Source organism: Asterias rubens, chromosome 15 (genome assembly GCF_902459465.1).
Source record: "Asterias rubens chromosome 15, eAstRub1.3, whole genome shotgun sequence".
Lineage (NCBI taxonomy): Eukaryota > Metazoa > Echinodermata > Asteroidea > Forcipulatida > Asteriidae > Asterias > Asterias rubens.
Genome location: NC_047076.1, coordinates 10,203,164 through 10,264,111, shown reverse-complemented (window position 1 = coordinate 10,264,111; position 60,948 = coordinate 10,203,164). Strand labels below are relative to the sequence as shown.

Genomic DNA, 60,948 nt, shown 5'->3' with positions numbered 1-60,948 from the left:
TTTGTTATGACACTTGACACTATTTCTGGCAACAATTAAAGGCACTGGATGGACACGTTTGGTAATTGTCAAGACAAGTATTCTCACTTTGCGTATCCCAACATACATATAAAATAACAACTCTTTGAAAATGTGCACTCAAAATGGTTATCAAAAATGCGAGAGAATAATGAAAGAAAAAACACGCTTGTTGCACAAATTTGTGTGCTTTCAGATGCATATTAAAAGGCTTAAGGCTTGAAGTCTTTTATTAATTGAGTCATTCAGAAATAACCTCTTTCTCAAAAACTATGTACTTCAGAGGGAGCCATTTCTCACAATGTTTTATACTAACTATCAACAGCTCTTTTTTGCTCAATACCAAGTTTTTGTTGAATGCTAACACTTATTTTGAGTAAAAACCAATAGTGTCCAGTGCCTTTAAACTTGAAGTTGATTTTAGAGACGTCCACTTTTACTGTATTGACATAATGCTTTGGCAGCGAGTCTCCGAGCTACAATACTATCAACTCGTCCAACAGCTAAAGCAAGATCTAGAAGATGTGGACCACTGGAAGTATTCAACATCTGAGTCATCTATGAACACACACAAATAAAGAATCAATAGTTGTTGAATCAGGTTAGTTGTTTATATTATCTTCAATTATCTTCAACAGTAAGGCCTGTTCATAATTCTTGCATCATTGGGCTATTTTTGCAGCAAACATTTTCCCAGGAGTTGAGGCACAAGTCAACTGTCGCAAATTTTTCGCTGCAAATTTGTAACGTAAAAATTTGTTTGACCGGGCTTAAGAGTGGAATCCAATTCTGCATTTCTGCGCTAGCTGGGTAAGTGAAGAATGCCTAGTAACATGGAGTATGCAAGTGCAAAAGCTAAATTCCCTATCAAACCATGAAATACCATTGACGTAAGCGCGGAATTCCCTAGTCCAGTAATAAATTACACTAGTCACCAAGGCCTGGTCCAGAGCAATTGACTTACCATAGTAATAGGTGCAAACTGGAGTATGCCTGAACTAATATGTTCACCACACTGAGTGATTTCTATCATGAGAGATATAACAAACTCAGTCCTGGGTCCTATCATACTGCTACACATCACTGATGAACATAACTGCAATAACGATACTGAAAGGAAACAAACATCAAATGAGACTGTAGCAAAAATTAGTTTCGGTAATGTTTGCCCATTTTGCTGTCCATCATCTGTTTTGATTACTTGTATTTTGTTTAGGTGGGTTTGTTTTGCTAGAATTGGCTGCCCATAGCTGACAGACCTTTTCTTATTGCAACCCTACAGCATTGGTAGTGTGCAAGAATGTACTACATGTATTCCACACCCCAGAGGAAGTCATGCTTTTGAATCTACTATGAGTTTGGGTATAAAATCATTGTGCTCAGTTTAAACAGCCAATAAAGGATAATCTCAAATATATAGATATTACAGTTTTCTACGAGTCTCTTACCTCGCGTTAAAACATGGTAAAAATGGTTTTTCTACAGAACGCTTCTGGCAAAATTTCAGAAAAACGCAGGGTCAAAAAAACCTGCGCGGCAAAGGAATCGTGACGTCAGTGGTGGCTATTTGGTGTGGAAAATAGCGCCCTCAGTTTGCCAAAGCTGGAGAACTGTGAATATCGTCACTGGCGTCAAGGGGTCATTATAATAGATGAGCCGTTTTTGAAAAAAGCCGCGCAGCCGGGTGCATTTTTTACTCGAGTTATTCGTTACTAAATGCAAACTTACTAAAATGGTTTTTAACTGGTATCTACGATGCCTGTTTGGCCATAAAAAGGTAATAGTTGAAATATTGAGAACATCCTTTATTGGCTCTTTTTAACATCATGGACTTGTGACTTGGGCACTAGAGTGGGAGCATCATGTCTGAATTCACACTAGAGTGGGAGCATCATGTCTGAATTCACACCAGAGTGGGAGCATCATGTCTGAATTCACACCAGAGTGGGAGCATCATGTCTGAATTCACACCAGAGTGGGAGCATCATGTCTGAATTCACACCAGAGTGGGAGCATCATGTCTGAATTCACACTAGAGTGGGAGCATCATGTCTGAATTCACACCAGAGTGGGAGCATCATGTCTGAATTCACACTAGAGTGGGAGCATCATGTCTGAATTCACACCAGAGTGGGAGCATCATGTCTGAATTCACACCAGAGTGGGAGCATCATGTCTGAATTCACACTAGAGTGGGAGCATCATGTCTGAATTCACACCAGAGTGGGAGCATCATGTCTGAATTCACACCAGAGTGGGAGCATCATGTCTGAATTCACACTAGAGTGGGAGCATCATTTGTGAATTCACACTAGAGTGGGAGCATCATGTCTGAATTCACACCAGAGTGGGAGCATCATGTCTGAATTCACACCAGAGTGGGAGCATCATGTCTGAATTCACACCAGAGTGGGAGCATCATGTCTGAATTCACACCAGAGTGGGAGCATCATGTCTGAATTCACACCAGAGTGGGAGCATCATGTCTGAATTCACACCAGAGTGGGAGCATCATGTCTAAATTCACACCAGAGTGGGAGCATCATGTCTGAATTCACACTAGAGTGGGAGCATCATGTCTGGATTCACACCAGAGTGGGAGCATCATGTCTGGATTCACACCAGAGTGGGAGCATCATGTCTGAATTCACACCAGAGTGGGAGCATCATGTCTGGATTCACACCAGAGTGGGAGCATCATGTCTGAATTCACACTAGAGTGGGAGCATCATGTCTGAATTCACACCAGAGTGGGAGCATCATGTCTGAATTCACACCAGAGTGGGAGCATCATGTCTGAATTCACACTAGAGTGGGAGCATCATGTATGAATTCACACCAGAGTGGGAGCATCATGTCTGAATTCACACCAGAGTGGGAGCATCATGTCTGAATTCACACCAGAGTGGGAGCATCATGTCTGGATTCACACCAGAGTGGGAGCAACATGTCTGAATTCACACCAGAGTGGGAGCATCATGTCTGGATTCACACCAGAGTGGGAGCATCATGTCTGAATTCACACCAGAGTGGGAGCATCATGTCTGAATTCACACCAGAGTGGGAGCATCATGTCTGAATTCACACCAGAGTGGGAGCATCATGTCTGGATTCACACCAGAGTGGGAGCAACATGTCTGAATTCACACCAGAGTGGGAGCATCATGTCTGGATTCACACCAGAGTGGGAGCATCATGTCTGAATTCACACTAGAGTGGGAGCATCATGTCTGAATTCAAAGTCAGTGTTTTTATGGCTGGGTTTCATGTGGTGACATACATGTATGCTTGCTTCTACTTGATGATGATATGTAGCGTATGCACGCCTTGGTTCTGTATGTAAGTTCACATTTGAATTTCTTTCAGCCATTCCATTGCATTTCATAGTGCTTTTTCATGCCTTTACCTATACTTTTGTAGAGAGCCCTCCAGCCCTATTTACAACTTCTTACCTATTGCTTTAGGAAATGGTTCATTCAATTGTTGTTGAGTCTGAGCAACAAGAAATCCAGTGCTGTAACTCACTGACCCTGTGGTTAAACACAATGAACAATCATTATTAATTCATGCTTACATAAAGGCAGCATTAACAGTCTTTATTTCATTGTTATTACAGTAGCTTCTTGTATGGCTTCATATCCGTCACTCAGTGACGCTCAAGGCACTTTTAAACATTCACTAGTTTCCTGTTACTATGTTTCAGTTATTAGACCTCCTTTTTACATAGCACAAAGTAATGGTTTACAAGGTGCTGTGGCGCTATAGGCCTATACTGCCAATCAAACCAGGAACACTGGGGTAATGTGACAGGGGGGGGGGGCAGTTTACCTTGCATCCCCATTGGATTTAATTTTATCATTCTACATAACAGTCACATTACTTCAACCCCAAAAGTCCATTGGGAACACGGCTTTTGACCAAAGACAAAAGTTGGAATAGAAGAAGACTAACCTGTAAGATTACTTCCTGAGCCGTCTTCATCCCCTGGACTCAATAATCGTCTTATCTTTGATGGCCTCACTTCATCTTTTAAGACACTTGAATCCTGTACATTAATCAAACAATACAGTAACACATTATTTTACGTCTGGGTAACCTTTTTACGACACAAAACACAAACGCCCATGGATTCACATTAAACATACACAGTTTCTGAGGATAATGATGGTAGAAAGCTTCCCTCAAAATAGTACTTGCTGAGGTGCATGAGGTGCTGTAGTTTTTTGAGAAATGAGTCGAACAATTTCCTGAGATAATTGTTATCATGGTGAGAACAGAACATTACGTTCCGCCTTGCAACTCATGAAAATATTCTCACCACTGGATACTAACCTCTCTATCTAGATCTCCTCTGCTTCTCTTACGACCTCTCAGCATCCTAAATGGACTCTCTTTAGACTTGGTATCTATACACAAAAACAAATTGATTAACATCAGTTACAAACACGAAAGCCACATTTCCATTGGATTCTTTCCCCTGCTGCCACCCGGAAAGTTATAATGACTGGCTTTTGTGTGATTCAACAAGGTGCTGTGGCGCAATATGCTGCCAATCAAACTAGGAACACCGAGGCAAAACCCCTTCTCTATTCAATAAGTGCACTGGATTCTTTTACGGGCCTTACACAACACACTGGACCAATGGCTAATAGGAATAGCGACACTGTCTGGTAAGCTTGGGCGATATCTCGATATAATCAAATTTCTTACCATTTTTTTAACAATTACCATATAATCTTGATTTTTTGTTAATCAAATTATCGGCAAATCGTGGTTTTGATGTCTTCCCTAATTGAGACGTCTTGCAACCACAACGGGCGGTTAAACAAAATATATAAAGTCCAAGAACCAAACCCAAGATTCCCCAATTGAAAAAAATAACATCAAAGACTTTAGCGCCCAGGCGGTCTCCCACAGACACTTCAGAAGCAACAGCCTTGTGCGACGCCTCGCCGCTGAACTGCAGACCACAATGGGATCATATTACACAAACCACAACCCATCCACAACCAGTGTTATGAATGAGAGGTCACCCCATGTGCACTATGGATGCTTATTGGTTAGCTAGAATGAAATGGACAGGATATACACACATGTAAGAACAGTCATGCGCAGTAGACACTTTAGAAGACACTTTATGTGTGTGTAACTCATACAGCTGTAACACCATGGGTAGACAGTACACCTCACAGATCCATACTTCGATTGGTTTAGCTTTTAGAAGTATTAAAATTGGGCATAGTAAAATATCGCCCAAGCTTATTGTCTGGGGTAATTATGAATATTGGATAAGGAATGTTACCTCTTGAGCTTGTATGACTGGTCAGCGTTGCCGCAATACACCACACTGTCAACTTAGCTAGAGCATGACCTCGAGGATTACTCAACTTCTCAAAGTTGAGTGGATCGGCTAGAATACGTGGCAGAACCTTACGAATCAGCGTCAATGTCAATTGCTCTATGTCCACTTGGAACATGGCAAATGCAACTTCAACTGCAAACGAAAACATAAGGGAAATTACTCAGTTAAAAACCTGAAATATGTTTTACACACGTTTTAGACAGACGTGCCAGAGGGAGCCAATTCTCACAATGTTTTATACTATCAACAGTTCTCCATTGCTCATTTACAAGTAAGTTATTATGCTAACAATTATTACATGTAATTACTAACAGAGTCCAGTTCACAGATTTACAAAAAACTTACAGGGTTTACAGAAGGTAATGGTAAAAGACTTCCGTTGAAATATTATTCCAAGAAATGTTTTACTTTTTGAGAAAACATTAAAACAATTATCAATTCTCGACAACAAGAATTACAGATTATAGTATTAAACACATGTCATGACACGTTGAAGCATGCGGAAACAAAGGTGGGTTTTCCCGTTATTTTCTCCCGACTCCGATGGATGGCCGATCGAGGATAAATTTTCAGAGGTTTGTTATTTTATATATAAGTTGTGATACACGAAGTGTGGGCCTTTGGACAATACTGTTTACCAAAAGTGTCCAATGGCTTTAAACAAACAAATAAATAAAAACAATGTTATGATTTACCTGCCATAGTAAGCTCATTCTTACAATGTAAAGAGCAAATCTCAAGCACCACTCCTCTGCAAAACCACAGAACACCCCCACAATTAATCAACTGATCCACCAAAGAGAGGGTCCTCCTATCAACACAACCCTTATCCATAATCTCTCTGAAGATGGATGACAACACTTGAGTTGAAGGGGTGGTTAGTGGTAAGGTTGGGACGTCTTTGTTGGCATGAGCTAGTGTGTTTGTGCTGGTGCTGCTGCTGCACATTTTCTTGATAATGATTTTCATCATGGCGTTTCTGTGTAAGGTAATATCAATTTAAACAACAATTAACTTACTGGAGTCGGTTGGTGCTAAATGTCTAAAGATGTTATTGACATAACCAACAAATGCATTCAAATTGAAAACATGTAGTTGTACAATTGCAAGTCAAAACCATTCCTGACTCCAAGAAGCGTTTGAACATACAACGTCTGTTTGCGCCCTCGTTGTGAAACAAGAAAAACCATGAAATTAAGTGTTTAGAAAAAAATCTTGTTTTTAAATGGACAAAACTTAATAATAATAACAAATATAGAAAATGTTTTACTCATGCTCACGCAAACAAAATAATACCATTCCGTTTTGTTATAAGTGTAACTCTACCAACACAATGAACCTTGAATGTGTTGGAAAGTTACATTGCATCTTATACGATGGTGCATCAAGATAAAACGTTAACACTTGTATCTTGTTTGTATACACCCAAGTGCCTTATACACAGGAAGTTTGGGTATTTCATTGATAATGTATGGTTGTTATAAACATCATCAAGTGGCTCAAGAGGTGACTGTATTCTTTACATGCAGAGTAAATTTGTTCATTTATTTGGGTATTTCGCCCCAGTGGAGTTGCCCGCTTTCAAAAAGTTTGCCAAGTAGTGAAACTTATGCAAGGAGTAGTGAAATGTATTTGAGGATTAGGCAAATTATATGCTAATGTATGTTCTGTGCTCTATGCATGCATGCAAGGTATGCATGAGCGATTTTGTATTGGAAACAGTATGTGTGTAGGAGGTATAGGATGTACATTAATGTGTAGGAGGTATAGGATATAATGTACTGCAGGAGGAGCAACACCCAGAGTTTTGGTGTGACAATATGCCTGTGTGGAATTGCTGAGTGCAGTTATGAAGTAGGCAGGGTAGAATGCATTGGGTAAATGTAGCCCATCTTCATAGGATAAAAGCCAGTTGGAATACTGTAAGTTACATTTATTTATCTCATATTTCTAATTAGTCTGCAGAAGAGATTTGTGTAATTTGTGGCATGCATTAACATTTTTGTATCACAGTAAAAGAGGAGGGAATTTCAATTGTAATTTGCCAGCATGTGGTTTTGTGGATTAAGCTTTTGGATTAAGCTTTTGGATATTATAGGACAACCGACACATACCTATTATTATAATACTGTGAGATTCTGATTAACAGAAACCTTATGTTACTGTGACACAGGTGTTGAAAATATATTTTGTTTCATTGTAAAAGAGTTCCCCGGTCAGGGCCAGGTGAAGCCAAGAGTCGTCTGGACCTGGAGTAGAGGTTTCAAATGTTTACCTTGTGTGGACCAAGCTATAGTAAATGGTGTGCCTTTTCCTATGATTATCTGAACTTTCAGTTTTATCACATATTTTTCATCAAGAGTTTTTCTCTTAAGGATTACAAAAAAAATGTAGTCTTTTTAAAATCATAGAAAAAGAAACCAAAAGACAACTTCAAAATTACTATAATGTTACGAATAAGTTCACTTCAGAAAACAGTTTCAAAAATCACATAAAAATATGCAATAAATGTTCTGGTTATGTTCTGGTAAAGTAGCCAGTATTAAGTAATCGAGTAACTTACCGTTCATTGTCATAGATTTGTAGTGGTACTCCAAACTGACTAGTGCTGGGAGAGCAAATAATCTGTAGTAAGCTGAGGGGTCTATTACGCTCAGTAGATGCAATCACAGCAATGTGACTACATAACCAGGCCACACAGCAGATGGGAAGACAGCATAACTTACTTTTCAGACTGTCAACTAGTTTCTGTGGAATAATCAACCAATCATACATTACATTATTGGGAGACTGATCTTTCTCCCATGCTACCCCACCAGTATACCCAACGCCTATTGTACAAATTGCCAGCACTAGTAAAATCATCTTTCTTTAAAGGCACTGGACACTATTGGTAATTACTCAAAATAACCGTTAGCATAAAACCTTACTTGGTAACAAGCAAAGGAGAGCTGTTGGTCGTATAAAACATTAAGAAACAGCTCACTGTTAAAAACCCAGCTACACGTATGTCACTACATACCACAACACACAGACAGCATACCTTAAGCTTTTGAGGATTTTATGTCAGAGGTATTCAAATTCATAACTAAGACTGGTAAATTAACTATAGTAATAAATATCTTTGAATAAACTTTGAATTAATTCCTTAGAGGTCAATTTGTTACTTACTTGTATTTGATCCACATTAATAGCACCATTCTCCCAGGCAAACAACACTTCTTGCATAATATAAGGCATTGTATCAATCACTTCATTCCAACGTGTCTGCCTGAAAAACCAAATCAATCATTGTAGATTAATCATTACCAAGTAATACCTAAATGTCCCAGTATGTAATGTAGTTTATATGCCAGTCTTCTCCAGTAGTTTGTTTGTCTGTCTGTCTATTTAGTCTTTGTTTTGTCCTTAGCATGTACCTTTGTTTATGTATTTTGTAAAGGCAAGTCGCTACACGTCACCTGGCTTATTGCTCTTTTCTTTCTGTCTTTTATATATATGTAGTTTGTTGAAATATGTCAGTGAAAATGAATGTTGTTTTGTATCAAACTCTCGTATAGGGCTGAATAGCTCAGTTGGTAGAGCGCGAGCACGTTAATCTAGAGGTTGATGGTTCGAGTCCCACTCTAGTCAATTTGTTTTTGTTCAACCCCCCAAAATCAATTTCTTGTATTGACCAATTGTCTAGTTGTGGTGTAGGAAAATACTTACATTGTCTTGAGGTCCATACTGGAGTTATATTGCCCTAGGAGTAGATTATAACCAACCACACCCTAATCCTAACTTACATTGTCTTGAGGTCCATACTGGAGTTATATTGCCCTAGGAGTAGATTATAACCAACCATACCCTAATCCTAACTTACATTGTCTTGAGGTCCATACTGGAGTTATATTGCCCTAGGAGTAGACGATAACCAACCACACCCTAATCCTAACTTACATTGTCTTGAGGTCCATACTGGAGTTATATTGCCCTAGGAGTAGATTATAACCAACCACACCCTAATCCTAACTTACATTGTCTTGAGGTCCATACTGGAGTTTTATTGCCCCAGGAGTAGATTATTACCAACAATACCCTAATCCTAACTTACATTGTCTTGAGGTCCATACTGGAGTTATATTGCCCTAGGAGTAGATTATAACCAACCACACCCTAATCCTAACTTACATTGTCTTGAGGTCCATACTGGAGTTTTATTGCCCCAGGAGTAGATTATTACCAACAATACCCTAATCCTAACTTACATTGTCTTGAGGTCCATACTGGAGTTATATTGCCCTAGGAGTATATCTCCCTTTGCTGGGTCAATAGCAGGGAATGAACCAAGAGGTTTAGCTCCGTTATCATCCGGTAAACACTGCTGCACCCATGTCTCAAATAGGGAATCGCCACCATTAGATGTCACCATCTACATGATAAAAGACAAAATAATCAACTATGTGTCTATTAATACCTAAGATACAATAAGCAATAGTCCAACGAGTATTCTTTAAATAAAAAAATTATTATAAAATTAAAATTCCTGTGTCACTCCTTCAAAACTTTTTTCTATGAAGATTTTGGGGATTAACACGGGACTCCCTCTGAAGTAACATAGTTTTAGAGAAAGGCTTCAGGCCTGAAGCCTTTTTAAGGCATCTGAGAGGTGTTTTTCTGTCAATATTTTATTGCAACTTCCATGACTGATTCAGTCAAAATTTTCACAGATTTGTTATTTTATGCATATGTTGGGAAACACCAAGTGAGAATACTGGTCTTTGTTAAATTTACCAAAGGTGTCCAGTGCCTTTATGCAGAACCTTTCCTTTAGTTTTTACAGTGCTCTTTATAATGAGATCGGACTGTATACTGACTACAAGAGGCGATCAATGTCATACACTGTGAATCAGACGCTGGTTAGACTTACCTCTGTTCCATACAGCTGAGCAATATGACATAACATCAAGAAGGATATATCAAACAATGCTGCTCGGACTTGAGATCCTTTACTGACCTCTACCAGTGTCTGCTTACAGGCTTGCTCATTGAATCTAGAAATCAAATCATATAGTACAATAAATATAAGATATTGCCTGAGGTGTCTCTACCAGTGTCTGCTTACAGGCTTGTTCATTGAATCTAGAAATCAAATCATAGTACAATCAATATAAGATATTGCCTGAGGTGTCTCTATCAGTGTCTGCTTACACGCTTGTTCATTGAATCTAGAAATCAAATCATAGAACAATAACTATAAGATATTGCCTGAGGTGTCTCTACCAGTGTCTGCTTACACGCTTGTTCATTGAATCTAGAAATCAAATCATAGAACAATAACTATAAGATATTGCCTGAGGTGTCTCTATCAGTGTCTGCTTACAGGCTTGTTCATTGAATCTAGAAATCAAATCATAGTACAATCAATATAAGATATTGCCTGAGGTGTCTCTACCAGTGTCTGCTTACACGCTTGTTCATTGAATCTAGAAATCAAATCATAGTACAATCAATATAAGATATTGCCTGAGATGTTTCTATCAGTGTCTGCTTACAGGCTTGTTCATTGAATCTAAAAATCAAATCATAGAACAATAACTATAAGATATTGCCTGAGATGTCTCTATCAGTGTCTGCTTACAGGCTTGTTCATTGAATCTAGAAATCAAATCATAGAACAATCAATATAAGATATTGCCTGAGGTGTCTCTGCCAGTGTCTGCTTACAGGCTTGTTCATTGAATCTAGAAATCAAATCATAGAACAATAACTATAAGATATTGCCTGAGGTGTCTCTACCAGTGTCTGCTTACAGGCTTGTTCATTGAATCTAGAAATCAAATCATAGAACAATCAATATAAGATATTGCCTGAGGTGTCTCTACCAGTGTCTGCTTACACGCTTGTTCATTGAATCTAGAAATCAATTCATAGTACAATCAATATAAGATATTGCCTGAGGTGTCTCTACCAGTGTCTGCTTACAGGCTTGTTCACTGAATCTAAAAACCAAATCATAGAACAATCAATATAAGATATTGCCTGAGGTGTCTCTATCAGTGTCTGCTTACAGGCTTGCTCATTGAATCTAAAAATCAAATCATAGTACAATAACTATAAGATATTGCCTGAGGTGTCTCTACCAGTGTCTGCTTACAGGCTTGTTCATTGAATCTAGAAATCAAATCATAGTACAATCAATATAAGATATTGCCTGAGGTGTCTCTACCAGTGTCTGCTTACACGCTTGTTCATTGAATCTAGAAATCAAATCATTTAGTACAATTAAAATAAGATAATATCTGAGGTACGCACAAATCGTTGTGCGTACACTAAGGGCATTACGCGACTTACCCTCCACTTATAACAAGCTTTATTCTTTTTTGAATAACTACACTGCTAAAAATGGTATTCTTGAAACAAGAAAAACACCTTATTTTGAGAATATATTTCTTGTGTCACTCCCGAGAAACTTTTTCTAGGGAGTGACACAAGAAATATTTTTTCAAAATGAGATGTTTTTCTTATTTCAAGAATACCATTTTTAGCAGTGTACAAAGTGTGTCAATAAATAGCACTGATTTTATTCTTGTAACTACCCTTAAAAACATCTCTCTTTCATATACTGTAGTGGTTTATGGGTAGGTAAACTCACATGTTGACAAATATCAATACACAATTATTATAATGTGCACACAAAAACTGGATCTTGATGAGTGTAATCTTCACATCAGGAAACATCTATTCAGACCATTAGAATAAGAATTGTGCCCCCCCCCCCACTTAACACTGTTATTTACCCATAACACAATCTATACTCCGATCGCATCCAGTGGGCCCAGCATGTAAATTTTTCCAGGGGCCCCTCAGAGGATTTTAACACACATGCTGATAATGGGGAATGAATTGTTGACATACTTAATAAGTTTTGCAGTAAACTTTTTGAGTTTTCCAGTGGTAGCTAGAGCAGCAATGATCAATTCAAAACTCTTGCCAGACATCATGTGACCAAGAACTCCAAGTAAATCATCGGGATTCTTGGAGTAATCCATGTCCATATTCTGCAATATAAAGCATTGTGAATTGGGTATAAATACACTCATCATTGAAGACACTAGACACTGTTAACTAGGCCCGGGCGAAGTATTCGAATATCCGGTTAATGGTGAATAGGTTTCCCTATCCGTAGCGGCGAATGATTTTTGTTTCTTAACCGGATATCCGCATAGGGCGTGAATAGCTATTTATAAACCGGATAGTTCTGCAATTACAACCAAGTAACCGGATATTCTTTAATATCCGAATATCCGCGGACGTCGGGCGACAACTGATTGGAATGTTTTGTTTGAATCCTTATGAAATTTCTATTAAGACAACTTAAAACAGCATAAATTAAGTGTTTAACTATGCTCACCTCCGTGAAGAGTTAAAACAATGACATTTCTGACGTAATTTGTCCAAAGTTACGAAAGTTTTCCTTCACGTAGAGTCAATCACGATCAAACGAAAAAGCAAATCGCCATCTTTAAATTAGATCCGGTTATTTTTATGAATGAACCGAGTGACACTGTCTAAAACTAATATCAATTTTTTTATTTTATTTTTATAGCACCCTCTAGCGGCGAAAAAAACTATTCGAATATCCGGTTAATTTCGGATAGTTGGCCAGCGGTATCCGAATATCAAAATTTCACTATTCGCCCAGCACTACTGTTAACTCAATCAAAATAGTTATAAGCATAAAAACTTACTTGGTAACGAGCAATAGAGAGCTGTTGATTGATTACATTGTGAGAAAGGGCTCCCTCTGAAGCAACCTAGTTTATGAGGAAGATGATACTTTCTCACTAAAAATTAAAAGACTTCATCCCTGAAGCCATTTATAAGGCATCTGAAAGCACTCAAATTTGTGCACCAGGAATGTCTTTTCTTTCATAATCACTTATTTTCCTGTTTGTGTGTTATTAACTATTTGAGGTGTGAATAGTCGCCCAGGCTTATTGATGAGTAACTAACCTTCAATATACTAGTTGATGTTGTTTCAGCTCTGATGACTAGTGTAGCATTAGGTAACTGTGGTGGTGAATCATGAGATACATGACCTGTAGATCGACACTGTATCGATGCTTTACGAGTTACTGATCTGAAATCAATAAGATCAAAATCATATAATCAGGTGACTATTGAGTCATACAACCCTCATTCCAATGTATCTGGGCCCGATTTCATAAAGCTGTTTAGCAGAAAATATCGCTTATCAAATTTCTTTGCAAAAGTTTGAAAGGAACACGTTGCCTTGGATCGGACGAGTTGGTCTATAAAAAGCGTTTGAAACCGTTTGTTATAAAATGCACATGGTTAGAAAAATGTTTTGAAAGAAGAATATAATGATCTACACAAGTATCACTCAAAATTGCACGGTTTTCTTTTTACGTCGCGAACTATCACGGTCAGCCATTTATGGGAGTCAAATTTTTGACTCCCATAAATGGCCGACCGTGTTATTGGACGAGGTAAAAATAATATTTGTGTAGATCATTGTATTCTACTTTGACATCATCTTTCTAACCATATGCATTTTATAATAAACGGTCACAAAATGCTTTTCAAAGACCAACTTGTCCGATCCAAGGCAACGTGTTCCTTTAATGGTGTCTTTTTAACCTTTTTAAAATATTGTTACAGAATCCAAATGCAGTGAAGATAACTAATTTTGTTTAAGGTGCTGTAGACTTTAAACTGGAAGGGAAACATGAAGTAGCTGAATGTGACCATTCCGGTGAATTCTGTCATTCTGTCATAAATCAATAGTCCTTAGTTTAACAATTGCAAATGCATATATTAATTCTGTGCAATAGTTGCATTCCAGGTATTCTCTGAGCGCTTTGCAACCTTAGGAAAAGGCGCTATATAAATGGCGTTATTATTATTATTATAAATTTGTGTACCTTGATGCCAGTAACTCTCTGACTTGAGTTTCCGTTAGTAATCCAAGCTTACAACATTGGGGCAGTAACTGTTGCATACAATCACAGCTGGAAACATCAATGACAAAAAAACATTATTAGCATCCAGCATTGATCTAGCATGATACACATGGTTTGTCACGACTGGGACTTGAACTCACACTGATCAGAAACACCAAAGCTTAAGTCCGAATGCTCCCCGTGCTCTTAACCACTTAACCAGGACATGCCAATCACATAACTAGCATCCAGTATTCAATCGTACAGACAGTTTGAGTGTGCATCTTACTGTTGAAGACGGCTTTAAACAAATCTGTGGTCAATCATTAAATTGACTCACATTCATCTTATCTATGAACATTCCAGTTTGTTTTGTGTTTTCCTGATTAATCAATTAATCAATATTCGGCATTTCAATGGTTACTCACTTGTGTTTGGTATCTGCCCGATCAATCAATACATTGAATCTGAGTAACTGCTCAAAGCAACTCAGGAAATGAGTATTGACGTCTGTAGAATCACTGAGTGATGGATTCTGCTTCAACCGAGTGAGGATCAGAGGTAGCTACAAACAACAATAAAAAGGTATTACTTTTCTGCAAACACCTGAATCCTGTTTTTTCTTTCATTATTCTCTTGCAACTTTGATGACCAATTGAGCCTAAATGTTCACAGATTTGTTATTTTATGCATATGTTGGGATACACTAAGTGAGAATACTGGTCTTGGACAAATACCAAAGGTGTCCAGGGGTGGATTTCACAAAGGTAGTCCTAACTTAGGCAATGCTAAGAGATAGGACCAGTCCTAAGTTAGGATGAGTTACTGGTCCTAACTTAGGACCAGTCCTATCTCTTAGCATTGCCTAGGACTAGTCCTAAGTTAGGACTACCTTTGTGAAATCCACCCAAGTGTCTTTAATCTTCATTAACTTCATACATCTCCACTTCAAGGAAAGAAAACAAAATTATTATTTACTTTATACCAAGTCACACAAAAGGAAAAAAAATGAGACCGCATAAGCTTTTATAAAGAAGTGAATAGTCTCCATGCCATACCTTGATGAATGTAAACGCCAGCCATTTCAGTTCATCACTCGGGTCGGATAGATCAATCAATCCAAGTAGACTAGCATGACATAACTCAAGGTATATACTAGCTCTAGGTAGATCCTGTACACAAACACAAAGCATCATAAACAGAAAGCCAAACCAATATGTTGTTCGGTAAGGAATCGTACTTCAGGTAAGGACGTAATGTGAGGAAGCTTGCAACATTGTCATACTTGAGCACTGCTCAATCTGAAACTATTTATGGCTGTTGTGGCCGAGCGGATAAGAGCACCGAATTAAAGCTCTGGTGTTTCTGCTCAGCAGAGTGTGGGTTCGAGTCCCGGTAGTGACTATCGTGTCCCTGAGCAAGACACTTAACTATAATTGCTTCTCTCCACCCAGGGGTAAATGGCTACCTGTTAGGGCAGAGATGGTTCTTGTGATCGATTTAGCTTTAGTAGGGCATATTTTTTGCACAGGCCGTATACTCCCCATGGAGCTGAGATAGCTAAAGGAATGAATTAAACGACAAGAGATAATAATGTTAGAAGTGCTTTGAGACGCCCTGAGGGTGTGTAAAGCACTGTATCAAAACCGATTATTATTAATTTATAACAACATGAGGGTGTGGAGGATATGACATGTATAATTGACTCTAACCTGTAGTTGCTCCACTAGTAGTAATTGATCCACGAATGGTTGTAGGTCGCTGGTAACATTAAGAGCTGCTTCCATGAAGGTCATAATACCAATACTAGTACTCATTGACTTCAATTCAATGGTATTAGTGTACGCAGTGTGATTGGTTTCTAGTTGAGCTATTCTGTAATAATAACATGATAACTAGTCAGTTATTGAGTCTTCAATTCAATGGTATTAGTGTACGCAGTGTGATTGGTTTCTAGTTGAGCTATTCTGTAATAATAACATGATAACTAGTCAGTTATTGAGTCTTCAATTCAATGGTATTAGTGTACGCAGTGTGATTGGTTTCTAGTTGAGCTATTCTGTAATAATAACATGATAACTAGTCAGTTATTGAGTCTTCAATTCAATGGTATTAGTGTACGCAGTGTGATTGGTTTCTAGTTGAGCTATTCTGTAATAATAACATGATAACTAGTCAGTTATTGAGTCTTCAATTCAATGGTATTAGTGTACGCAGTGTGATTGGTTTCTAGTTGAGCTATTCTGTAATAATAACATGATAACTAGTCAGTTATTGAGTCTTCAATTCAATGGTATTAGTGTACGCAGTGTGATTGGTTTCTAATTGAGCTATTCTGTAATAATAACATGATAACTAGTCAGTTATTGAGTCTTCAATTCAATGGTATTAGTGTACGCAGTGTGATTGGTTTCTAGTTGAGCTATTCTGTAATAATAACATGATAACTAGTCAGTTATTGAGTCTTCAATTCAATGGTATTAGTGTACGCAGTGTGATTGGTTTCTAGTTGAGCTATTCTGTAATAATAACATGATAACTAGTCAGTTATTGAGTCTTCAATTCAATGGTATTAGTGTATGCAGTGTGATTGGTTTCTAGTTGAGCTATTCTGTAATAATAACATGATAACTAGTCAGTTATTGAGTCTTCAATTCAATGGTATTAGTGTACGCAGTGTGATTGGTTTCTAGTTGAGCTATTCTGTAATAATAACATGATAACTAGTCAGTTATTGAGTCTTCAATTCAATGGTATTAGTGTACGCAGTGTGATTGGTTTCTAGCTGAGCTATTCTGTAATAATAACATGATAACTAGTCAGTTATTGAGTCTTCAATTCAATGGTATTAGTGTATGCAGTGTGATTGGTTTCTAGTTGAGCTATTCTGTAATAATAACATGATAACTAGTCAGTTATTGAGTCTTCAATTCAATGGTATTAGTGTACGCAGTGTGATTGGTTTCTAGTTGAGCTATTCTGTAATAATAACATGATAACTAGTCAGTTATTGAGTCTTCAATTCAATGGTATTAGTGTACGCAGTGTGATTGGTTTCTAGTTGAGCTATTCTGTAATAATAACATGATAACTAGTCAGTTATTGAGTCTTCAATTCAATGGTATTAGTGTACGCAGTGTGATTGGTTTCTAGTTGAGCTATTCTGTAATAATAACATGATAACTAGTCAGTTATTGAGTCTTCAATTCAATGGTATTAGTGTACGCAGTGTGATTGGTTTCTAGTTGAGCTATTCTGTAATAATAACATGATAACTAGTCAGTTATTGAGTCTTCAATTCAATGGTATTAGTGTACGCAGTGTGATTGGTTTCTAGTTGAGCTATTCTGTAATAATAACATGATAACTAGTCAGTTATTGAGTCTTCAATTCAATGGTATTAGTGTATGCAGTGTGATTGGTTTCTAGTTGAGCTATTCTGTAATAATAACATGATAACTAGTCAGTTATTGAGTCTTCAATTCAATGGTATTAGTGTACGCAGTGTGATTGGTTTCTAGTTGAGCTATTCTGTAATAATAACATGATAACTAGTCAGTTATTGAGTCTTCAATTCAATGGTATTAGTGTATGCAGTGTGATTGGTTTCTAGTTGAGCTATTCTGTAATAATAACATGATAACTAGTCAGTTATTGAGTCTTCAATTCAATGGTATTAGTGTACGCAGTGTGATTGGTTTCTAGTTGAGCTATTCTGTAATAATAACATGATAACTAGTCAGTTATTGAGTCTTCAATTCAATGGTATTAGTGTATGCAGTGTGATTGGTTTCTAGTTGAGCTATTCTGTAATAATAACATGATAACTAGTCAGTTATTGAGTCTTCAATTCAATGGTATTAGTGTACGCAGTGTGATTGGTTTCTAGTTGAGCTATTCTGTAATAATAACATGATAACTAGTCAGTTATTGAGTCTTCAATTCAATGGTATTAGTGTACGCAGTGTGATTGGTTTCTAGTTGAGCTATTCTGTAATAATAACATGATAACTAGTCAGTTATTGAGTCTTCAATTCAATGGTATTAGTGTATGCAGTGTGATTGGTTTCTAGTTGAGCTATTCTGTAATAATAACATGATAACTAGTCAGTTATTGAGTCTTCAATTCAATGGTATTAGTGTACGCAGTGTGATTGGTTTCTAGTTGAGCTATTCTGTAATAATAACATGATAACTAGTCAGTTATTGAGTCTTCAATTCAATGGTATTAGTGTACGCAGTGTGATTGGTTTCTAGTTGAGCTATTCTGTAATAATAACATGATAACTAGTCAGTTATTGAGTCTTCAATTCAATGGTATTAGTGTACGCAGTGTGATTGGTTTCTAGTTGAGCTATTCTGTAATAATAACATGATAACTAGTCAGTTATTGAGTCTTCAATTCAATGGTATTAGTGTACGCAGTGTGATTGGTTTCTAGTTGAGCTATTCTGTAATAATAACATGATAACTAGTCAGTTATTGAGTCTTCAATTCAATGGTATTAGTGTACGCAGTGTGATTGGTTTCTAGTTGAGCTATTCTGTAATAATAACATGATAACTAGTCAGTTACTGAGTCTTCAATTCAATGGTATTAGTGTATGCAGTGTGATTGGTTTCTAGTTGAGCTATTCTGTAATAATAACATGATAACTAGTCAGTTATTGAGTCTTCAATTCAATGGTATTAGTGTATGCAGTGTGATTGGTTTCTAGTTGAGCTATTCTGTAATAATAACATGATAACTAGTCAGTTATTGAGTCTTCAATTCAATGGTATTAGTGTACGCAGTGTGATTGGTTTCTAGTTGAGCTATTCTGTAATAATAACATGATAACTAGTCAGTTATTGAGTCTTCAATTCAATGGTATTAGTGTATGCAGTGTGATTGGTTTCTAGTTGAGCTATTCTGTAATAATAACATGATAACTAGTCAGTTATTGAGTCTTCAATTCAATGGTATTAGTGTACGCAGTGTGATTGGTTTCTAGCTGAGCTATTCTGTAATAATAACATGATAACTAGTCAGTTATTGAGTCTTCAATTCAATGGTATTAGTGTACGCAGTGTGATTGGTTTCTAGTTGAGCTATTCTGTAATAATAACATGATAACTAGTCAGTTATTGAGTCTTCAATTCAATGGTATTAGTGTACGCAGTGTGATTGGTTTCTAGTTGAGCTATTCTGTAATAATAACATGATAACTAGTCAGTTATTGAGTCTTCAATTCAATGGTATTAGTGTACGCAGTGTGATTGGTTTCTAGTTGAGCTATTCTGTAATAATAACATGATAACTAGTCAGTTATTGAGTCTTCAATTCAATGGTATTAGTGTATGCAGTGTGATTGGTTTCTAGTTGAGCTATTCTGTAATAATAACATGATAACTAGTCAGTTATTGAGTCTTCAATTCAATGGTATTAGTGTACGCAGTGTGATTGGTTTCTAGTTGAGCTATTCTGTAATAATAACATGATAACTAGTCAGTTATTGAGTCTTCAATTCAATGGTATTAGTGTACGCAGTGTGATTGGTTTCTAGCTGAGCTATTCTGTAATAATAACATGATAACTAGTCAGTTATTGAGTCTTCAATTCAATGGTATTAGTGTACGCAGTGTGATTGGTTTCTAGTTGAGCTATTCTGTAATAATAACATGATAACTAGTCAGTTATTGAGTCTTCAATTCAATGGTATTAGTGTACGCAGTGTGATTGGTTTCTAGTTGAGCTATTCTGTAATAATAACATGATAACTAGTCAGTTATTGAGTCTTCAATTCAATGGTATTAGTGTACGCAGTGTGATTGGTTTCTAGTTGAGCTATTCTGTAATAATAACATGATAACTAGTCAGTTATTGAGTCTTCAATTCAATGGTATTAGTGTATGCAGTGTGATTGGTTTCTAGTTGAGCTATTCTGTAATAATAACATGATAACTAGTCAGTTATTGAGTCTTCAATTCAATGGTATTAGTGTACGCAGTGTGATTGGTTTCTAGTTGAGCTATTCTGTAATAATAACATGATAACTAGTCAGTTATTGAGTCTTCAATTCAATGGTATTAGTGTATGCAGTGTGATTGGTTTCTAGTTGAGCTATTCTGTAATAATAACATGATAACTAGTCAGTTATTGAGTCTTCAATTCAATGGTATTAGTGTACGCAGTGTGATTGGTTTCTAGCTGAGCTATTCTGTAATAATAACATGATAACTAGTCAGTTATTGAGTCTTCAATTCAATGGTATTAGTGTACGCAGTGTGATTGGTTTCTAGTTGAGCTATTCTGTAATAATAACATGATAACTAGTCAGTTATTGAGTCTTCAATTCAATGGTATTAGTGTACGCAGTGTGATTGGTTTCTAGTTGAGCTATTCTGTAATAATAACATGATAACTAGTCAGTTATTGAGTCTTCAATTCAATGGTATTAGTGTATGCAGTGTGATTGGTTTCTAGTTGAGCTATTCTGTAATAATAACATGATAACTAGTCAGTTATTGAGTCTTCAATTCAATGGTATTAGTGTACGCAGTGTGATTGGTTTCTAGTTGAGCTATTCTGTAATAATAACATGATAACTAGTCAGTTATTGAGTCTTCAATTCAATGGTATTAGTGTATGCAGTGTGATTGGTTTCTAGCTGTGCTATCCTGTAATAGTAACATGATAACTAGTCAGTTATTGAATCTCAATGTGTAGATGTGTAGTACAAGTCTGTATTCATGCAGTATCTGAAAAATGTATCAAGACTCACTTTCACTGTGATAGCCTCACTTACAATGTGACTTTCTTAAAGGCACTGGCCAAGCACTGGACACTAGTGGTGATTAAGCTTTGGCGATATCACGATACTATCGAATATCAGGATACTAACTTGGAAACGATTTTGATATCAGATCGCTTTGGTTTTTATCGAAATATCGATATATCGCGATATCGATTAAATATCGCAATATCAGGATGTATTTTCTAGCTGAGACATCATGCACCCCATAGATTTGGAGTAAAACCAGAAGAATAGGTCATTAGAACACCTCTCTTATGCTGTGACTGTCTCTTCTACAACTTTCACTGGGAGTTTGAAGACTGATGATGTCAAATTTAATTAATCGCGATTATATCGAATATCGCGATATATTGTCGGCGATATATCATGAATAAAATAAATCGATATCGCCCAAGCTTAGTGGTGATTACTCAAAACATATGTTAGCATGAAATCTTTCTTGGAAACGAGCAATAGAGAGGCTTATTTAGGCATATATAAGCCTGCAACAAGGGTGTTTTTTCTTTCATTATTCTCATGCAACTTTGATGAACTATTTTTTGTTTACATAAGGTTGGCGGCAATAGCTGTTAGCTGCAATGGTAGGATGAGCCTTGTTAGTCAGTTTGTGGCCATGAAAACTGTCAGTTTTGGTGCAAAGGCAAAAGGCTAATTCTTGTAAATTAAAAAAGTAAAAAGAGGTTAGTTAATGTATAGAATAAGAATTACTCTAAGAATACTGACTTAAGAACATCAGTTAGACTCCTCTCCAGCCGTTCTCGTATTGATTCAGTAGTTGCTCTATCTCCTTTATCTTTCTTATTAGCATTCTGATTGGAGTAGGTTGTCCTTGGAGCATTGAGAAGCTGGTCCACTTGACTACTACCACCTTCAAATATCAATCAAACAATTACATATTATTTTATAAACTTCAGATTATACGTTCTTTAAAGGGTGTATGAACTTTTTGTACGACAAAAAACACAATGTCCACAGATTTACACTAAACTTTACACAGTTTGAAGGTAATGATAGTAGAAAGCTTCCCTGAAAATATTATGTGCCGAGGGGCTGTAGTTTTTGGGAAATTAGTAAAAAAATGTCAAGAAAATAATTTTGGTCTCATGAGACCAAAAGTATTTTAAGCATTTACAAACGTATTTTCATGACATTGTTGTACTCACTTCTCAAAAACTACAGCACCTCAGTAAGTTATATTTGAAGGGAAGCTTTCCAAAATCATTATCTTCAAACCCACTAAGTTTGATGTAAATCTATGGAAATTTTGAAAAAGTACCCAAATCCTTTAAGCAAAAGGCATTATTGACTTAAATGGCTGAAGCACTCCTAACCTGAACATCTGACGTCACACTTCAAGGCTTAAGAATTACACCAGATCCTGATGTTAGACCTTGTTGAATATGGGACCCAGAAGCGCTATATTTTTCTGTATTTCACTCGCACTTGTGTGATAACTTAGAGTATAAGAAGCCACTATTATTATTATTATTATTGATTATTACTGTAGGCTGACTCTCCGATGCAATATTTCCTACTCACCTCTAGTTTGTTGTCCTGGTTGTGACTGTGACTGAGTTGCACTTAAGGTAACTTTGATAGAATCAATAGTCTCTTCCATCTCAGTCCATGTACCTACAACAAATCAAGAAATCAAAAACATTGATGACTTTTTCTACAACGTGTCGTTAATTTTTATAGTTAAACTTGTATCACAGTTTTTAACAGCTCCTTTTTTCTTCACAAATGCAATATGTTTGTGTGAGATTGGCTTTAGGTTTTAATTTGCAATTTATGGAAACCCTTTAAAAATTTAGCTACCCCTGCACGGGATGATGTACACAGATTTGATAATCAACAGCGCCCTCTTTTGATGGACCAACGAGAGCGCTTTTGGGATTCCCCCAAAAACGTTCGCGCCATATGATTTTTATACATTTTAAACGTTGTTTTATTGTTATTTAATACCTGATGACGTCATGAGGCCTGTGTTGTCTTAAAAACACTAAGGTTCAACTATCTGTTGAGTTTCAAGGTTCAAATCGATCTCAATCTTGAGTTATGTCGTAGATAAGCTCAAAAGTTGTTTTTTTGATGAAAAAAAACACGAAGGCGAACTTTGACCCAGGGTAACGACCCGGTAGTTAAGGTCGTACGATTTTGGCGTTTACTTTTCAAATGTTGTCCAAGTCTTTATCTATCCGATGCTGAAATATGAACATCATAGCTTCAATATTCGTTGATATACAGCAACAAGCAAATGGTCATTTGTCAACATTAAAAAACTTGTCATGACCTCATCAATGACGTCATCATTCCAAAAAAGTGGCGGTTTCATCTACTTACTCTTGCCTATGTACATAGTAAGTTTTAAGTTTGTACAAGCTTTACTTTTGTTTAAAAGCTTCAAAGTTGTTTTTTTGATGTAGAATACACGAAGGCGAACTTTGACCCAGGGTAACGACCCGGAAGTCAAGGTGGTACGATTTTGGCGTGAACTTTTCAAATGTTGTCCAAGTCTTTATCTATCCGATGCTGAAATATGAACATCATAGCTTCAATATTCGTTGAGATACAGCAACAAGCAAATTGTATTTTTTCAACATTAAAAACCTTGCCATGACGTCATCAATGACGTCATCAATCCAAAAAAGTGGCGGTTTCATCTACGCACTAGTGCCTAAGTACAAAGTAAGTTTTAAGTTTGTACAAGCTTTACTTTTGTTTTAAAGCTCAAAAGTTGTTTTTTGATGAAAAAATGCGGAGGCGAACTTTGACCCAGGGTAACGATCGGAAGTTAAGGTCATACAATTTTTGCGTTAACTTTTCAAATGTTGTCCAAGTCTTTATCTATCTGATGCCCAAGTATGAACATCATAGCATTCATATTCGTTGAGATGCAGCGAAAAGCAAATGTCGTTTTTCAACTTTAAAAACCTTGCCCTGACGTCATCAATGACGTCATCATTCCCTAAAAGTGGCGGTTTCATCTACTCACTATTACCTATGTACATAGTAAGTTTTAAGTTTGTACAAGCTTTACTTTTGTTTAAAATTGCTGGAAGGTTCGCAGGGAAAGAAGAACACGAGGAAAACTAGACATAGAATTTTTGTTAATTACAAAAACACGGTGTTCGGTTGAACGTTACGTGATGACGTAGTTCAAAAACATTGAACCATAAAGATGACTTTTTCTACAACGTGTCGTTAATTTTTATAGTTAAACTTGTATCACAGTTTTTAACAACTCCTTTTTTCTTCACAAATGCATATGTTTGTGTGAGATTGGCTTTTAGGTTTTAATTTGCAATTTATGGAAACCCTTTAAAAATTTAGCTACCCCTGCACGGGATGATGTACACAGATTTGATAATCAACAGCGCCCTCTTTTGTTGGACAAACAAGAGCGCTTTTGGGATTCCCCCCAAAAACGTTTGTGCCATATGATTTTTACACATTTTAAACGTTGTTATATTGTTATTTAATACCTGATGACGTCATTATGACGTAATTAGGCCTGTGTTGTCTTAAAAACACTAAGGTTAAACTATCTGTTGAGTTTTAAGGTTCAAATCGATCTCAATCTTGAATTATGCCGTAGATAAGCTCAAAAGTTGTTTTTTTGATGAAAAAAACATGAAGGCGAACTTTGACCCAGGGTAACGACCCGGAAGTTAAGGTCGTACGATTTTGGCGTTAACTTTTCAAATGTTTCCCAAGTCTTTATCTATCCGATGCCCAAGTATGAACATCATAGCTTTTATATTCATTGATATACAGCAACAAGCAAATGGTCATTTTTCAACATTAAAAACCTTGTCATGACCTCATCAATGACGTCATCATTCCAAAAAAGTGGCGGTTTCATCTACTCACTATTGCCTATGTACATAGTAAGTTTTAAGTTTGTACAAGCTTTACTTGTGTTTAAAAGATCAAAAATTGTTTTTTTTGATGTAAAATACACGTAGGCGAACTTTGACCCAGGGTAACGACCCGGAAGTTAAGGTCATACGATTTTGGCGTTAACTTTTCAAATGTTTCCCAAGTCTTTATCTATCCGATGCCCAAGTATGAACATCATAGCTTTTATATTCGTTGAAATACAGCAACAAGCAAATGGTCATTTTTCAACTTTAAAAACCTTGCCATGACGTCATCATTCCCAAAAAGTGGCGGTTTCATCTACTCACTATTGCCTATGTACATAGTAAGTTTTAAGTTTGTCTCAGCCCATCAAGCACATAGACTACAGGGAGTTCAGTTTCGTTTTCTCAAATTTATTCATAGGACACTAAATAATGGCACTGTTTATAACTTGGATTATCTTGACCTATGTAAAATGTACAGACTTCCACCCCTTAGACAGAGAAGAATATTGAATGACTGTCTATTTCTCTACAAATCTTTCCACAATCATTTTAGCAACACTGAGTTCAACCCCTTTGCCTTACATGTTCCTAACCGTAATACTAGACAGTCTATTAAACACATCTTTTATGTGCCAAGGAATCGGGTAGATGTGACAAAGCGTGGCTTTTTGTCAAGGATTTCCTCCACATATAATAGTATCCATGGTTCTTGTGATGTGTTCGGAGCCCCTTCTCTTAATTCCTTTTGTGGTCAGGTTTTGAGTGCCATATCCTCTTCCAGTAACTAATGTATACATGTATTTACAGTGTTTTGTTTTATTTTATTTGGTATTGTTTACATCGATTTTTTTTTTCCCCTTGTTTTTTTATCGTTTATTCTGTTTATAATTTATTTTAAATATATTTTCACAGTCGTTCATGGTGGTCTGTTTCTGTTCCCTATTTTATTTTACTTAATCTTCAATGTATGCTTTAATTTTCTTTCCTAAGATGATTCTATTTTAATTGTTAACTTTACTTTTGTTTAAAATTGCTGGAGAAGGTTCGCAGGGAAAGAAGAACACGAGGGGAAAAAAAAAACATAACAATAACAATAGTTGTTCGGCTGTTGGCCGAACACCTAAAAAAACAAAAAAAAACAAAAAAACATAACAATAACAATAGTTGTTCGGCTGTTGGCCGAACACCTAAAAAAAACCTTTAAAAAAAACATAACAAAAACAATAGTTGTTCGGCTGTTGGCCGAACACCTAATAACAGTGACAGAAATAGAAGTAGAATTAGTCAAGTTATTATGGCAGCTGGTAAATCTTACCTTCATCTTCAAGTTTAGCAATAAACAGAAATATCTTATTGACTCGACTCATACAAGTAATGCGTAATATTTCACTGATGATGTCTAGATTGGTGGCCATGACTTGTAGATCTCTTAACTCAGGCATCTTCTCTAGTATGAGGGCAATAGAATGTAGAAGCCATTGGATGACTTGTAGAAAGGACTGACATAGATTCAAACAATCTTCCATTGAGCCTTGGCAGCTAGATACACAAGCAAGAAAATAAGTGGTAAGAAAAGAAAGAACACTCCTTTTGCACAAATTTGAGTGCTTTTTAATGCACAATGAAAGGCATCAGGCCTAAAGTCTTTTAATTGAGTGAGAAAGTACTTCTTTCTCAATAACTATGTGACTTCAAAGGGAAACTTCTCTCACAATATTTTATAGTATCACAGCTCTCCATTGCTTGTTACAAAGCATGTTTTTACACTAACAGTTGTTTTGAGTAAATACAATATATCGTCCTTCAAGGACCACTATAAGATTGAAAACCAAATGTCATAAAATAAGAATTGGAAATGACAACAAAAAAAACATTTAATTTGAACAAAGGTCTGTAGAGTGCAGTTTATATCTTACTCTTTAATTTAGGATCAGTTCTGATTGTTGTTTTCACTTTAGTGATTAAGACTAAACTAATAATCAAGAAATCTGACTAGAAAATCAGCTGTAATAATAAACCATACTTACTTGATTTTGTTGACACATCCTGAGAAAATCTCCATCAAGCTCTTCATACAATACGGCCTTGTTATGCATATTGTGTCATGATCACTGATCGAGTTAAAAACGGCTGAATGCGAGACTACCTGTAAATATAATAAGAGGACATTATTGTTAACATGCAGGGTTTTAAATAAGCATTCGCTGGTTAATTTAACCGGGCAGAAGTGGGCCATTCTTACTACCCAACGGGTTGGGCAAGTTTCCAGGAGGAAAACTTCATGGGTTGTCTGCACTGGACTTCAAATGGTCAAGTTACCCATTTGCTTTTTTAGTTTATCCCCAAAAAGTCCCTCAAGTTCTCATGATATTCTTACCTGAGATACTATCACATGCTTGAGATAGGACATCATCAGGCTCAATGCGAACACAGCTAAATTCTCATGGGTCTAGAAACAGAACTCAAGCTTGTGATTCTTACCTGAGATACTTTCACATGTTTGAGATAGGACATCATCAGGCTCAATGCGAACACAGCTAAATTCTCATGGGTCTAGAAACAGAACTCAAGCTTGTGATTCTTACCTGAGATACTATCACATGTTTGAGATAAGACATCATCAGGCTCAATGCGAACACAGCAAAATTCTCATGGGTCTAGAAACAAAACTCAAGCTTGTGATTCTTACCTGAGATACTATCACATGTTTGAGATAGGACATCATCAGGCTCAATGCGAACACAGCTAAATTCTCATGGGTCTAGAAACAGAACTCAAGCTTGTGACTCTTACCTGAGACACTTTCACATGTTTGAGATAGGACATCATCAGGCTCAATGCGAACACAGCTAAATTCTCATGGGTCTAGAAACAAAACTCAAGCTTGTGATTCTTACCTAAGATACTATCACATGTTTGAGATAGGACATCATCAGGCTCAATACGAACACAGCTAAATTCTCATGGGTCTAGAAACAAAACTCAAGCTTGTGATTCTTACCTGAAATACTATCACATGTTTGAGATATGACATCATCAGGCTCAATGCGAACACAGCTAAATTCACATGGGTCTAGAAACAGAACTCAAACTTGTGATTCTTACCTGAGATACTATCACATGTTTGAGATAAGACAGCATTAGGCTGTTAGGATTGGGTCCAACAAAAGCCTGGGTCAAGATCATATCTGTAGAGAAAACAAATAATGCATCTTTTAATAACGATGTATTGACAAAACATGCATACAGTACAATAACCATTAAAACACTGAAGGCCAAATTATCAAAAACACACAATTGAGTCCCAATCGCGACACTTGCGTCCTGAAGTAAGACACTTAAACCATTGCTTCATCTTTTAGATTGGACGTAAAGCTGTGTGTTGTTATAAAAACTATCAATGCATGTATTAAAAAGACCCCAGTACAGACTTATTGCAAAGAGAGGTGCACCCTAGTATGTCTGGCAGTGCAACTATCTTCAATCATGAAGGCTGCACTAGAAAGGAAGAAAGAGAAGAATGTTTGATGAGGTAAGTTGAAAGCCTACCCGCTAGTTTATAATTATCTCCTGACACTCCTGGTGGTAAGATCTGCTTCATTTGTGTACTCCATTGTACATCTGTCCAACGTTCTCTCCATGCCTTCAGTAATAGTTCCTTCATTGATAAACATCTTTGCTGTATCGTCTCCATGGTGTCTTGCCCCTATCTTAACAACAGTTGTTGTTGTTTACATTGATTTTAATTAGTTTCCTGAATATAAAACATATAAAAACAAAATATAGTTAAAAGTGCAAAACTCTCCGTCTTCTACCATTTTGTTGAAGTTTTGGTGAGTAACACTGTATCGTACTCTCCTCAAATGGCCCTTACACTGCAATAATAGCAATCTTTTGACGATGGTCCCCTAAGACATAGACAAGGAGCAAATGCAATGGGCCATGTGGGGATGTGTGATTGTGTGTAAACAAAATGTTACATTTTAAAAGCTAGCAAGCTTGCACGTTAAATCAGAGGTCGTTGCCTGCTTCGACTCCTACTCAAGTTAATTTTGCTTTGCTCGAACAACCATGGAGGAAGGAAACTTAACCACTGGCTCAACATAATATTGTTTCAGTTATTTTTAAGTAAGGTAAAAAAGGAGTATAAAATGACCTCGCCAGGTTCACAACAAAAGCTTAACAATTTGGCAAAACAACCAACTTCTTTCAACCATGTTATAGGCCTCATCTTACTAATACTTACTTCTAATTTAATTAGGCTTCCGCCTTTAGTTAGATCCCCGCCTTTAATTAGACCCCATCCAATCCTTTCATATTTTTCTTAGTAGAGTTATCGGTTATAAATAGGCATCAATATGAAACCATCAAGATTCAAGCTTTATAGCATTAGACGATGTGACCAATGTTTACATTCAAACCGCCCTCTCTAAAACACTGGATACGTCATGTTTCGCCGGGCAAAAAGACTCCTAGTCATGGTAAGATTGCATACACTTTCTAGCTGGCGGCCAAAACACAAAGGTTTTGCCCGGCGGTATGCGCGCGAATCAAATGGTTTTCAAGTGACGTCAGAGGTCACATCGTCTATACTATAATTTGTTGTGGCACTGGTGGTAGGTTGTTTGTTCCAATCATTTATACTCAAATGGTTTCCTGGCTTCAGAATCAAACGCATTTCTATGCAGTTTGTACGACTCGCGCACGCAACGCCTATACCTTTGTGTGGGTTCAACAGCACCCTCTCTTGATATTTTGCTATTCGCGATAAACCTTATTATAAATATAAACAACAACTCTTCTTATCTTATTTTTAAATAATCTTTGTTACCTTAAATTTAATTAATGTTATTTGTTAGTGTTAAATTTAAAATAATAACTTGTGGTGAGACATTGAATTGATTGGGAATCCAGAAACTACTACTATTGATCGACTCGATCGACTCGATCGACTTATCTCATTCTCCCACCAAAGTAAAGGATAATAGATGATAACATGGGTTAACTTACCGGGTTTGAAGATTGTTTTCACCTGACACTTGTGTGATGATTCTGTCTGCGATGACGAACAGCGCCACCATGAGCTTTAAAACATCAAAGGGGTGGAGGGGCCAGCCGGGGGCGGGGCCTGGGGAGGGGGTCGCTTATTGGCTCGACGTGACTCTAATCTAAATGCTTAACTTTGTTTTGAGTTAGTAACTACTTACGTTAATCACCTTCTAGTGCAATATTTCAAGACAAAATTTAAGTTTTTAGTCAGCTTAGTCATTAATCCTTTGTATCGTTTTCTTTGTTTTATGTTTTCTTGTTCTGTTGTTGTACATCGGCCGCCTGATATCGCCTGATGAACTTCTCCGAAATAATTAGTTATTGCGCCCTCTATTTTTGACAAGACGTCGTGAACACATGCGCGCGCGCGCCATGCTTCGCTTGTGTTTCATCCCAACTTTAGAATTGTCCCAACTGTAGTTGGGACCAGTCCCATCTTGAGTGGTACAGTTGTGGGACAACCCAATTATAGTTGGATCCAGAGATACGTAGTCAACTAGTCTTAGAGGCAGACGTTGATTTGTCACAATTTTCCAACGTAGAGGGCGCTATCACCCACGAATTACTCTAACGACGTGTCCGCTCTACGTGAGTGTGAGAGCGGTTAGTTGGAAAATTGCGACAAATTAACACGAGACAAGACTAGTAGTTGGTTACAGATCTCTGGCTCCCAGCTGTAGTTCTCCGCCCCAACTGTAACGCTCAAGTTGGGACAATTCTAGAGTTGGGGACGAACACATGCATTGCATGCTGCTTGGCTTGCCAAACGAATAATCTAGCAAAAACCAACATGGATGCCTCCACAACCAGGTAGTTATTCTTCACGATTATTTGGAGTTTTCAGGGTTATCTGGGGTAGAAATAATTATTTAAATCTAACCATCTCATCGCATGTAGTTATGCTTTGTCTCTTTACATAAATTTGTATTGTGTGTCGTATTCGGGGTGTAATTTCCATTGTTCATTTTGGTTTAAAATTAAAAAAGACGATCAAACAAACGTACTAATATTTGACACACTCGGTACGAACGAAACGGAACTACACCTAGTGCTACACGAAGTGCCACAGCGAGCCCCACACATTGTACCTTGTCTTGTATTTTAAGTGGTGTGTGGACCGACAACAAGGGTTGTTTGTGGATAGGTCATGACTGTGCAGCAGTAGCATGTTTTGTGTAGTGTAGCCTGTACTGTAGGTAAGGTAGTAGGACTTGTGTGTTTTGTGGCTTGGGAAATCCCCCCAAAATTGAGCAACATCCACTGATCATCCATGATGTAGTAACTTGAACTTGAATTGATTGAAGTGTAGCTGTATGTTTATGTGCAGGAACTGAATGGAATAGACCCTTTTGGTTGGCAAAACGAGGGAAAATCGTGCTGTTTGGTACACGGCTAATGGGTGCGTGATGCACACGCGATTGCACTTCTGCTTAGTGCACAACTCTATTATGGTGTTTGCCAACCAACAGGGTCTGTATTTTTTTCTCAATCTTTCAAAGCGTTTTAACTCAAGTACAAATAGTATAGTTGTAGTAGACCCCCTAAATATGGTATTAAAAGTGTCAGTCCCTCAGCAAAGTGCATGCTAAAAAATCAAAGGTAGTTTTCGTCCTTCTCCAGGGTGTAATTTTATTAATATTAGGATTAACCATAGAGAAAGGTCCTTTCTCAATGGATTAACTGACACCTCTGTGTGATAACATTTGTAATTCGTTGGTTAAAGTAAAACTTGGGGAGATGTTGTTTTTAAAACTTGAATCATAGTTGATGTCAGGTTTCCAAAACAACGATGAAAGATGTTCATCCCTATTACTATTAGTAATTAAGAAACAATGAATTTTGTACCTTTTTGGAAGCTATTTAAATAAAATGTTGTAACAATTGAGTGATATCATGAAAGAATTTGTTAGGATGAGGGCTGGTGATAGTTTTTGTTTAATAATAATAAAAAATTAATAATAATAAATAATGCTTATAAAGCATGACTGGACCCCAAGGTGCTGTACAAATTAAGTATCACCGAACAATAGACGTCAATAACCTAAAAGAGCATAAAGGATTTCTTAAAATAGAAACCACTCGAATGGACCAGCCAATAATTAAAATCATGAAAGTTAAAAAGTTATGAAAAGTGTCCCACAATGTAACCATTTGTTTCAGTTTCAATTACCTAAAAAGTGTTTAGGTTGTGGACTTAGTAGTGGATAATAATATGTGATTTGTTTGTATATTTCAGAGTACAGCATCCCCCGTGTAAGTGGGCTCAGAGAGCAGACACTGTGATTATTACAATCAATGTAGAAGATATTGAGAAAGAACAGCGAGTTGAAGTGGAGGATAACAGACTTTTCTTTCACTGTAAAGGTGGCCATGAGCACCTTGTGTATGAGCTCGATTTTAAGTTTTTCAAAGAAGTTGACTCTAAAGTAAGTATTTTGTTAAAAAAGGAAGGAAGTAGTTAAAATACATTGTAGTTTTACTAGATTTTTTATTTGTAAAAGATATTAACAATTGTTAGGGGTTCTTAATCAGGAAAAATGTAATACAGCCACCGATTAAAAAGTAGGTGTAACTAAATTGTCACACTGTATTGCAAACATAAAGAATGAAAAAATACAGAAAATAAAATCAGCAACTTCAATAACATAAACAAAAAAATTAAATAAATACTTTCTGTTTGGATTAAAAATGCAGTAGTGTATTTCCTTTGATAAGCTCATTTTTAGTTGTGTGTCAAAATGGGTTAATTTGTCTTTTTGTATACACCAAGATTTATAAAATGATCATTCAACTAAATTGTAATTTTTCTTCTTAGGCTTGTATTTGTCTTGAGATTCACTTAAATTTAATCCTCAATTTATTTCATCAGAGTTTAAGAAAAATGCCAACGGGCAGAGAACTCACATTGGCTCTGAAAAAGAAAGAACCGGGAACGCCATTCTGGCCTAGACTTTGTGAATCAAAAGACAAGGTAAGAAGTTGATCAATAGTCAACTAAAACAATATAAGTGCCTGAGTATACCACAAATGTCTAATCATATATTGCTTTAAAGGCACTGGACACCTTTGGTAATAGTCAAGGACCAGTAATCTCACTTGGTGTATCCTAACGTATGCATAAAATAACAAATCTGTTAAAATTTCGACTCATTTGGTCATCGAAGTTGCAAGAGAATAATGCTGTTTATATGTAAACTGTAGGATGTCATGGCAGATTGGTATAGAGCATCAAATTCAAGTTGTGGTGGTTAAGTCATTCGAGTGTGGTTTTGAGTCACGTTCGTGAACCGTGACACTACTCTATATTGCTTCTCTTCACCCAGGGGTATACATAAGTGGGTAGAGGTTGACATTGTGTTTTAAAAAAGCCTACGGTTGCTTGGGGTTGTATACTCCCAATGGGGCACAAATGTAAAGCACATTGATATGGTTATTGTATAATGTGCTATATTAGAGCTTGTGAATTTTAAATCTGTGAATGCATGCAGTTTTCTTTGTAGTTTCCTTGAATGTGTGATGTATCTTTTTGTTTCTATTTTGTTCAGCAACACTGGCTGAAAGTAGACTTCAGTAGATGGAAAGATGAAGACGATTCAGATGTAGAAGAAGATGGCAGCTTTGAAGATGTAAGAACAGTTTATTCTCTCATTAAAATGTTTCTTTGGTTACATGAATAGATTCATCAGAACCCAATTTCATAGAGCTGCTTAACCAATTATCTGCTATATGCAGAAATGTCGAGCAGTCACAAATTGTACATGTGACATGGTATTTGGGCTGTAACCTTATTCTAGTAAGCATATTTTGTTGTGCTAAGCTACTGTTTGTGCTTAAGCAGCTCTATGAAAGTGGGCCCTGAGCTGAATCTGGTGGAACAAATACTTGTCATGAAAACTAGTCACAATAGTATGCAGACTGCAGGCATGAAATTATTCCTTCTTAATTCTGATTTCTTGGCCCTTAGAAAATGGGTTTTGAGGCATGGCGTGGTGAAGTATCAATATATTTGGTTTGCAGTAACACCGTGTGTGTATCTGCTTGCCAGGCAGATTATGCTCTTTTGAGAACTAACTTGTCTTGCTTTATCTTTCTGCTAATGTGGAGTAGATTTCAGATTTCTGGAGAATTCACTACCGTGCTGTGAATTCCTTATTGGTCTCAACGTTTTGACTAAACCTTTCCCTAGTTATCGTCAGTAGAAACAATTTTTAATAATGGCATGAAGAGACTATAAAAGCCTCTACCATAAAGACAGCCCTGGTACTCAATACAAAAAGGTTATTCTTGTTTTCAAGGGCCAATATAAATACCTGGAACTGTTCAAATATAGCAGACTAATGGCCTTTTGTTTGATTGTGATGTAGATGATGAAGAAGATGGGAGGAGGTGTACCACAAGAAGAAATGTTAGGAGGTTTAGATGATGAACAAGAAGACAGTGATGATGAAGGTTGGTATCATTACAAATCATAAATCTTACACACCCCTAACACTGTCCCAGCATACACTGTCGAGTAAAAAATGCTACAGGCTAGGAAACACCACCTCTCAACTTGACCTGTGAGCTACTAAAAACTGGGCAACCTACTTGTTTAAAATACTCAAATATTTTTTTCCATTCAGATGTGAATAATACATTTTTTGAGTTGATAAATTAATTTATAAACAGCATGTCCTGGCACAGCAGATAAGAGCATCAAACTCAAGCTCTGGTGTTTCTGTAGAGTGTGGGTTGGTGTCCCAGTCGTGACACTAGTGTCCTTAAGCAAGGCACTTTACCATGATGCTTCTTCCTCTGGTTGGGACGTTGTGTGTTGTGTAACACACGTAAACAAACCCAAATGCATTTACTGAAAACAGAAGGTGTTCACCCCGGTGTTCCTGGTTGGATTGGCAGCATATTGCGCCACAGCACCTTGTAAACAATTACATAGAGTAGACTATGTAAAAGAATTTGTCTCATACTTCAACACGTAGCTCCACATTGCATTGTAGGAAAATACTGACATCACATAGGGACCCCACCGTGATATGCGCTATGTTAAAACGGTTAATTAGTTATATTATTAATATGAATATTGTTTATTTGTTTGTTTTTTATTGAACAGAGTTACCGGATTTAGAATAGATTCCAGAGTGACGAGAGTGAAGCATCGGAACCCAGGAGAGCTGTCTTGATTAATTTCATCATTATATGAAGCTCCAAACTACATCCTTTATTCTACTATCCTGGGTGGCCGTCACCAGCCACGAGCCATCATTCATCTCATACAATTTCTCATCGCGTCAATATCCCGGGAGGACTTAAATTTAGGCCAAATAAGTGCATAGAAATAGCTACTTTAAATCCTAAGACTCCATAAGTGTTGTGTATAGTCCAGGGCCCAATTTCATAAAGCCTGTAAGCATACAAAATTGCTTAGCACAGACTAATCTCGCTCAAGAGAAACTGGTTACCAGCTAAAAATCTATTTACATTGCTGCAACTGGTGCCCCACTAAATGTTTACTCAGCAATGAGCAATTTTTTTTTCTGCTTAACAACTTTATGAAATTGGGCCGCGCTCTTCTGATCTCAATTGGTATTCATCGATTGATACTTCACCAGAGTGAATTGCTAGCAATATTACGTGTACATAAATCACTTCTAAAAAAGACACACGATTGGGCAAGCACTTTCCACAATAAAGATTTTTTTTTAAATTTTGATAGAGTAGTTTGTTTTTTTAGAAGGAACAAATAAATGTGGATTCTTATTCCAAATGACATTGCATTTTACTTGTACAAGAAGCCATGGTTTAAATGAGTAACAACCAATCTTGTATTCCTGATACAAAGTAATTACTTCCCATTCCAATATATGATATAGTGGGACAAATTAAAGACACTAGTTATGTTAAGATATCAAACTGTGCAGGTGTTTTATTTGCAGGCATGATATTCAAACTACCTTAGTCTGTTTTGCGGTTGTTGTTTTGCCCATGGGAAAGACATGGAAAATTGTGATAAAATGGCCTGACAATCCTGACCTATTTACAAGAAGAGCCTACACCATGTTTACATGTACATTGTAGCTCAGCCAGTGTCCTTTATCAAACCATACCTTTTTCCAAGGACCAAATATCATACCTGTATTTGTTTGGGATACAGAGGCTATAGTAATTCAATACAAACGACAAATGAAATAGGGTGGAGCATACTTTGACGAGTGGTAGAAACGATAATTCCCCGGTCAACCTGGGGAAGCTAATTGTATTACAGCACAATCCAACCCACTGCTCTCCTGGGATGTTGTACATTATGCATTTTTCTATTTGTGTATTATTTTTTAATGCAATGCATTTGTTTTTCATTTTAAATAATGATAATGATGAAGTAGATATTTTGTAATGTACCAAACTAGATAAGACTCAAAACTGTTCCTTCCCACCAATCACTTCAAGTCCATCTTAAAGCAACCATTATGCTAGTCTTGGTGCAAGACGTTATTCACTATCACTTAACTATCACGTTCCCCGCTCCACTTCTCCTTACCATGCGCATTATTATGAAATGATAGATCACCCCACCACACAACACTCAAAACAAGATCCTTGCTTACAGAAACGCCATCTATCGGTGGAATAGTAGTGACGTGTGTAGCATTGAGTGTATGGGGCCTATTGACCAACTCGACAAGAACGTCTTGCATTAAGACTACCAGTATGCTTGAATCATGACATACAGCAATGCTTTATGTTTTACTAGTACGTTAATTTACCCAGTGGCCATTAAATGGTCGTTCTCTGTTTCATGTAGCGTGTATGACATGACTGCATCAGAACTATTCCAACTTGAGATAATATTGATTCCAATGTAGATGCAGACCTGCTAATAAGTGAACTATCCAAATGCTGCTCCAGCCTCATCCCTTAAATATGAAACTAAATTTCATTACCAACTTTTAGTGTAAGCATGTTGCTTTCAAGACTATAGTGTGAGAATTTGCGATAAAAGCAACATTTCAGACAGTATGCTCTTTTGGACAGTAGGGTCTGCACAGTTTGTCAAACGGTAGGTTCTGTCAGACAGTAGGCTTTGTTGTCATCAGGACTCATAAAAGAGATTATTAATCACACTGTATCATTGCAAATTCTTACAATATCATCTTTCCACCATGCAAACCTTCAATCTTATTCATAAAAAGATTTCTTTTGATTAAATTGCAAAATGTTAATGTAATATCAATACACTTGCTACATTCATTGGTACAATCGGAATAAAACTGGAAGTGCAAAACTGAAATAGAAGTGTAACACTGAAGTAATCATTGTTTGGTGCATTGCATTGCGTTAATTCTTCCCATGCTATACTGTTCCCTATCCATAGCACATAATGAACCTTTCAAACATTCAAGGTGCTAACTTAATAAAACAAGGTTTTGATACCTTTTGTAGATCAAGTTTTTGGCCATGTCACAAAATTGCTACCTTTTTTATATTATTTGTTCTATAGTAATGTGCCTTACAAGTTTCAGGTTATTCATAATAGTTCCTTCTAGGTTGACATTGATTAGGTTTACTGGAGTGTAGAGGTTTAGACATTCCCTTGTTCTTTTTTTTAATCACAGGTATTGAAAGGTATAGATATGTTTGGTTATGTAACACTAGTTCAGTGAAGTATCCAAGGTGATAGGGCAAAGTAGTTTAACAGCCAGAAGATCGTTCCAAGTTTAGGGTGTTGACCAGAGAGATCAAGCAAGAGCAGTAAGAAGGACACACTGCCCAGCCACTCTGCACTTCCACCTTGTATTCATGATGTGCCAGCAATGCCTAAGATGGAGTTGTGTCGGCACGCCATTAAACCATAAGCAAAGCACAGCAGGGAGAAATTTGTCGCCATAACATCTGAACCAGACATTCGGCGGGCAGAACCACCAATGGATTGACTGTAACTTAAACAACTTATTTATTGACTATATATTTTCAGTGCATTTTGTGTGAATAATTCCCACCAAAAAACTGTTAATAAACTAGAATTAATTTAGAATGGAGTTATAGTTACAAGAAACTGTTTTATTTGCTTGAGACAATATTGAGAAAGGTGTGATAGAGAAGCGCTGTATTCCAAAACGATTTTTATTTTCAAAGTTTGTTCAGAAGAACCATAGACAATCACATTATTATGTGTTATTTATTTTTACAAACTGTTGTTTAGCTGGCACAGAGTATGCGCCAAGATGCCCAGGGACATGAATGCCAAATCACTATGAATGAAGATGTATGGAAAAAAATTACCTGCAGTAGTTTCAGCTTTATTTGTCGTCTAGGCTAAATAAGTGCATAGAAATAGCTCTTTTTAGTTTACATGTAGTTTTTAAGAAAAAAAGGAGAGGCAAACTGCTGCACATCAGCAAGTAATATTTTAAGGGAAGCTTTCTACCATCATTTTCTTTAAACCAAATTAATAAGCTTTCAGTGGACGTGTGTGTTTTGTGTCGTACAAAAAGTACCCAAAGCCTTTATTTCTGTTATTTCATAATGTAAATCAACAGAGACTGTGGTGGAAAGTGTCCGCAGGCATAAAGGGCATATTGTTACAATTTGTAAGCAAATCTGACATTACCTAATGTCCCTAAAAGTTTCATACTGGAAACATTGGTCCAGAAGCTCTTTGTTGGGTATATTGTTACAATTTGTAAGCAAATCTGACATTACCTAATGTCCCTAAAAGTTTCATACTGGAAACATTGATCCAGAAGCTCTTTGTTGGGTATATTGTTACAATTTGTAAGCAAATCTGACATTACCTAATGTCCCTAAAAGTTTCATACTGGAAACATTGGTCCAGAAACTCTTTACTGGGTATATTGTTACAATTTGTATAAAGGCAGTGGACACTATTGGTAATTGTCAAAGACTAGTCTTCACAGTTGATGTATCTCAACATATGCATAAAATAACAAACCTGTGAAAATATGAGCTCAATCGGTCGTCGAAGTTGCGAGATATTAATGAAAGAAAAAACACCCTTGTCGCACCATGGTCACACGAAGTTGTGTGCTTTCAGGTGCTTGATTTCGAGACCTCAAGTTCTAAATCTGAGGTCTCGAAATCAAATTCATGGAAAATTACTTCTTTCTCAAAAACTACGTCACTTCAGAGGGAGCTGTTTCGCACAATATTTTATACTATCGACCTCTCCCCATTACTCGTAATCAAGAAAGGTTTTATGATAATCATTATTTTGAGTAATTACCAATAGTGTCCACTGCCTTTAATAGCTAAGAACAATGGGTTTACCCAGCAAGTCTGACATTACCTAATGTACCTAATGTACCTAATGAACCTAATGTTTTTTCTCAAAATCTTTTTCCTGAAAATTTTATACCGGAAATAATGGCCTAAAAGCTCCTTGTACAAATAAAAACCTATCGATGAGTAGACTATACAGAAACCAAACTTCCAGGATTAATGATGTATTAAGGATTGGGAGTCTCCATCATGATGACAGCAAATAAAAGTTGCCTTTAAAAGAGGTAATCTTAATATAAACTTGTGTAATTGTATAATACACTTGCATAATACACCACAATCATGAAAAATACTTTAATATTTGAAGTGACTTTATCCAAAAGTTATGTTAACGGGTCTAAGGTTGTAGGAGATGGACATTAGAGATTGCAAGTGGGTTGCTGACAATTAACATTCGGAGAATAGCGCAAGACAGGATAGAATGGGAAAAGCTTGTGTCCGCTCGCTGTGCAGTCACTGATGAAGATGATGAATATGTCGCCACATTACAAGCAGCATTATGATAGAGAGATGACCCTTGGTAGTTAGGTAGCTTGGTATTATGTCTCCACATTACAAGCAGCATTATGATAGAGAGATGACCCTTGGTAGTTAGGTAGCTTGGTATTATGTCTCCACATTACAAGCAGCATTATGATAGAGAGATGACCCTTGGTAGTTAGGTAGCTTGGTATTATGTCTCCACATTACAAGCAGCATTATGATAGAGAGATGACCCTTGGTAGTTAGGTAGCTTGGTATTATGTCTCCACATTACAAGCAGCATTATGATAGAGAGATGACCCTTGGTAGTTAGGTAGCTTGGTATTATGTCTCCACATTACAAGCAGCATTATGATAGAGAGATGACCCTTGGTAGTTAGGTAGCTTGGTATTATGTCGCCACATTACAAGCAGCATTATGATAGAGAGATGACCCTTGGTAGTTAGGTAGCTTGGTATTATGTCTCCACATTACAAGCAGCATTATGAAAGAGAGATGACCCTTGGTAGTTAGGTAGCTTGGTATTATGTCGCCACATTACAAGCAGCATTATGATAGAGAGATGACCCTTGGTAGTTAGGTAGCTTGGTATTATGTCTCCACATTACAAGCAGCATTATGATAGAGAGATGACCCTTGGTAGTTAGGTAGCTTGGTATATTCACATAATGGACTCGTCACTAATCAAGACACTCATTTCTTTCCTTGGATTTCCTTAAGAAAAACAAAATTGAGACAAAATCAAAACATTAGTACAAATGTGAGTGATAAATAATACATAAAATGATGTAAGGAGAGTACAGCATTGATGTGTGATTCTCTTTTATATCAGTTGGTAAAACGCCGGCACGTTAATAGTTGAGGTCGTGGGTTTGAATCCCACTCTAATCAATTCTTTTTTTTCAACATGTTCAAGCATATCAAATCTAATTGGCGGCCATGTTGGTGTAGTGGTGTCTTGAAATCAAATTACCTACCTTTTTTCCTCTTTATTGGGGGGAGGGGGGGGGTCAAGGGATGGAAATGCATTTAAGGTGTACACACTTTGTATTAGTTTATAGCACTTATTTATAGCACTAGTTTATAGTATTAGTTTTGCTAGTAATAGTTGCTAGTAATAGTCACTAGTAGTAGTAGTAATAGTTTATAGTACTAGCCTATAGTAAACTGCGCCAATAAAGTATCTAAACACTTACAAATGGTCAGATTTATCGGAACCTGAAATAGTATACAAAAATTTAATTGTTCGTTTCTATTCACCGTTAATTTCTGCACGTTTTGACACATCTTGTGTTGCGCTACGATGTTGTTTGGTGGATTTATGGACACTTGAGTGGCTTAAGGTCGAATTTCAAAAGTTGCAAAAGCCCCTATTCACCCCAATTCCAAAAGGGAACTCACATAAGCATCACACTCAGACAAAATCAAGACAAAAGACACAAACTCGTTTCGTTTACATGACCATGAAATTAATTGCCGTATCTTTAACTCTAAAACTGCTGTTATCCTGTCCTCCATTCTTGGTGTGTCCTCCATCATTGTCCTGAACGGCATGGGCAAGGAGTCGTCTTCTCATACTCTCAATGAGACCTCTGATCTGTCCCTGGTCAATCCCCTGCAATTTCCTGATCAGGATGCGTCGCAAACCCCTCGAGAGTGGTGTCAGGCTTTATGGACTTGTTCACCTTCTTCTGCTGCAGAAGTCACCCTCGGACGGCCACTCCTTGGCAGGTCGTCCACATTTCCCTGAGCTTGGTAGCGATTCCACCATTTACTGACCGTCGCTGGTGACGTTTTTACCTCGCATCGACGTACCGGCTTCTATCAAACCAACGATCCGTCCTCTTTCCTGTTTGGTCGTTTGAGCCATCTTTCCTGTTATCTTGAAACACCTTTCCCTGTCTTATCATTGTTGTATGCCTCCCATCTTTGACCCCTTTGCTTGGTTACTGACAATTATTGGTGAGTATGTTCATCGCAACCGATTTATCCAAAACGCGACCAAAAAAACATCATTTATAAAAGGCGAGCAAAAGAAACGCCGATCTTACTCGTCACAATACAACGATTTAGCTTGAATAGGGGCTTTTGCAACTTTTGAAATTCGACCTTATGCCACTCAAGTGCCCGTAAATCCACCAAACAACATCGTAGCGCAACACAAGATGTGTCAAAATGTGCAGAAATTAACGGTGACTCGAAATGAATAATTATATTTTGGCATACTGTTTCAGGTTCCGATATATCTGACCATTTGTAAGTGTTTAGATACTTTATTGGCGCAGTTTAGTATACACATATTGACTGGCATTGAGGTAACTAGTATTCGTCTATTCCCCCGAGGGACTTTGAGGGACCAGAGAGGGACCCATTTCCCGAGGCCGAAGGCCAAGGGAAGTAGGGCCCTCTTCTGGTCACTCACAGGCCCAAAGGGGGATAGACGTACACTAGTTACCGAACAGCTCGGTTTTAAATGTGAAATAAGAACAGATATCTGAAAAAGAAAGGACACTTTGTAGTTGCTGTTTATTGTTCAAGTCAAGAGAATGCGCTGTGCCGGGCACTATTTTCAAAGACTAGTGCCCGCTCGGGAACTAGTACCCGCAAACTAGCGCGCACGAGCACTAGACTATATTAGTTCATCCCACATGACCGTGTTTTAGCCAACCAGAATGCAGAACAAGCAAGAGGTGTGTTATAATAGTTTATAGTACTAGTTTATCAACCAGGCTGTGGGCCAATAACCAATCTAGTCTAAACACCCTGTTGTATCGACACATTTGAATAGATGATGATTTGACCATCACTTACCAAACCAGTAAAGTTCTTCTGCTTTAGTCGATACTTAAATGTTGCTTGTGATAACGCTCTGGTTAGGTCTGTGGCCAAAGCAGCATCTTCTTCAGAAATGACTTCTGGATCCGACTACGAAGAAAGGTCAAGTAAAAAGGGATAATGAGCTTGATCAAGTTTTACATCATATACAGGTTAAAATTCCAGCTGCACCTAGCTAACTTTGCTTTCTAACATGATTGTCATTTTGTTTTGACTCCATAAATTAGGGTGCCTTGTTAGTTCACAACGTATACGGAAAATCGTTGAAAAAAAAAATCTTTCTAACCATATGCATTTCATAACGGTTTCAAATGCTTTTCATAGACCAACTTGCCCGATCCAAGGCAACGTTTTCCTTTAAGATAATGCAACTTTTTTATTTCAATTATCAATAAACCAAAAAGGAAACTGAGTACAAATAACTCACAAGGGTATTGAGCAATGTATCACCTGATCTGGAACCTCCAGAAAAGACTTTACTGATGCCGATATTGCTTCCACTTGACTGAACAAAAAACAAAGGCAGAAACTAAGTCAATAATACACAAGCTGAGATTTTAGACTTCACAAAAATATGAGGGGAAAATACACCAGACTGAAGGTCTTTTTGTTTTTACTGGACCAGACCAGACTCAAAATGAGAAAGTGTTTCACATTTGAGCTGTTTATTGAAACAGCACTAAGAGAAGATTGATCTCTTTTAGTGGGAAAACTGTCAATACTCAACGGAATCCAAAGATGTCTGTATTTACCAGTGTTAATTAAAAATGCAGTGATTATTAAAAAAGGACTTATACGGTTGGAAGTTTACACAAATTTGTGCAACAAGGTTTTTTTTGCCATTATTCTCTTGCAACTTCAATGACCATTGAATTTTTTTTTTCACAGATTTTTTATTTTATGCATGTATTGACAATTACCAAAGGTGTCCAGTGCTTAAAGGCAGTGGACACTTTTGGTAGTTACTCAAAATAATTATCAGCATAAAACCTTACTTGCTAACGAGTAATGGGGAGAGGTTGATAGCATAAAAAATTGTGAGAAGTAATTTTCCACGAATTTGATTTCGAGACCTCAAGTTTAGAACTTGAGGTCTTTAAATCAAGCATCTGGAAGCACACAGTTTCATGTGCCAATGGTGTTTTTTTTCTTTCATTAGTATCTTGCAACTCCTACGACCAATCAAGCTAAAATTTTCACACGTTTGTTATTTTATGCATATGTTGAGATACACCAAGTGAGAAAACTGGTCTTTGACAATTACCAATAGTGTCCACTGGCTTTTAACTGTTACATGTTCAGTAATTGGGTATCATGTATAGTACTTACCCTAAGATAGTTGCTTAGAGGCATCATTATATCTCCAAATCGGCGTTGATGTTCTTGAGCTATAAATACATCACTACAGTAATGTCTGAGCTGGTCATTGGTCAAACATGTAGGTAATGGCATAGGTGAAACCCTGCAAGAATCAAATACGTCATAATATCACATTACACCTCAAAACAAACAAATAGTGGTCTAGTTCAAAGGACTTTAGCATTAAACATCTGACGTCACACTTCGAGGTTTGTGAATCTGCCTTGAGCCTTCATCTATTCCTATCACCTCTGACCTCGCATTCATTTCACATGGAGATTCACAGTCAAATCCTACGTATACATATAAAATACATGCCACTGATGCAGATAACTGATGTACTTCACAAATTTGTATGCTTTCAGATGTCTAATAAAAGGCTACAGAACTGAAGTCTTTAGTGGAGAGAGAAATTACTTCTTTCTTAAAAAACTTCAGAGGGAGCTGTTTCTTGCATGTTGTACACTGTAAACAGCTCTCCATTGCTCGTTACCAAGTAAGTTTTTATGCTAACAATCATTTTGAATAACTACCAATATCATCCAGTGCTTTAATACTATAACAAGTACTCACTGACTGAAAGCTGTGGATGGCATTGTTTTTGAGACATTTGAATGCCTCATTGAAGTGGACTGTTTATCATTTGAGATAGAAGCATCTTGCTGAAACTGACCAACGCCCATCGACGGTTGCTTTGAGGTTAATACGTCTGGAATATCACTTGAAGATGTCTGTAGGTTAGGAGCTACTACCTCAAATGAGAACGCTTGGGATGGAGGAGGCGTTGCTTCTGTTGATTTCTTACTTGGCTGGAAAGTTGCTTTGGATTGATAAGTGAGTTGAGCTGAGGGTTGTGAGGTATTGGATGGTGTAGCGTCATCCATTGATGGTGTGTCTGGAGATGATGCCTCATCTGTCTGGCTGTCTGGAGGACTAGCAAAAGGGATCTCAACATCATCTGGTTCATAAAAACACATCAAATCAATCCCATGATTGGATTGGCAAGGTCATTTCCTAACATGCCTGAAGCCCAATACATATTTCCTGCCAATCACAGCTCTGTTTTCACTGCAAATGTTTCGCAGGAGTTGAGCAAATTTCAACCAATGCAAATCATTTGTTGCGAATTTGTGACATAAAAACTTGTTCAGCGGAGTACGGGTTGGAGTCCCTGACATGAGACAGACTTGTGTCCTCAAGCAAGACACTTAACCATTGCTTCATCCTTCGGATGGGACGTAAAGGTGTTGGTCCGAAGTGTTGTGTAACGCATGTAAAAAAACTCAGTCCCAATATTCCTGGTTTGATTGGCAGCATGTTGCACCACAACATCTTGTAAACCATTATGGCACTATGTAAAAGGAGTTGGTCTCATAATTCAAACATAGTCCCACATACCTTGTAGGAAAAAACAGTGCCAGGGGCGTCACTGAGTGACGGATATGCACGCTATATAAGAAGCCACTGATATTATTAGGAAGTGAATCTGAAATCTTTGAAGATCTTACCCATCATATCATCTTGCTGCTCATCCTCTACATCACTCTCTCTCTCACTACTGAGTCTGATGTTTGTCTGACCAGGTCCATCTCTCTTAGCTGCTATCTTGATAATACTATTCAATAATACCGCTAAATCAACCGACTCACGCTTCTGTAACTTCTCATTCTGTTTGTAAACGTCTTCCACTGTGCAGTATTGCTCCGCTAAATCAGGCTTCAGCTTCTTCTAAGAGACCAAAATAAAGACAACAATCATTAGGAAAGTGACAACCACAAATTGTTTTAATAGGTTTGGGTACTTTTCTACGACACAAATGCCACAGATTTACATTAAACTTACAGTCTTGGTTCGATTGTCTGCATATTGCACCACAGCACCATGGTGCTATGTAAAAGGAGGTCTCATAATTCAAATCGAGTCCCACATACCTTGCAGGTAAATACTGTATGTAAAAGAGCCTTGAGCGTCCCTGAGTGATGGATAGGCATGCTATATAAGAAGCCACTATTATTACTATTATTATTATTAATTATAGCAACTCACGATATAAGCCTGCCTGTGTGTTTTTGCCATGACATGTAGATAGATGCGTCTTCTCGATATATCTGATATATCACATAGGCTGCATTCATAGGTGTCATCATTAGCGTCAGGTGATACCACCCGGGTCACAAAATCAAGACCTATCACAGCAATATCAAATAAAATCATTAAGTATTTGCAATTTTACACTTTTGCATGAAAGCAAAGGGGTGTAAATATGTAATCTGCTGAAATTAACAAGGCCCAAGTACATCTGTTTCTTACCAATGATAGGTCTGTCTTTCTGGTTGTGGCACAGTGGGACAAATCCTCCACGTCTTAAGCCATTCCTTTTAGACCTTTTCTTACAAGCACCAACAGCTCCTGTTTAAAAAAATACAAATACATGTTTATGCCTTTTTTTTCTTCTGTCTTTTATTTCACTGTTCGCTAAAAGTTTAAACAAGTATTACAAAAACAGTATTTACACTTCAGGCCACACTTCATTTGCAAAACAATTGATAGTTTATGCACACAAGCAACATACATCTAAAGTAAAATGTCATTGATTATGAAATCAGTGCAAGCCACAGTTTACACTACCTTGGTTGCATGATGGGTCCTTGGTCTGCAGATTCTACAAATAAAACAAAATCAGCAATATTTCAAATTGGAACATGATAAGACAACGATATTATATGTAACAAACTTCATGTTGTGGTCGAGCTGTTAAGAGCACTGGACTCAAACTCTGGTGTTTCTGATCAGCAGAGTGTGGGTTTGAATCCCGATCATGACACTTGTATCATTTAGCAAGACACTTAACCATTGCTTTGTTTTTCAGATGGGACGTAAAGCCGTTGGTCCCATGTGTTGTGTAACGCAGCCAGTGCACTTATAGTAAAGAGAAGGGGTAATTGCCCTGGTGGTTCTGGTTTGCGCCACAGCACCTTGTAAACCACTACATAGTGCTATAAAAGAATTAGGTCTCATAATTCAAACATAGTCCCACATATCTTGCAGGAAAATACTGAATGTTGAAGCAGCTTGAGCTTCACTGAGTGATGGATATGAGTGTTATATATGAGGCCATTAATTATGAAATAATGTATGTATTAATTACCCGTTTATGTTTAGCTCCTTTAAGATGCATCTTAAGATTGAGAGGTCCACTGCACTCAACATCACATAACTGTCAAGAAAACAACAAAATATCAGTCATTGTGAAATATCAGTGATTTACTGAAATTCAAAATATTGAAATTCAAAATACAAAGACACTGCTCTAGAATTGAAAAGGTCATGGGACACGCCAGTTCCAATCCCAACGAGTAGTATGCCATTGATTTTTTGAGTTCCAATCCCAACGAGTAGTATGCCATTGATTTTTTGAGTTCCAATCCCAACGAGTAGTATGCCATTGATTTTTTGAGTTCCAATCCCAACGAGTAGTATGCCATTGATTTTTTGAGTTCCAATCCCAACGAGTAGTATGCCATTGATTTTTTGAGTTCCAATCCCAACGAGTAGTATGCCATTGATTTTTTGAGTTCCAATCCCAACGAGTAGTATTGATTTTTTCTTCTTTACAGAACTCGGGAAAGTACTGAGTAGACAGTTCTTACACTGATAAGTGTAAGGGTCAAACCAAAAATAATATTCTTCATCCCCAATGCAAATCCAGCTTCTAAAGCATATCGCATGCCTGTTAGTGTTATATGCCTGTGGTTTTTTTAACAGGACTCTGAAAAGTATTTAGTATACAGTGCTAACACACATCGGTGTAAGGGTCAAACCAAAATTAATATTCTTTATCCCCGATGCAAATTCTATGTATTCAAGCATAGAGTAGGCTAAGAAAGATTATTTCACCTTGCAATAGTGACATCCATTTTCCTGTGTTTTGTTTGGTGTATCACAGTTCCGATCGCCACTAAGGATTACACCACCATTATTAGCCCCTTCTTCAGATCTCACTTCATTTGCCACTTTCTCACCAAGTGGCTTTCTATATACTGGATGTGTAACGATTGAAGAACTACTGTAGTATTGTGCGCTTGGTGCAGTAGGCTCACATACATTCTGCTGAGGTTCATTTTCTTGAGTACTTAATAGTAACTGTTGATTGTTTGGATGTAACGATGGTAGTTGTGGATGCGACAGTGATTGTTGTGCCCATACTGTTTGATGCATTGGTTGATGACATGTAGAATGGGTTGTAGGCTCTGGTTGCATATGATGTGTGTAATGAGTAGGTTGTGCCATTATCTGAGTCATTACAGGTTGACATCCGTCGTGTAATGAAGACATTCCTTGGTTTCTTAATGCTTCAGATGTAGTTACACCCATCGGTAATCTTTGATGAGTAGATGTCCAGCCTGGATAGTCTGACTGATTGTCTTTCCCTTCTGCTGTATTTCTCATCACAGCTGAAGACTCAGTCGGAAACAAGGAATCGTACATATCTATTGCTTGATGGGCTCCGGTCAGGTTTACATGATGTGGACCACTATAGGTTGGGTACTGCTGGCTTGGGGTAAGGTTTGGATTAGGATTAGGATTAGGGTGATTGTCTGAGAGTCTTTGTTGGTATGAAGCTTCTGGTGCCATAGATGTTCTCTCGTGTTGCCAATATCTGTAAGCCTGTTGGTAACTCATGTTCAGCTCGTCTGCAAGTATGCAAAAAGAAATTGTTAATAAAAATTAAAAGCACACTGATTTATTGATGATCATTATGAATTAATTACAGAAATGACTCAATGGCCTATATCTTTAACGCCTCAACGGATTGTTATGCTGTATACTCGGTCTTTGACATTACTTGTTCTACCTTTTCAACTTTTAAAAGTACACTGTACTCCTATAGAACTGTATATGGTGGGTTTGTTCCGCTACAGTCTCAATATATATAGCTGTACGAACCTCATAAATCAAGGAGTACTGGTAGAGCTGCTTTGAAGAAAAAAAAACGCAAAAAGCAGCTATACCAGAATAAAGGTTTTTACCATACCAATCTAAACTACCAATATCACATAAATTTGTGTCTGGTAAGTGTTTACTCATATGACTAGAGGTTCGGTCCACTATCGTCTTGACATTCTTCTTGTAATTAGATAGAGATAATGATAGCGGAAGGAAGTTCTAGGACTCGGCATGCTCAGGGACAGGAGTATGGCATGGATGGTAGTAGTGTAGTAAACAGCTTAACTCATTTCTGCTTAGTTAGTAGCATGCAGAGCACAAACGAGTCAAGCAATATTTTCTGCTTAAAATAAAAATGCAGCTCTACGTCTTATATAAAGCCCCATTTGTTTGTATGGCCAACTATAGAAGAATACTTGATCGGGAGTAAGTTGGCCAAACAATTTGCTTGGGAAGTGGGGCCCACACTCACTCACAGAGTACAACACTCACTACACATGCTACATGTATCGTAGCAGGTCCTGTTTTCGAGGTGTCCCTAAATTCGTGGCAAATCTTTTACCTCTCTGTGCACGATGTAAACAGTCCCTAGATAACAATTTTGTGGTTTTATTTGCCAAGCAAAGAGTCTCCTCTCCCTTGACCAAAACTAAGAAACACGTACATATGTAAGGCTCCACTGGTTATTTGCACAATTGTAAATGCAAAAAGTTTGGTATTTTAGGCATTTCTACAAAGTACAAAAATATGTCATAATGTTGAGGCCATATAAAAAATATTTGCCCACCGAAAAAGTTTCATCAAACACTATTTCAATTCACAATTCATGATGATCAAATCATGTGACTGAATATTTTGCTGAGCATTCTGGAAAAAAAATACAAGGGGCGATTCCATGGTCAGTCGCATTACACTTTTCTGTGTCATTTCTTGATCTTGGTGCTAGTAGTTCTATGTGAGATATTATTTCCTCTAGGTTTATTGACTGATTTGTACTTGACACCCAAGGCTTTGAAGTGATGATATTAAAAATGTTGTGGGCTTTGTACTCTGGATGCTATAGCTTTGTAGCGGTCATCGCCGGTCAGTCGCATTACACAAAAAGGACATGGTAAAAAATACACTTGTCTCAATTCAAAAGTTTCCTCAAACTAAAAAACCTGCAAAAGTTTTACTACATTTAACACACAACTCTTAAACATTAGTATCCAACAGGATACTTAGAAATAGTCAGCAACTTGAACTTTTAGGTTTACGTGGCAAAACCATGGTCAGTCGCATTACGGTCAGTCGCATTAGAGTTTGTCCAGTCACTTAAGCCAAGCCCAATGGAGCCCAAACTGAGTTCTTGTTTGGCAAAATTGGGTTCATTCCTTATCAACAAATAAAATAAATTAATTTCAGTTGTTTTTACTAAAATAATAACACCTTTTCTCTTAAAAATCATAGAAACAAGGCTGAAATGTGTATTTTTAGAGAAGCAAATTTACATTTTTCGAAAATATTAATATTTCCCATTCTACTGACCAACTTTATTTTCAGAGTTGTGCAATTAACATAAAATGTTAAATACCTTGCAGAGTATGTAATTGAACAAAAACAAAATCGCAGATTTAAAGTGACTTACATACATGTAAACATATTGTCCCTGAAAAATCAAAGTTTGGGTTATTGTTTAAAAGTGGTCTGTGAATTTAAAATGGCCTTGTTGGTTATCACAGGTTCCTCAATGCAACAAACAATTTGTTTCGTGTCAAGAAGTGTATCAAAACAAAAACCAAACCTTCTTGATCACCCATCTCATCGACTTTACATGTACCTGGGTACATTTCACTACATGTTACACCACACACCACTGACCATGCATTACTACCCTTGCATTGCTACCCTGATTTGTAAGGCAGCATTTTGTGTTAATCATGTTTCTTCTTTCTGAAGGAAAATAGTGGCAAGAGGACATCAGCTTTTTCCTTCTGTTTGCTCTTTTTGGAGATTTTTCTGTGCTCTTCTTGAAATCCTTGTATTTTAACATAACATTCTGCTTTTTCAGCCTAGGCAGTGGTACAACATACACATACTTCCACAATTTGTGGAGAGTAAATTAGTTCCAATACTTAACTTTTCTACTCAAAATTCTTAGAAATGTTGCTTATATTTTTGTTGTTTCATATGTTAACATTAAGACTCTGTACAAATGATGAAACTAGAAGTTACAGATTGGAGTGGCACATGTACAACACATGTTACAGTTTTCAGCATGTGCTTTGGAAAAATGCATTGTGGGTAGGGCATGAGTCAGTGGCATCTGCAGAGCCCCAGATCTCTTAATTTACGTAATATTGTCCTCTAGTATAAAGTCATAACCAAGATATCCAGCTTTGCTGACCTCTTAGCGTCCTACTACTGGCCCTCATCCTCCTCTTTTTGGAAAAATCCGGACGATCAACTGGTGTTTTTTGTTATTTGGTCTTAACCAGTTATGCTATGGTTTTGGTATCATAACTGGTTAAGGGGTGTTGAGCTTTGAAAAATCTCACGCATAGCTGGCCTCTGGACTTGGCATCTCTGATGGGCCAGTTGAAGTCATCGAAGATCGGTGTGTGGTGTGAACATTACATAGTCCATCAAGTTTTAATATATGTTTGCATACTTCATAACAAATGAAGATAATTTAGGGCATCGGTTGGTGGCATCATTATTTTTTCCCAATTCAAAGAAAAAGGCATAATTAATACCGTGAAAAATGGTAAGACTAAGAGGAGGATACGTGACAAGGCTTGTCAGAATACTCAGTGACTCACTCTCTCACTGAATACCGGACACTTCAGCACCTCGCAAACTCGGCACCTGCAAACTCGGCACCTTGCAAACTCGGCACCTTGCAAACTCGGCACCTTGCAATCTCGGCACCTTGCAATCTCGGCACCTTGCAATCTCGGCACCCACTCGGCACAAAGAATGTCGGCACCATACAAACTTGGCACCGGCCTTTTATTGACTAACAAACTCGGCACCAAGCAAAAATAACCTCGAAAGAGTCAAGTGGTTAAAATAAAGTAACGTACGTGTAAATACACAACAAAAAAAGGGTTTGATAATTAGTAGCTTTGTAAACACTGTTAATGGCAAAATCACTAGTTATGGGGGTTGATAATGATAAGAATTCCGAACTTTCGAGAAAATTTGGGCCCACAGGAAATTTACTGTGGCGCCGCACCGAGTTCAATCATGGTTCAATGAATCTACAAGTTTTGAAAATGTTGTTTATGCTGATTGTGTCCATGTATCATGTATGATGTCGGTGAAAGTGCTGGGCAATTTTTTTTCATGATTTGGGTTTTGAACATTTTTTAAAAGGGTTTGTTTTAATTTGGTTAATGGTTTTCAATGAAATTTTGCTTTTAATTAACAGAGCGTGATTTGCCGAAAGGCGCCGGCCGTGATCGGGGACTAATTTACCGACGGACCAGTCAAACTTTTTCAACTGGGTGCCGAGTTTGTATTTGTTTGTACATGTGCCGAGTTTGTGGGTGCCGAGTTTGTGGGTGCCGAGTTTGTGGGTGCCGAGTTTGTGGGTGGAGTTTGTGGGTGCCTAGTTTGCAAGGTGCCGAGGTTGCAGGTGCCGAGTTTGCACTTGCAGGTGCCAAGTTTGCAAGGTGCCGAAGTGACCGGTACCCCTCTCTGCTCTCGTCTCAGTCTCATTCTCAGTCTCTATGAAAGAGCCCGGGTCGAGAAAATTAAATGAACTGTGATTTCTTACCGCTGTTGTCTTAGCTAATCCTCATTCACCTGGATATGCAATGGAACTGGCAGAGTATATATATTGAAGAAGAAGCCGTCCCGTTACTCTCTTCACCGCAGACTTTTTTTTGTATACATCTTTCTGTTTTTACATAGACGGGCAGTAGAGGGCGCTACACTGAAAAGTTTGATTTTTTTTACATAGACGGACAGTAGAGGGCGCTACACTGAAATGTTGGATTTTCTGTGTGTTCTCTCATGGTGCCCCCAAACTCTCATGGTAAACAATGCTAAATGCTAATTATTCAAGAATACTCAACACTTAAAATCACAGCCTCTTTAATTATTTTCAGATATATTTTCAGACGAATAAAATTCAGATTTATTTTTCATATAATATTAGGAAGAAAACATCCCGTTGTGCTCTTTCTCAAACCGACTCTCTGCCAGTTTCCATGAGGCATCCTCTCCGCCGCCCGCCATTCACATGACTACCAATTAAAGCCTAATTAAAAATAAATATCAAATCTCCGCACTTTAAGCACAGAGCCCAGGTTGTGATATATTCTTGTAATTACACAATTTACTAAATGCATGACCCAAATAAAGTTATTATTCAAAAGATTTTGAAGGTGTGCAACTTTGGCCCAAGTACAGTGTGGGGGTGAGTCATGTCCTGAAATCATGCGCGGAAGTACAGGCGCACCAACACATTTCTACACGTTTAGGCATTGCCTTGAGGCAGCGTTCACACTTTCAGGTATTCTGGATTTTTTTCAGGAGATCCCCGATGATGGATCGTAAACTAAATGATGAAGTTAAGGAGTTCCATAAAATGTAATAAAACCACGGCATAGTTTGTTAATGGCTGGCATCCATGCTAGATGTATGGATCATGGGCTCGGGAAGACGATTAGGGTGGATGCCCAGCTTGATTTGAATTTTAAGGTCATATCGGGGTCAAAAGGTCAAAAAAGGTCAAAAATCAATATTTTCAAAATTGTGAAAACTTTAATCATATTCGATAGATCTATCCATAAAATGTATTTTTAACTTTATGTTGATACTACAAACCTATGTAATTAACGTATAAACTTTGACCTTGTGCACAAATGTATAGCAAAACGAAGTGTAAAAGTGTGATTATCTTAAAAAGGGTACATTTGGAGTACACCCATTGTTTTTGCTCTCCCCATCCTCATTGGTGCATATATTGGTTTCAAACAACTTTTTTTGAAAGGTTAATATACCCAGGCAGTTTTTGAGAGAAAAATATTAATTCAAATACCACCTTCATGTGGGGTCTTAACGAGTCATTTTAAGGTCAAAATTTCAAAAAAGGCAAAAAATTTGCATTTTTGAAATTTTCACAGAATTCGACCCCAAGTGATAGATCTATCCATAAAATGTATTTTTAAGTTAATGTTGATATGACAAACGTATGTAATTAACGGACAAACTTTGACCTTGTACACAAACGTACGGCAAAGCAAAACGTAAAAGTGTGATTATCTTGAAAAGTGTACATTTTGAGTATACCAGCATTTTTGCATTCCCCCATCACAATGGTGCATGTTTCAAACAACTTTCTTTTGAAAGTTAAATGTACCCAGGCAGTTTTTGAAAAAAAAACATTCAAATACCACCTTCATGTAAGGTCATATTTAGGTCAGTGCCAAAAATGTTTGTTTTTTCCGCCAAATTTTACCCCAGGCGGCAGATCTATCCATTAAATATAGTTTCATCATCAAATTGACATGCCAAGTCTGTGAAATTATCAGTTAATCTTTTGTCTTTTACACAAACGTATAGGAAAATTAAATCTTAAATTGCAATTTTCTCAAAAAGTGCGTATCCTGAGCATAACACAGTGTTTTGCACTTCCTATCCCAGCAATGCATATAATTGTTTGAAAACAACTTTTTTTGAAAGGTCAGTATACCAAGGCATTAAAAAAAATCATATAAATTTTTCCTATGTGGTAAATGAAACAAAAAGGTACTTGTATACTATTCACGCAGAACAGTTTGACATAGTTTTACAGTTTGACTTGCACCCTTATAAAACTAGCTCAAATCAAGCATCTGAGATTGAGGTAGTCTTCCAGGTAACCTCTTTCTTTTAAGATCATGTGTGTCTGTGTCAGTGTGAGAGATGAGACGTCCATGTGTTCCTAGTTTATGCTGTGTGAAGTTCCAGTGCATCTCTTGTTGGCAATAACATCTCCAGACGCTTCTTCGCCTTATTTACCAAAGAGTTGGAGCCTGACAAGGTTGATGATTTTATACCAAGGTGCACAAGTGTTACCAAACTGCTAAATGAGAGCAAGTTCTCCATTACGGCCGATTCCCTTGACACATATTAACTTATTTTGCTTTTCAGAGACTTTCTTTTCCCAATGGTCAGGTAGGAGAGGCTGTTTCGCACCATGTAAGAGCATGTAAGCTGCCTTACAGGTTGGCAAGTCTCTCACTGCACGTATCGGGTAATTAACGTGCATTTCTTTCCAAGTTTCTGACGCTTTTGAACACACTAAGTTCACCAGAAGTGACATTTCTCCACCTGCAAATCACTCTTTAATATCCTTCATTGACTGCCTCTATGCATGAAGCATCAACCGGGTGTCAGCCTGCTAAGGTGTCCTCAAAACGTCATCTCTCCTAAAAGGACCATGGCTTCCGTAACATAAAGGAACCCCCGCCTGTACTATTCCTCATCTTTCCAGTAGACCCTTGCCCTTCTCTACGAAAACGTCTGACAAGAACTTGAGATTAGCTTTGTTCAATAGCCCATACCTGACGTGTAGGAGTGGAACCCGGGTCTATCGATGAACTTTCGAATTGGCTTTTTCTTTCCCCTTCTCTTTGACTGTGCCTTGGTGGAGCCCTCTCCAATCTAGGGATCAAGACCACGTTGTAGGTTCCAGTAGCAGCATTGAGCCATTGAGCATTGAGCAGTGGCAGCATTGAGCAATCGTTTTGATAGGCTTTTGTACCGTACATAATTCGTTTGGTTGAAACATTAATATTGTACAGATCAGAGAAAGTTTTTGCGCAATATTTTTGCGTCACTAAAACCCAGTTTCTTGAAGCAGACGGTGCTTCCAGCCAGATGGTCATTATATACTGCGTTCCATGATCTGGAGTTGATAGAAGATCACTTTATACCACATCAACTGGTGCATGTCTTTGGTTGTCAAAGATACCAGAGGTATCTCTCTAACAATATCAGAGTCTGTGTCATCTTCTTCGCCAAGGTTGGGTTTAGTCGGAACACATCAAATCTTACTGTTTGTTATGAAAGCTTCTAAACATCATCAACATCTCTGTCTTCTTGAGGAGTTTCATATCTGCCAGATGAACACATCCCTAATGATCAAAGTTACTGTGGTCAAAGATGATGGGGACGGCAGCATTGCGGAAAAAGCTCCCAGATTGGTGATCAAGTATCTGGCTTTCCGAGTATTGTGGATCTCAATCTCCACCATCTCAATGTAATGAGACCACAGTTGGGAGTATGGATTTCTAGAGTGCTTGTTGAATTTGTTTATGAGCTCATGACCATTGTCACTCCTTAGAAAATCTGACAGCTGGCCTACTGTGCTTTGGAGAGTTCTGCTGTGTGATTGCCGCCCCCCCCTATTTGAACTACTTAACCAAACTTTGGGCAAGTTTATCAACTTCCACATTATTCTTGTTAAAACAATTTTAACCAACCAAGTTTCAAGCACAGACCGTTTATGTGCCACAGAGCCTCGCAGGAAGTATGCTTTGCCTTGAAGTTATGGGCTCAGTCATAAATTATTGGCTTCATTGACACCTGCCTCTGTCCACAAGTAGGCCTAACCAAGCCCAGTACTTTCCATGTGTTGGCAATCCTTCACAAAGTTGAAGCAGACGTAGTTCCTCCCTTGAAAAAAAATTAAATCTCAAACTTTGGACTTGCCGGTTTAAGTTCATTTCTTCCTGATGTGTATAGTGGCCGGGCAACTGTGATGGTGGTATGTTTCTGACCTGTGTTATGTCCACAAAGTAATTGATCAAAGTGATGAGAGTGTCATTGCGGTCTGCTAGTGCCTGAAGAGTTGTGAGAATTCTTTCATCAAAGAAACTTGGCATAAAAGTATGTCAAGCTGTAGTGGTTTTGGTGTGCCTGGTTATATGTAGCTCTGGAGTTAGCTTTGAATAATGGCACTCCAGATAAGAAAGTATACACTGTATCACTGCACAATACCCCATACCCCCATCGTAACTACAATGTATAGGCATAACTAGGATAAAACAACATTTTACTGCAAAAAAAAAGAATGTTCAACTTTGTTAATTCACTAATAAAAGTTGAGTATTTAACTGCGTACATGTACTTGGGAAGATTGGGAGCAAAAATAACTTTGATATCAGACATGCAGTTTTTGAGCTCGTCAAACTATGCAACTAATATATCAAACTAATTGCATGAATCAGCATACGCATTTCTTGTTTCAATTTACCAATGTAATATGAATTTTTTTTAAACTAAAAACTGCCCAAATCTTTTTCCTTTTTTGAAATTTTGACCTTAAAGTGAGTCGTAGACCCCACATGAAGGTGGTATTTGAATTAATTTTTTCTTCTCAAAAACTGCCTGGGTATATTTACCTTGATTAATGTTTTCACAAATTTTGAAAATATTGATTTTTTACCTTTTTTGACCTTTTGACCCCAAAATGACCTTAAAATTTAAAATCAAGCTGGGCATCCACCCTAATCGTCTTCCCGAGCCCATGATCCATACATCTAGCATGGATGCCAGCCATTAACAAACTATGCCGTCCAAAGTGTAATTTCATACTTTGGCTGGCCTACTAGTATGCCCTTGTATGTTTTTTAATACAACAATTTTAAACATTATTTTTTGTATGACCATGTCAGTTACTTAAACTCATCGTTACACACAGGCGTAGCTTTGAATAATGGCCCATTATTTCAATGCGGCAGCTGGTTCACAGAGAATTTGTTTATGTTAATGTTGTTGTATCTTTCAACACGTCCCAGTGTCAGACTGTGGAGCACTATTGTACAACTGCATGTATGAGCTCAATGCATCTACCGAGTGCTACTGTTAACTGAAATTAGACATCCACACTGAAATCAGTCAACTAAATCCAACGACTATACCGGCTGGGAAATATTTTTAATATTTTTAAAGGAATGGTCAAACGCCCTATACACAGTACAAAATACGTAAAAGTATATAAAATTATTATATAATGTTAAATTTGCATCGGGGATAAACAATTTTAATTTTGACACTGCTCTAGAATTGCAAAGGTCATGGGTTCGAATCCCACACCCGGATAAAATGATACTTACGATTTTTTTTTACAGAACTCGAGAAAGTACTTAGTATCATTGCTAAGACATAATATGACATAAATTGTACAAGATCAACCCAAACTTTTGAGTATAAATTATTTTGCAAAACTTTGTGTGCTTAATCTTTAAATGAACATAGGCCTAGACAAAAAGAGAATACTTTTCTTGAATGAAAATTAAGATTTTATTCGTGCATGAGATGAATTGTGACATTCCTTCCAAAGGTGCACGTGGCCAACGTGTCTGTGGCAGGTAGGCCTAACCGGGTATCCAATTACACATACCGTCCGGTTCCTGTTCCATCATTTCCATTACCCGAGAAACTTAAAGTGAACTTCTTGTTTCATAATTGTTTATTATGTTATAGTGAAGACCATTCTCAATCCTCTTAAATCACCCATACAACAAACAAGTGCAAACGGCAGCAAACTTGGTCATTATGCCAAAATTAATGAAAACAAAACCCGACAGCAACCGACCTCCAGCCCCCCCTCAAAAAAATAATAATAACGAGACAGAGATACACCAAATTAAAACAAATTAATAAAATAAAAATAAAAATAAAATAAAAACAATAACAAAAATGAATAAAAAAATAAATAAAATAAAAATAATCAAAACAACAAAAACCTAAAGAGAATACTTTTTGTCGAGGTTATGTGTTTATTGTGCATGTATCAGTCGGAGTTAAACTCCTTTCTCTTTCTTTCAATGCTCCTTTAATGATTCCGTTTGGTCCCTTTAGAAAACCACAACCGAGTCCTTTACACTAAGCTCATGCAAGCGTGATGCGTCCCTGGCCGGCCCAGTATAGCGTACCAAATAAAACATTTTAACGATGAGTTTATTACTAGCAAGCAACGTTTTAAGAATGACGACGTCCATGTAAAATGAATATAATTGTTTATTAGTTCAAGCCCACTGAGAAGTCATGTTCATTTTGCAACGGTGGACTAATTTTAATAGGAAATGCATAAAAGGTCTTGAAGATTGTTACTGTTGTTGTTGCTGATGTTGCAGTAAACACGTGTTACCAATAATACTGTACACTTGCCCCGAGCCATTTTTTCCCCTGGTTTTAAAGTTGGCATTGTCGTAGTGCTTTTCAGTATTGTGCATCTGTGTCTTTCTAAATCGATTTAGAAGGGAATTTTATTTTAATAATTCTATACTCTACTAAAAAAAAAAAAAAATTGCGTCATAAGCACATATAGTCTATCAGCGTATTGCCATTATTTCCAATCAATGATGTACCTCAAGCAACTACACCTCGTCTATTATTTCATTTTAATTGCATTCCAAGCAGGATTTGATCAGATAATCCCGTACAAAGAATGAGCTTGGTTTTGTTACTTGGCCTAAACATCAAACATACTCTGTAACACGAAACCTTTCTTACCTGATCTCCCATAACAGTACGAACATGTTTCATATACCACCATAATTCTTGTTTTAATCCTTCTAAAATATACACTGACTTTATACAAGGGATAAAATAAGTGATATGAGAAGCTTAAGATGGTATGGATATAATTTGACAATAAAACTTGTGGGTAAAAAAAATAGTAAATCTGTTTTGGTAAGTCACAGCCTGCAAGTTTACTAGTCATTGTAATTACATTAAAGGCACTGGACACCTTTGGTACCAGTCTTCTCACTTGGTGTATCCCAACACATGCAAAACAATAACAAATCTCTCTTTCTCAAAAACTATGTTACTTCAGAGGAAACCGTTTCTCACAATGTTTATCTATCAGCAGCTCCCCATTGCTCGTTACCAGTAAGCTTTTATGCTAACATTGTTTTGAGTAACTACCAATTATATTGTCCATGCCTTTAATTGTATTGAGAATGTTGCAGTAGGCTTTATTGAACAATGATAAAAACCGACATGTTAATTTCGACATAATTCATTTGTACTAAAGGCTTTTGTGTGTTTTTTTGTTCCGTGATTAGCATTATTAATAGCTGGGTACCAGTGTATTTCTGGCGTGTACCTAGAGTGGAACATGTTAGAACCTGAAAATATTCATCCATTATAACAAGTATTTTCAAGAATTGTTCTTAAAAGAACAATTCTTGAATAAGAAATGATGATGATTGTTTCTTGAATAAGATGAAGTGATCCACCTCCAATAAAATGGACTGCTTGGCGAACGTGTATCACTAAGCCTGTGCCAGGTATACCGGGTATTCAGGTATCCTGAAAACAGAGGTCCGGTTCCTGTTCCATTTTGTCAATTCTATTACCCTGAGAATGAGGTGAATAAGATCAAATTTCTTGCAATTCTCTTGTAACTTTCATGCCGAAAAATAAATCGAGGAACATTACGTAATTGGTGAGAAGACAACAATCGTCTAATGATAACTATTATACAAAACATTCCTTGAAATATTTCTGTCTGATGAGAACTTAATCAAAATAATATTCCGGTAGGAGTTTTTCGCACAGTGAGCGTTTTATTATTTTCTTTTTTTAAATCGATGTCATGCAAAAAATGTGCAATTGTTTTTTTCACTAACTTCTCGTGACCCAGATGGCCGATCGATCTCAAACCTGTAGGGTTTTGGTGGATTTACATTAAGTGCTTACCGCCACGGCTGTTTTGTTAGCAAAAACAATTCTGTAGTTCCTTTAAATGATATAAAACAATTATGTCACATGTACAATTTGTGAATGGTACACTGCTCAATTCTGTTAAGCAGAAAAAAAGTTAAGCAATATTTTCTGCTTAAGCAGCTTTATGATTGGGCCCTGGATGTAACGGGGACCCGAAACCCGAATCAAAATGGATGTACCCGGAAAAAAACCACCCGAAAACGCACAGTCAAATGAGTGTGCTGCCTTGGCGAAAACATGCGTTGAAGTGTCCGCGTGTTTAAATTGAATCATCT

General features: G+C 37.2%; 3 protein-coding genes across 4 annotated transcripts; 1 reads left to right on the top strand and 2 right to left on the bottom strand.

Moving 5' to 3' along the window:
- Window positions 1-275: 275 nt before the first annotated feature.
- Window positions 276-30,367, bottom strand: LOC117300119 (mediator of RNA polymerase II transcription subunit 24-like). Its single transcript, XM_033783823.1, has 24 exons — window positions 30,004-30,367; window positions 28,543-28,747; window positions 28,099-28,181; window positions 27,021-27,139; window positions 26,309-26,532; window positions 22,664-22,756; window positions 21,848-21,992; window positions 16,041-16,203; window positions 15,387-15,500; window positions 14,757-14,893; window positions 14,311-14,397; window positions 13,379-13,505; window positions 12,281-12,423; window positions 10,293-10,416; window positions 9,631-9,794; window positions 8,552-8,651; window positions 7,944-8,128; window positions 6,076-6,359; window positions 5,321-5,512; window positions 4,351-4,424; window positions 3,970-4,063; window positions 3,471-3,548; window positions 983-1,128; window positions 276-576 (listed from the first exon to the last, which is right to left on the bottom strand). The coding sequence occupies exons 2-24, from the start codon at window positions 28,685-28,687 to the stop codon at window positions 439-441; spliced, it is 3,159 nt and encodes a 1,052-aa protein (XP_033639714.1). The 5' UTR covers window positions 28,688-28,747; window positions 30,004-30,367; the 3' UTR covers window positions 276-438.
- A 382-nt stretch (window positions 30,368-30,749) lies between these two features.
- Window positions 30,750-35,492, top strand: LOC117300179 (prostaglandin E synthase 3-like). The gene is made up of 6 exons (XM_033783900.1): window positions 30,750-30,852; window positions 32,279-32,468; window positions 32,912-33,013; window positions 33,588-33,668; window positions 34,407-34,491; window positions 35,150-35,492. Exons 1-6 carry the CDS (start codon window positions 30,833-30,835, stop codon window positions 35,167-35,169), a joined length of 498 nt encoding a protein of 165 aa, XP_033639791.1. The 5' UTR covers window positions 30,750-30,832; the 3' UTR covers window positions 35,170-35,492.
- A 3,735-nt stretch (window positions 35,493-39,227) lies between these two features.
- Window positions 39,228-52,804, bottom strand: LOC117300321. 2 transcript variants are annotated; one of them, XM_033784063.1, is made up of 12 exons: window positions 52,719-52,804; window positions 47,909-48,705; window positions 47,160-47,228; window positions 46,640-46,673; window positions 46,322-46,420; window positions 46,058-46,197; window positions 45,520-45,739; window positions 44,585-44,969; window positions 43,982-44,114; window positions 43,080-43,157; window positions 42,629-42,742; window positions 39,228-40,531 (listed from the first exon to the last, which is right to left on the bottom strand). In XM_033784063.1, the coding sequence occupies exons 2-12, from the start codon at window positions 48,692-48,694 to the stop codon at window positions 40,511-40,513; spliced, it is 2,079 nt and encodes a 692-aa protein (XP_033639954.1). In that variant the 5' UTR covers window positions 48,695-48,705; window positions 52,719-52,804; the 3' UTR covers window positions 39,228-40,510. The 2 variants fall into 2 exon arrangements, with proteins under 2 accessions (XP_033639954.1, XP_033639955.1); XM_033784064.1 differs by having other exon boundaries at window positions 45,520-45,736.
- Window positions 52,805-60,948: the final 8,144 nt, after the last annotated feature.

Coding starts and splice junctions, on each gene's coding strand:
- LOC117300119 (XM_033783823.1), bottom strand. CDS start 28,687: ATGGAGACGATACAGCAAAGATGTTTATCAATGAAGGAACTATTACTG. Junction 14,894..15,386: donor TGGCGTTTACATTCATCAAG/GTATGGCATGGA, acceptor TGTTGTTTGTAG/CTACCTCTGATCCTCACTCG. Junction 4,425..5,320: donor CAGTCATACAAGCTCAAGAG/GTAACATTCCTT, acceptor TTTTGTGTATAG/ATACCAAGTCTAAAGAGAGT.
- LOC117300179 (XM_033783900.1), top strand. CDS start 30,833: ATGGATGCCTCCACAACCAG. Junction 30,853..32,278: donor ATGGATGCCTCCACAACCAG/GTAGTTATTCTT, acceptor TGTATATTTCAG/AGTACAGCATCCCCCGTGTA. Junction 34,492..35,149: donor AGAAGACAGTGATGATGAAG/GTTGGTATCATT, acceptor TTTATTGAACAG/AGTTACCGGATTTAGAATAG.
- LOC117300321 (XM_033784063.1), bottom strand. CDS start 48,694: ATGAGTTACCAACAGGCTTACAGATATTGGCAACACGAGAGAACATCT. Junction 46,674..47,159: donor AAGGAGCTAAACATAAACGG/GTAATTAATACA, acceptor TTTTATTTGTAG/AATCTGCAGACCAAGGACCC. Junction 43,158..43,981: donor CTCTAAGCAACTATCTTAGG/GTAAGTACTATA, acceptor TTTTTTGTTCAG/TCAAGTGGAAGCAATATCGG.